The sequence below is a fragment of the Propithecus coquereli genome, unplaced genomic scaffold (genome assembly GCF_000956105.1).
Source record: "Propithecus coquereli isolate 6110/MARCELLA unplaced genomic scaffold, Pcoq_1.0 Scaffold120, whole genome shotgun sequence".
NCBI classification, from domain to species: domain Eukaryota; kingdom Metazoa; phylum Chordata; class Mammalia; order Primates; family Indriidae; genus Propithecus; species Propithecus coquereli.
Genome location: NW_012136081.1, coordinates 3,063,462 through 3,133,164, shown reverse-complemented (window position 1 = coordinate 3,133,164; position 69,703 = coordinate 3,063,462). Strand labels below are relative to the sequence as shown.

The window sequence follows — 69,703 nt, the reverse complement described above, 5'->3', positions numbered from 1 at the left end:
CCACCTTGCCTGAGGCTGATCTGCCCCTTTCAGCCCTGGCCCCTGCGGAGAGGGGGAGGGGCAGACAGCAATCCCGTCTGCCTCAAACCTTGTTTGGGTGGTTTTCGGGCTTTCTTAAATGAGGACGACCAGCCTGCTGAGTAGCCCTCCCACCCCACTTCTTCCCCCAAGATGGGTCCGGGGTGAAAGGCCGGCTGTGGCCTTGGTTCCCTGGTAGAACTGGGGGGCAGAGCTGCCTGGCGCTTCTGGCCCTGGCTGGATGTCCTTTTGTCCATCGCTGGCTCCGGAGGCCAAAGTCCACGGCTGATCCCCTCAGCCCTCAGTAGCCATCCACTCCCCGGGGGAAAGCCACGTCTCCTGTGAGGTCTGAGAACTGAGTCAAGGAAGGGGCCTGCCATGAGACTGGCTTCGGTGGCGCTGTGACTGATGCCACCACAGAGGCAGGAAGTGGATGAGGCAGCTGCTCAGGGTGCAGCTGTTAGAGGCCATCAGGAGGCTGGTGTCCCTGGGTCCTGAGGTAGATCATAAACCAGGAACTCCAGGGTCCTCTGAGGGCACCCCCAGGCCTGGCGTGAGGTCAGTGGGGGCTCCTGCCCCAAGCCACGTGCCTGGGTGCCCTCTGGGCGAGGAGTCGTTATCACAAGAAGCTTTGAAGTGGATTGGGCATCGTGCTATTTTTCCCCTGCTAACTGGGTCATGGGGGCCTAAGAGAATGGCCAGTTTAGGGATGGACAGAATGAAGGAAGGAGGTTTCTTCGGCACAGCTAAGCTGAAAGGGGCATTAGATTCACAAACCTGCCACAGTTGTCTGTCTAAGCCCTACTGGAATCTACGATGACTCCCTTACGTGTTTGTCTATTGGCTGTGCATGCCCCAGGAGGGGCGTCCAGGAGAGCAGGGACCATGGCTGCGTCCCTGGCTCCTGGGGCAGTGCCTGGTGCTTAGTGGCGGCTCTGTGAGTATTTGGGCACTTGGGTCCTGGACTGAGTTTGGTTGTCAGAAGCAATGGCTTCCTAACTACAGGATGACGTCGCACGGCTGCTGCCTTGATCATCCGGGGGCCGCCTTGGTGCCTTCAGCCTGGGCTCCTTGGGGCCCAGGACTTTGCATCCTGTCTGAGGTCCCAGCACCTGGGAGGTGTCCGGCATGTTTCTAGGGAGCTGTCTCAGGCCCGTCCACATTGGTCCACATCCTGGATCTGTACTCGGTGTTCTTGCTGTCACTGCACCATCTACCTGCATCATTCATTCGCTCACATGCCCATTCATTCACTCAGCAGGTTCACTAAGTGCCTATTATGTTGCTTTCATGAAACTTCAAGTTGATGGGGTGACACTCTGCAAAGATGCCATGAAACATGTCACCACAACCTGTGACAATTGCTGTGTAGGACAGGAACAGGTGTGGGGACAGGGAGTGACGGGGAGGCTGGAGGGACTCCGGTGGGTATCCTCTAAGTGGGGGGCGGGTAATAAGGAGCCAGGCCCAGAGAGAGTGGGGGATGGATGCTATTCAGGCAGGACGTCTGTGCAAAGGCCCTGCAGCTGGCTAGCGTGAGCAGCCTTCAGTGTTGGGGAGGCTTCCAGAGAGATGGCAGTGGGCTGCAGGCCCTGGGGTGCCCTGTAGGCACAGTAGGGAATTTGGACTAGATTCTAAGAGCAGTGAGAAGCTTCTGGAAGATTTTAAGACAGGAACTAACTTGATCAAATTTGTGTTTTAAAAAATGATGGTAGCCGTCCTGTGGAGAGTGGGCTGTAGGGAGAGGGAGTGAGACAGGGAGGCCCCCTGGGAGGCTCGGGCCAGAGTCCAGAAGGGGGGACCTGAGCCCATCGGTGGATTGGTTGGGGGTTTTGTGGACGGTGAGGGGGAAGGAAGAAAGAGGGATGGAGGGAGGCGACCAGCATGCGCAACAGGTGCAGGGAGAGGCCGAGCGCTGAGCCCACTGGGAGGGAGAGACACGTGCTGCAGGGGAAGGGCAGGGCGGGTTCCGTTTGGGGCGTGTTAGGGTGGAGACGCCTAGAGGACCCACAGGGGGACGTATCAGGTAGAAAGACGCAGAAGCACATCTCGAAACGCAGCGCAGGGGTTGGGTTGAGACAGTAACCTGGGAGTGGTCGGCACGTGGCTTTCTCCCAGCCCGAGGTTGGGCGTGCTCGCCATGGGAGGAGCCCACACCCGGTGTGGACAGCGGCACCTGAGGACGACCACGGAGGAGGCCTCGGCAAGGGATGCCAAGAGGGGACTTGCAATGGCTGAATAGTGTCCACCGAGAAGATACGTACCTGTCCTAACTCCCACACCTGCGAATGTGACCTTCAGAAAAAGGGTCTTTACAGAGATGATTGAAGGAAGGATCAGAGCCAAGTTCACCCTGGATTATTTGGAGGGGCCCGAAATCTAATGACAGGTGTCCTTACAAGAGAAAGGAGAGGGAGGTTTGAGACACAGAGAAGAGGAGCAGAGGGAAGAGGAGAGAAGCCGTGTGAAGACGGAGGCAGAGACCCGGGTGACTTGGCCACAAGCCAAGGAACACCTGGGGCCACCAGCAGCTGGAAGAGCCTGGGAAGGACCCTCCCCTGGCGTCCCAGAGGGAGCCCCACCCTGCTGACACCCTGATTTCAGATTTCTGGTCTCCAGAATTGTGACATGATACATTGTGTGGTTTTAAGCCATCCAGATTGTGGTCGTTACAGTGGCCGTGGGACACAAATACTTCGCTGCAGGGAAGCAGGAGGGGAATGAAGGCCATGTGCAGACGACAGAGCCAAGGTCGACAATGGCTGCAGCAGGACGCAGGGCCGGCTCTGTTGACGAGGGTGGGCCCTAATCCCATGGCACCGGGTCCCTATAAGAAGAGGAGGTTAAGACACAGCCATGCGCAGAGAGATGACCATGCAAGGACACAGGGAGAAGGTCTGCAAGCCAAGGAGAGAGGCCTTGGGAAGAACCAGCCCTGAGACACCTTGGTCTTAGACTTCCAGCCTCCAGGACGGGGAGACAGTAAATGTCTGCTGTGTAAGCCACCTGCGTGTGGTGTTTTGTCACAGCAGGCCTGGCGAAGGAATGCAGAGGGTATTGCAACTCTGTGCCCATTTTCCCAGGGCCCAGGGGCAGCCAGTCCTAGTCCGCATCCCACTGGCCTGGGAAGGGTGCCCTGGGGCCAGACACATGGGCCACCAGGCTTTTGGGAGGCAGCTCTTGATCCATTACGCCTGTACTCATCTGTCCCCAGAATGAGCCTCGTCCTGGGACCTCTGGTGCCAGAGCCCTCCCACAGCCCCTGCGGGGGCTGGAGGCTTACACCGGGTCCAGCTCCAACAGGAAGCGTCACCTCTGCTCAGGGGAAAGCTTGGCAAATCGAGTTCACGGAGCCGTGAAGGGCCAGGAAGGAGCCGTTTCCCTGCGGAGTGAGAGGATGTTCTGAGTTTCAGACCCATTAAATTACAAATCCGCAGCCACAGCGTGCCCGAGGGCCCCTTCAGAGGCGACGACAGCACAACCCACTCCTGGATTTGCTGCCACTCCAGAGGCTGGTTCTCCTTGGCTGACCCAGATAGCAGGAGTCCACGGCTCTCCCACCGTGTCCGACGTGGGCAATGGGGAAAGGTCGCCGCGGCTTATTGGTGATTTGCTCGTTTATTAAAGCCATGCTTGTTCCCCCGCGGGTGCCCAGCAGGGCTCGGCTGCACTTTTGTCTGGGCTTCTGCTCGTGGCCGATTGGACGATGTGCGGCACCTGAGAAGCCGTCACAGTGGAGGGTCGCGGGCTGAGTCAGGCTGCCATCTGCTTGTGGCCCAGTGACAAGCCCGTGAGGCAGTGAGCTTCCCGGCACGGAGTGTGCAAGCTTCGAGGCTTGGAGAAGTGTGACCATCTCTCAGTCCTGTGCAACTCTGGAGTCCAGGGGGTCGACGTGGACATGGGCGTCTTGGCACAAGCCGCGGGATGGTGGCCCCCTGCTTTCCTCTCCCAAACTACTGCATTTGGGATCAGAGGGATCATCTACTTCGAGGGCTGGGGCCAAAGTGAGGATGGGCGCAGGTTCACCCCTTATTTCTGCCATGGCTGGTCCGTGTGATGCAGGGAAACACATAAAACATCTGCAAGGACCCACCTGTGACATAGATTTGGCCTGTTTTTCCGGCCTCGGTCTTCCAAGCTTAGCTTGTCCAGGCCCCCAGTCCCCACTCCCTGGCCGGCTCAGTAGGCTCCAGGCCCCAGACAAGAGCAGTTGCAGGCAGGAAGCCAGCAGCAAGGCCTCCTCCCTGTCCCCTGGGAGACTCAGCGCAACCTCCTCTCCACCTGGCACAGGTGGCACCTTGTAGAACTGCACCGATGTCCCCGCAGGCCCCACTCCCGGGGCTGCGTTTCTGCACCCAGCTAAGGGACGGTCTGCGTCCCTGTGCACGTCGGGCTGGGCTCGCCTGGTCCATCCTGACCACGGTGAACGAGGAACTGCCCAGGACCCAGGCCCTGAACCCCAGCTCAGCTTGGGGACAGGCGTCCATTGCAGACCCCACAGACCCCACTGCCTGGCTGTGACCTGGACCACGTTTCCGAGCCAGTGAGTGGCCGCAGCATTGCCAAATGCCTGGTCAGTTCTCAGTCCCCATCTGGCCCAGGAGCATGGGCAGATGCTCCCGGCCCCTCCACGGTGTCGGCTCCCAGGACACCACGCCATCCTGGTCTCCCTCGTACCCCTCGAGGCGCCTCCCGAGCCTCCTCTCAGGTGCTTCCTCTTACACCGGAGCAGCCCCGCTAGACGGGCCTGTTCTCTAGATCTAAGGGCAGTGGCTTCCTGGTACTGTCACCCAGCCCGTGGCTCATTCCCTCCAGACGTGCCCCCTGCACTCCCACCTTGTAGGCCCCCCTGCCATCTCCCCGTGACCTGGCTCAGCACCTGACCCACATCCTGGGCGGTGGCACCTCCGACCTTGCAATCAGTTGCTTGGGTGGAAACCGGCCACCCTCCCACTGTCACGCCCCCAACAAACGTGTCCATGGACTCTGGTAACTCTGCCACGAAGGTGAACCCCAGTATGAATGCTTCCTGGCCCCTCACTGCCACCTCACGCCCCGGCTCACATGTCACCTTCACAACGAGGGGACCACTGTATTTAAACAAGGCATCTGCACCCCAACACTCACGCGGGGTCCCCTGCGTGTCATCACATTTTGACGGTGCACCTGTTCCTCATGTAACTTACCCGCTCATCGGGCAATAGCCCTGTGCGTCAGGGTTATCGTTCGGACAGGGATCTTAGGCCCTGCGACCCTGATGCGCTCCAGACACCTGGATAAGTGCCGGCACATGGCAGGGCTGGATGGATGTTTGTCGAGTGAAACCTCACGTGGGAGAGGGGACTTCATACGTGAGGAGGCCTGCAGATTTCTCTTACTTAAGCACTTGGAAAGTGCCACACGGAACTCTGAAATGACGGCCACAGGTGGGCTGGCCTCTTGATTCTCTGGCTGCACAGTATGGCCAGGGGCACGTCCCCACCCCTCCTCTTTCAGGAGCGCAGCCTAGTGTCTCGGTTTACCTGCCTGCACGACGCTTCCCCGCCCCCAAGCTGACAGTTGGAGGGGAGCGGCACCAGGTGCCGCGGCAGAGCGGGGAGGGCGAGCCCCCAGAAGGACACAGTGCTGACGGTGACATCTTCTTACCATGCACATACATCTCCATTCCACGCTTACTCCGCTTCATAATGAAGTGTTTTTAAATCTGGAAAATGCTAATGAGAAGTCTAATTTCCAAAACAGCCATCAGTGGCCACGGGAACATTGCATTTGCAGACAAAATGGAATATTTGATCATGAAGCTGAGCACCATAGCACTGGAAATGATCGAACACGGCAGGGTGGGGATTTTCTGTGTCCTCGGGCAGTCAGATATAATAACATCCAGCTCTGGATACTCAACCGGTGCTGTGGGGGGGAGGGGCCCACAAAGATGGGTGTGGAGCACGGAGGCAAATTTGCAGAGCAACTCCTCTGTCCCCTGCCACCGAGGTCCGATGGAGGGATGTCCCCTCCCTGTTGCAGAGCACCGGTGATGATGAGGCAGGTGGAGTTCTCACCTGGGGAGAGAGCAGGGGCAGGTGAGGCACATGGATGGGCTCTTGCCCAAGCTCTGCCACCTGTGGACTTCCTTCTTCCCCGTGCCACCTGCTCCTGGCTCCAGCACCTCCTCATCCCACGCGGGGTCAGTCACTGGGGAGCAGCCACGGGCCCTGGAGGCTCCGGCAGGCTGGGCCAAGCTGGGCTCTCACTCCCTGAGCAAAGACGGAGGGAGGTGGCCTGGGACCCCTCCCCACCGCCACAGTCCATCTACTATTTATGCTAATGCACATTTTCCTTTTCCTGGGAAGAGGGTCAGTTCCTTTCATCAGATTCCCAAGGGTTTCACGATCCTCAAAAGGTTCAAGCCACTGATATAACTGGAGAGAAAAGCTGCTCCCAGCATTTCGTGAACCCGGCTGTGTGCCCGGCAGGAGCCAGATTTCTCCAACATTGTCTATGGGATGTAGGGCGAACCTCTGAGCGTTCAAGATGAGGAAACCGAGGTACCCAGGGACCCGCCTGGGGCCGGCAGACAGGGGCATCTATCGGGGCTCCTGAGTCCCTGGCGAGGGCTGGTGCCCTAGAACCAGGGGCTCCCTGCGGCTGTCCCTCTCGCCCTGGATAGGGGCCTTCAGGAAAGGGCTGGGTGTGGCCAGAAAGGGAAGGACAAACAGCAAGGGTGCCAGGCCCAGCCGCCTGGACTGCAGGGAAGGTCAGTCACTGGCAGACAATGCCTGGGGCACTGAGGCGGGGAAGGGGAAGAACCCAAATGTCTGTGAAGGAACAGGCAGGGTGACAGCGGGGATGGAGCCTGGGTGCAGAGTCAGGGGCCAGCTTCCAGGCCAGCACCGCACACCCTGGAGAGCCACCTACAGCCCCACCTATAGAGGGAGAGGTGGGGCTCGCTCACCTGGCTGCCTCCTGCTTCCCGTCCTAACCCTGGATGGGAAGTCCTTTTCCGACAAGGGGCTGTAGGTGAGTCTCCAGGGCTGCCCTTGGAGGCCTGCAGATCCAAGGCTGTTGCTGGACTGCGAGCAGATGACAGGTCCTGCTTCTCTCCTGCCAGGTTTCAACTCAGCCTGGGGACACTGGAGCAGAGAGAGCCGCCTCTTCCCAGCCCACGCCCTGGGAGGGCCATGTAGGCACTGGGTCCTGCACACATGCTGGGCCCCTCCAGCCATCATGCCAAGCATCCTTTCCTACTCCTCTCCCCCGCTCCCTAATGGGAAACACCCCAGCATGGGACAGGGAGGCTCTGGCCTTTTCAGGCTCACTGCCCTGTGGGGACTTGGGCAAGAGTGAGGCCTGATGGGCACCCTGGGCCTTGGTCATCGGGGCCACAGCTGCAGGTGGGACAATCTGGTGCTTCCCTGGTCTCTTAGCCCGCATTAAGGCCATTAAAAGCGTTTTGGCTTGATCCTGAAGATAGAGACATGAAATTGTAGCTGAAATGAGGCAGAAAATGATGGGCCAGAGGTTCCCTTTTCTGTAATCTCTTTATTCAAGCTCAGTTTGGTGTCCAAACACACCCCGATGCAAAGCCTGCATTTTGCCAAAGAGATTTAGACGGGGAAGATATGGGATTATGCAATTTCACATTCAGAAGCATGTGCATAAATCTGCATATCATATGCATCTATTACAATGGATCACAAGTTGCATAATCAACTCAAAACAATTGGTTTTTGTTTTCCTGCATTTTAAAATGTGTTTCCTACAAATGACATGAATCCTATTACCTAGTAGCATTGTAGGATTCTACAATGGAAGTGCACTGATGACTGGACTGAGAGTGATGGGAAAGCTCCTCTGGGCAGGAAACTGTGGGATTCAAGTGGGAGGGCCCAAAGGCTAACACAGCGCGTTTTACTCTGTGTCTGCAGAGAACCCCTTTCCTGCCCAGAGCTAAGAGGCAGCACAGGAGTCTCAGCACCACGAGGGACTTTGGCAGGACTCTGGGTTGATTAGCCTTCCTGTGTCTCAGTACCCTCATCTGTAAAATGGACACAATTTGAACATTTGTCTCCTTTCTGCCTATAATGAAAATTACCATGGTTATTGGCCAAGTTTAGCTACCATTCTAGATTTAGGGTTTAAGACAAGGAACATTGGACTGGCTAGGGTTGAAGTCCTGGGCTGGTCTCCAGAAAATTCTGGCCATAACCAGGATCAGGAGGCTGCCCTTGGAAGAGCTGACTTCCAGGACCTTCCATGGGTCTGTGATCCAGGGGCCAGCCACGGCCACCTGTACAGCCACCTTGTGACACCAATGAAGCCAGTCACCTGGCCCTGAAAGCCCAACATCCCCACGGCTGTGCTCATCACAGAAACGTGGGCGCCCAGGGCTCACCCAGGTGTATGATTGGAGGAATTCATTTGCATGCAATGCCTAATGTGCATGCAGGACCCACCCTGCAAAGGCACATGGGAAATGTAGTTTTTAGCTTTCTGGCTTCTGCAATATAGGAAGCCTCCCCAGAAGGGGTTGGACCAGCTGAGGGCTAATTCGCCAGGCCAACCGCACCTGGCCAGCCCACCAAGGGGCTGATTCCATTCCTCTCGCTGGCTCTTTTTGCTCTGAAAGGCCGGTGTTTCCTTGCATGATGCCTGCTCTCGAATACAGAAGCCGCCCAGGGCAGGGTCTTGGGGGAGCCAAGCCCTGCAGTCTGACTCCGGGGCACATGCAGGCTTCACCCTTTCCTACCTGTGCCTCTCGGGGCATGTTACAGACTTTCCTCAAACCTCAGTGCCCACCCCCCGATCCCCATTATGGTGGAGGTGGGATTCAGACCATCTATAGACAGAGCGGTCGGGAAACCCAAAGAGAAGATGCTCACGGCATCTCACCCAGGGCCCAGCATGCAGTAAGTGCTCAGTAAATGCAGGCTGTGATGGTTCTGGAGGGAAACAGGGATGGGGGAGGGGGTGTCACCACGGCGCTGGACAGGGCTGGTTGGGGGATCAGACCTGCGGTTTGGTACTTTCAGAATTACCGAGCAGCTCTGTGTCCTGAAGGAAGTTTCTTCCTTGTGTCCTCCCATGTGTGAAACAGCCATCGGACCCTGATGCCTAGAAGCTCCCCCGGCAAGACCCACACATGGCGGGGCAGAGGGCTCGGGCTGGGCAGGGACGGAGGGAGGAGAACGGCACCCCCACCCAATCCCCGCCCTGCTGGGCTGAGTGGGGAGGATGCCATTTCCAGGCCCATGCTGGGCTGAACCCCTGAGTGGGGCCCAGGGGCCCCAGGAGTCCCCTCCCGCCTGGCCTCCGCCCACCGGCCCTGCTCTCTGCGCCTGCCATTAGCCAGCCCTCCCTGAGCCACTCCGTGTCCCCAGGCCTCACTGCTCGGAGGAAAACCACAGGCAGGTCTCAGAGAGGCTCAGCATCGCTGTGCACCCACCTGCGGGCCTGTCCTTGGCTGGGAAATGGGAGCTCTTTTGTTCTCTGGAAGCTTCTCAGAGGGGCTCCATGTGGCAGTGGCTCTGAGAAGCTGCCTGTGCGAAGGCCCTGCAGGCTGCGCAAATTCCTGTCCCCAGTCACTGCCATCAGCGGGAGCAGCCCTCATCCTCCTCGGGGCACTGGCTGCTTCCCAAGACAACCTGGAAGCCGCACAAAGCAGGGTGGGGCTGGTCACCTCCTTGGTCCCCCAGGGACCATAAGAGTGTCAACACGTGGCAGGTGAACAGTACAGACCTGTCAGCTGCCTGGATGAGAGACAGGCTGCTTCAGTACCAGAAGGTTCTCTGTACAGAGAAGCATGTGTGGCTCAGAGCATGGCCCGGGCCTGAGCCAGATGGGACTCTGGGCTCTGGCTGTATGATGCGGGCGAGTTACAGACACTCCCGAGGCCTCTGCGGGTGGGAGGGGGCAGGACTTCCTGCCTGGGGAGGCCACCGTCCTTCAGAAGGTGGCCGTGTACAGTGGTCGTCTCTGAGCCGGACACACAGTAAGTGCCTAGTGCATGGGAGCTGCTGTTACACTGACACGACCTCTGGCCCACAGCTTTGCCTTCTGGAGTGTGCAGGACAGGTCTAGACATCCTTCATGGGGAACGCTCCCCGGGAGAAAGCAGCTTCCACTCCCCCACGAGGCAATTCTTCTCCATCCTGCATGGCCCCTGCCTTCGGGTGCTCCTGCGGCCACTTCCTCTGGATCCATTCCTAAAACTCCACCTCCCTTCCGGAGTCTGATGCTCTCACCTCCCTTGTCCTGGACATACTACTCCTGTTAATTCAACCTAGGTGTGGGGCAGCCATGGTTGACGGCCCAGAGCTTGCAGTTCGTCTGCTAAGCTGCACACCCAACCCTGGGAAGCAGGGTTGATTTTAACAGAGTAGGCACTGCAAAGCCTCCATGTTCCAGACCCGAAACTGAACCCAGAGGTTGGAGGGTGGTCCTGGCAAGTCCTGGGCTCTGGAGATGGCTCCGGGCTTATCTATGGTGGGGCTGGGGAAAATGCCATCGCTAGCCATTAGGCATCAGCTCTAGCTGCCTCCTGGCGCTGTTGCCAAACGCAGTTGACTGGAAGGTGTTGCCATACGGGGACCCTGCAGAAAAACCACCCTGAATTTATGTTGAGCCGCAGGAACGCAGCCAAGAAGATGTGACCGTGGGAGCCAGAGGCCAAGACATCTTTTTTACCAATCTCAATTTATGTTCCTGGGAAAAAATAACACAGGAAATACTGGATGTACAAACGAGAATAAAAATCACGAGGAAGGCCACCTCCAGGTGCACCATCGTGCAGTAGCATCACGACACGGCAAACCCTGCCTTGTTCCATGTCTCTGAGCCGTCGTCTCCCCGTCTGCGGGGGACTGTTCATCACCCACACGGCGCGGCTGTGAGCAAGAGGGCAGGCGCTGTCAACGATGACACCGGGCAACAGGTGTAACACGGGGATCGTCCTGGCAACGGGAGCATACGGCCACGTGGTTATCAGTGCCATCGACTGATCTGCAGGGACAACGAAGTATGCGACAGGAACAGCTTTGTGACTTAGAGCAGCACCAGCGTCGAAGCCACACTGAGGAGACTGTCATCGTGGAGGACTCATCCCACGGCGGCGTCCTCCGCGGTGCGCTCTGCCATCTGAGCTCTGGCCGAGCAGCACGGGGCTCACGGGCCCAGCCGAGCTGGATTTGCAGAGGGCGGCGGGGAATGGGAAGAACAAGAGCCCCCACTTGGGCCAACCCGGGCTCACTTTGGTTTCCCGTCCCCGGCTCAGCAGCTGAGCACAGACCACGTTTGTTGCTGGTGTTGTTTTTCTCCACTACCTGCCCTCCGACGTCTTGGTGAGGAGAACAAGCCCTTCCACGTCAGAATCAGAAAGCACGGCTCCTTCGGGCTGCCCGGCCTTCCTGGAAGTGGCAGGACAGTGCAGACTGACTCGGGCAATCAGATGGGCCTGCCTGGAATTATTTGGCCAATCAGATGTTCTTTCCATGAACTTCTTGACCAATCAGATGCACCTGCCCTAAACTTCAGAACAATCAGATGCACCTCCCTTGAATGACTTGTCCAATCAGATGTCTGCCCTGAACCGTGGATCAGAACCCTGGAGATAGCAGGCTGGGACCAGGGGAGGGACCATGTCTGGGGCCAGCAGTGCAGCTGTCTGCGGCCCCTCACCTGGCCAGTTCTGCAGCTCTGTCTGCATAGCTTTGGAGCAGCATTTTCCCTTCCTTCCAGCAATGTTGTACACTGCCCTTTATTTTTCCCATAGATTTCTTTTTTTTTTATTTCAGCATATTATGGGGGTACAGATGTTTAGGTTACATATATTGCCCTTGCCCCCCCCCATAAATTTCTTTTCTGCTTAAACTAGACAGAACCCATTTTTCTCTTGTTGACAAGCAAGGAACCTTGGCTGACATGCTGCGTGAGCTTGGGTGATTCTTGCCATTATCTGAGCTTTACACAGTCGTCGTTAAAACGGGACAAGAATCCCTCCCGTGCAGGGTTTGGTAAAGACAAGGGAGTGGGCTTTCTGCGTCACCCGGTGGCCCTGGAGCAGCTGCGGTGCCGTGTGCACAGAGAGCTGAAGGGAGCCTACGGCCCGGCCCGTGGCAAACCGTGCCCCGTGAATTACTTGTTAAACTACTTACTAAACTAATCCCCTTTCTGCCAAGAGGTTAAAATTTGCAGAAAAAAAAAGTCAACCTTCGGAAACAATACGTCAAACCTACGTAAGACCCTGCACGAAGAGCTTTGCTCGGGTTGCCCGATGAAGCACAGGATGCGCAGGACGCTGGAACCCCAGATAAGCAACCGATTATTGTTTATTTTAGTGTAAGTGTGTCTCCTGCAGTATTTGGACATACTCATAACTAAAAATTATTGGTTGTTTCCCTGGGATTCCAATGTAACGGGGCATCTGCGCTTTTATGTGCTCAGTCTGGCCGCCTCGCACCCTGGTCTCTTCCGGAACCCGTCTCCTGACCTCTGTACCCTGCCATGTTTCGCTTTGGGGGCGCTCTGCTGTCAGCCAAATGGCTTTTCTACAACGTGCCTCTGAAAGCCTCTCGCATTAGCTCCAGAGCGTATCAAGACAAGCCGTTTCACAGCGCTGAAGAGCACGCCCCACACACAGCATGTTCCCCATCAGTGGCGTCTCAGTAACAAAATTGAAAGCGCTCTCACGTATTCCACCACCAGGAGTCTGGAACGAAGCACAAACACACTTCTGGGTCATTATGGTTCATTTTCACTTTCAAAAGAGCATGTTTCTCAGTCCTCCGGCCCTCCCGTGGCCTGGCCCGAGCTCAGCGGAGGTCCATTATGCACCCCACTCCGTCCAAGCGGAGAGCTGCCAGGGACAGTCATTTTCCAAAGAGGAAACACATTTGCTTAACAAGTCTTGGCATCCTAGTCTTCCCACCCAGACATGGAAGCTTCTCGTTAGTTCCAATGCATCGCCCTGGAAGGGTGAGGGAGACCATTCCCCGAATTGTGCTGCCCAGAACAGGCGGGGGAGGGCAGAACCTGGTGCTGCCACGTGGGTCACCTGTAGCCAAGAGGACAACCAGGGCCGAGGTGTCGGTGAGGGAGCAGCTACCCGCATGGGCTTTCTCCTGAGCGCCGAGAGCTGGCGATCAAACAGGGATTCGTGACTGTGGTTTGAGACATTTGTGGGACAGATGTGTCTGGGAGCGTAAAGGATCCACGTCCTCTTCCCTCGCCCTCCGTGGGGCTGCAGCTCCTATGCCGTGCCCATGCCGATGGTGCCTGGGACTGCGGTTGTCCCGGAGGGCGATTTAGGGTGAGTTACTGTAGTTGCTTGTTGGGCTCTGGGATGCTGCTTTCTTAGAATTAGTTGTAAGACACGTAGATGATCATTCCAAACCGAGTTCTCGTTGTAGTTGCTGTCAAAGGTGACTTTGGGTGAAGCCAAGGCACCGAGTTGCCACAGGGCTGCCGACTTCCAGCCAGGGACGAGCGCAACGGTCCTCTTGCGTCTGTCTTCTTCCGTCCTTGCCTGCTTTGCTCCCGCGACACTTGCCCCACACCAGCATGTGCTGGGGCTTCTGTACTGGGTGCTGGGCCGCCGGGGGCCCTGGGGACAGGAGAGAGAGGAGTCCCAGTGTGCGCGCGGGTCACAGTCTGGCGGAGGGATGTGGCTGAGACAGGAGGTTACAGCTGGCATGCCACAGAAACAGTTGACTCCGCTGCGCACATCAGCGCACCGGGCAGCTCCCGCACTGCCTGGCTGCGGAGCCGTGCTCCATCTGCCCCGCGTCCACCCGCGCCTGGTCCCCACCCTGTCCCCAGTCTTTTCTCTCTCAGGGCATGGTCCACCCAGGTGCTCAGGTCAAACTTCCGGAGTTGTCCTGCGTGCCTTCCTCTTGCCACCTTTATTCAACCTCAGCAAGTCCTCTTAAATCATTTTTTTTTTTTTGAGACAGGGTCTCACTCTGGTGCCCAGGCTGGAGTGCAGTGGCATCATCATAGCTCACTGTAGCCTCAAACTCCTGGGCTCAAGCAATCCTCCTGCCTCCGCCTCCCAAAGTGCTAGGGTCATAGGCGTGAGCCATCACACCTGGCCTTAAACAGATCTTTAAAATACAGACTAGTCTGTGCCTGTCCCCCAGCTTTACTCAGTCACCTGAATCCTGATCACTGTCCACTCTCTCTTGGGCTTCTAGGGTCATCTCCCGATGGGTCTTCTTGCCTTCCTCTTCCCTGTTGATACAGCCAGAGTGATCTTTTGACTGCATAAACCAGATCACATCCCATCTTTACTTAAAACTCTCCAACAGGCCGGGTGCGGTGGCTCACGCCTGTAATCCTAGCTCTCTGGGAGGCCGAGGCGGAAGGATTGTTTGAGCTCAGGAGTTCGAGACCAGCCTGAGCAAGAGCGAGACCCCGTCTCTACTATAAATAGAAAGAAATTAATTGGACAACTAAAAATATATAGAAAAAATTAGCCGGGCATGGTGGCGCATGCCTGTAGTCCCAGCTACTCGGGAGGCTGAGGCAGGAGGATTGCTTGAGCCCAGGAGTTTGAGGTTGCTGTGAGCTAGGATGATGCCACGGCACTCTAGCCTGGGCAACACAGTGAGACTCTGTCTCAAAAAAAAAAAAAAAAAACTCTCCAATGGCATAAGCTGTAGACTCTTTGCTTAGGCTGACAAACCCTACAGGCTTCAGTTTCCATCCTCCCTGGGGACTCACCTTGCCCTGTTGCCGCTGGCTCCAGTAATCGTACTTTCCTTGATTCTGCAACACACCACGCTCCTCCCTACCTCAGGGCCTTTGCACAGGCCATTCCCTCCACCTGGGGCGCTCTTCCCTGGTCTTCATATGCCTGGCTCCTTTTTGTCACATAGGTCTCAGTGAAACCTCCAAGAGGTGGCCTCCCTCTGAACAGCAGCACCAGACATCGGCGTGTTTATTTTAGTTACCCATCTTCCCCTACTAGAGCCATGTTAGTCTCGTGCATGTTCTATGGCAACCGCCACAATGCCGTCTGGCACGGAGCAGGTGCTCCGTACATAGGTGTGCCTGCGAGTTAGAGGAGGGAGCACAGAAGGTTCTCGGTGAAGTTGCCCCAGGCAGACCCCGCAGGTGGGGAGTGGGGAGGACATCCCAGGAGGAAGAAACATCATTTGCTGAATCTCTAAGGAGGGAGATGACTTGGGGCATTCAACACACGGAAAAGATGACCAATAGGGACAGAGCATAACTACACAGTCAGTCACTCAAAATGCGACTTGAGAGGCCAGTGCCCCGGGGGCCTTGCAGGCCAGGTTCTGAGATTTGGTCTTTGTCCAAAGAGCAGTGGGGAAGCACCAGGGGCCTTGAGGAAGACAGCGGGGAGATCCAAAGGGCTGCTGTGTGGGGAGCGGGAGGGAGGGATTCCAGCGGGGCCAGGAGACCCGCCAGGGGAGTCGCACGCAGCCTGCAGGTGAGAAACCAGGGACCTGGGTGAGGACAGGGCCAACTTGAGGTCTGAAGGGAGCACCGGCAGGCCAGAGGGTCTGAGAGAGGGAGGAGGGGTCAGGGACAGCTCCCCAGTCTTAGGGGCGGGGGGCGCGTGGGACATCCCAGTGGAGAACTTCAGGAGTTGGGTGGGCAATGTGATAATGTCACAAAAAATCCCAGAGCTGGGTGAATCCGGAGTGTTCAGACTGACGCTAAATTAGAACTTGAGTTGAAGCTGTGACTGGCGGACAGGCTGAATTGTGTTCCCCCCACATTCCTACGTTGATGTCCTACCCTCCAGCACCTCAGAATGCGACTGTGTTTTGAGGTGGGGTCTTTACAGACGCTATTACGTTAAAATGAGTTCACTAGGGTGGGCCCTAACCCAGTAGGACCGGGGTCCGAATGGGAAGAGGAGGCTGGGACACAGACACACACAGAGGGATGACCGTGCAAGGACACAGGGAGGAGACGCCGTCTGCACCTGAGGAGAGTGGTCGCCCCCGAGACACTTCGATCTTGGCTTCAGCCTCCGGAATGGAGAAAAATTAATTCTGCTGTTTCAGGCCCCGTCTGCGCTGTCACGGCAGCCCTAGCAGACTACTACGCTGACCTCCAGCCAGAGGGAGAGAGGCAGAGGGAAGGGAGGGGAGAGGAGAAGCCCAAGCGTCTGGAAGAGCGTCCCACTCCCCTCCCCCCACTTCCGGTCCTGCTCCTCCCCCAGATTCTCTTTTCTGCCGGCTCTGACCACTGCGCGGGCCGCAGGTGGCTCTCCGCTTGCCCCTCTTCCCGGGTCTGTCCTTCCACTCGTTCCGATGCTGTCGCTCTGACATCCTCCTCCCTCTCCAGACCCCCACCCCCGGGCCGGAGACCTGGGAGCCCACCCCAGCCGCGTTCTCTCTTCCAGGTCTGCAGTCCACGTGCCTGACCCAGCGCGCTCACACTCAGGCCTGCCACGTCCTTCTCCCAGCGTCCCCACGCCCTGCACGCCCTCTGTTCCAGGGCAGCACCCACATCATCCCGAGGACCCCGCGGAAGCCCAGGGGCCGCTGCACTCCCCTCCCCCCCCAGCCCTCTGGCCCACGTGCTCCCTCTGCAGAGCTGGGAGCCTGGGCCCTGTGAGCCCTGCTCCCCCACTCCACCCACCTGCGGCCTCCTCCCCTGCCTCCTTGCCCCCTGCCTCCTGGGGTTCTGCAGGTTCAGAGCTTGCATTTTGGTGGAGCCCCAGTTTGAGCCCTGCCTGTCAGGACTGGGTGGCCTTCCCTTAAGCCTCAGTGTCCTTTTCTATTAAATAAGGATAGAAACACAGCCTTCCTGTAGGGCTACTGCGTTCTACCAGACACAGGACGGGCGCTGGACGGGGCCTGCTCTTTGTTCAATTAGTGAGTTTCTTCCTCCTCCTCCTCCTCCCTCCTGTTCCACCTGCTCTCCCTCCCCTCTCCCAGCCCCTTCCCCTTGAGGCTCACTGTCCAGATCTGCAGATGCCCTGGCTGTGTGGCAGCTGCTGCTCCTGCCCAGTATGGGGGACTCCCATGCCCACCCATCCCTGAGGCTGAGCCTGCTCCTCCTCCCTGTCTGGGCACCTCCTCCCGAGTGCTCCCTGCCCCCCCATGGGAGTGCAGCCATTTCCTGAAACCCCACAGGGTCCAGGACCTGTGCTCTCAGGCCCAAGGGTCTGTGCTGTTTTCCCAACCAGGAAGCTGAGGCCGAACCGTCCAGTTAGCAGGAGAGGGGCCCCCACATTGGCAGGCCCCTGGAGCCAGCTGGTGCACAGCGGAGTGGCCACCCTCCCCGCAGCGTCCTGGGTCAGGACGCCCGTAAGGAATGCAGGCATGCTGTGATTTAAAGGAGGAGATGAGGTGGCCCTGAGCTGTTTCCTTTGAGAAATTAACTCCAGAAACTGCTGTGAGTCATCCTAGCGCGAGTGGACGGATCCCGCGTGTGGGAGGGCTGGCAGCTGCGTGGGGGGGTGTCCTCTGACAGCAACCGTCTTCGCTCCCACCTGTCGGCACCTGGCACCAGAGAGGGGCACGTGCTGCTCTCGGCCCCCACTTGCATGTTGGGAGGCAGAGAGGGGAAGCCCTTGGCCCCAGGAGAGCCCACGTGTGGTCCGTGGACAGCAGCGCCGCATCACGGGGGCGCTCGTCAGGAAATCCCAGGCCCGCCGCAGGCACAGCGCACGGCGGGCTTCGTGAGTCAACAAGAGTGAGAAGAATGCCATCCTGGCCTGTGAAGGCAGTGTTCGGAAGGACTAGAGTATGGGGTGGACATGGCGGGGTCGTGGAGACCAGCCGCACGAAGCGAGCACGTGGATGGTGAGATCCGGCCCCTGCCCTTGGAGAGCACGTCCGTTAATTGGTTCATATCCGCGACTCACGTGATGTTCCAGGACCCTTGGTTTCCTCTCCTGGCCCCTCCCCACCGCAGCGAGTTTGCTACTCAAAACTGTGGTCTGGGGTCAGCGGCAGACCCCGGGAGCTCATTAGGAAAGAAATCCCTGGATCCAACCCCAGACCCACAAATAGGGATCTCGGGGTGTTGGATCCAGGAATCTGGGTTTTTCTGGGAATTCTCGTGCACACTGAGTTCGGGACGCACTGGCTTAAACAAGCGACAGGGCTACTCCCCTCGCATAACAAGAAGTGCAAGGTGCACAGTCCGGGGCAGGGGCGGTGGTGCACGGCGCATCCTAGTGGTCCCCTCCACCGCCCGAGCGTGCAGGTTTCGTTGGTGTGCTTGCCACTGGCTGGCTTCGTGGTGACTGTTCCTCTTCTAGAACAGATACATGTCCCAGGCAGGGAGCAGGGGAGCTTGCTGGCCGAGTCCGCCCCTTTCAGCCACTTTCCCAGAGACTCCACCCGGCAGCATCCACTTACACCCCATCCGCAGCTGTGCTGCATGGCTACACCTTGCAGTGGTGCTGGCTGGGAATGCAGCTTCTTAGCTGGGCTGAGACCAACCTTGATTTTGCTATGTTCCCGTTGCAGAAGGAAGGAAAGGATGGTGCTGGGCAGGCGCCGTCAGCATCTGCTATACCCCAGTGGTGATCCCTGGCGCTGCTTGCTGGCTAGTCTTGTGGTTTTCCTTCTGCACGAACATGGCAGGATGGCCTGTTCTGTCTCCTTTGCAGGGAGTGGGAAACAGGGTAAAAGTTCTGACCAAGGGACTGCAGGGAGAAGAAGGTGAGGCATTTAAAATGCCAGTGACATGTGACTCTCCATAGCTCTCTCTCCCTTTGCTTGGCAGCTGCTCCCTAAACCTGGGCCCTGAGGAACTACTATGCACAGAGTCACCCTGCTCACTGTCCCTGCTGCCTGCTGACACATGATGGATGTATAGCCTCAGCAGGAAATAATCTGGTGTTGTTTTAAACCAGTGGGACTTGGGGGATGTTTGTTACTGCAGCATAACCTTGATGATGCTGACTGGTACAACTCCTATCAGCAAGCACTGTAATCCTATAAAAGGACTTCCCCTGCCCCCCAAATTATTTCTTGTCCATAATCTGCCTATCAAATCCTTGTCCATTCTTCAAGACTCAGTTACTTCTCTTCCGGGAAGCCCATCCAGACTTTCCCAAGTTGAACTGACCTTGTGTTTCCACTCTTCTCTGCACGGTGCCTCTACAGAGCAATGATGCCTTGATTGTCAGTTGTCTTCATACCATGGAGTTTCTCATGGGCTAGGTCTTATTCATCTCTGTATCCCAGCTCCAGCACAGTGCCCGGCACACAGTAGGCCTTCAAAAGAGACTTACCAAATTACATCGAAATGGGGAGACACAGACAGACAAATGCATTGAATCACAGGCTTTTCTTGCCCTTGTGATTTTGCTCATACTCTCTTCCTTTTCTTGCAGGATTTTATTTTGTTTTTTGAGTTCCACCTTTATATTTATATCATAAATTATATTTATACCCACCCTCGAGGGAGCCGTCGAGTGTAGGGAAGGTGATCAGTCACCTAATAAATGTCTATCGAGACCCGACTCTGGCCGGTGCTTTTCTGGATTGTGGATACACAGCGACGGACAAAGTGCACGAAGGGAGGGACGTTCCAGTGGACAAGAGGCCAATAAAAATGCACTAAGATGTAATATGACATCAGCTAATGACAAATGCTCTGAAGAAAAACACATCAGGGAAAGGGGTTAGGGCATGATGGGAGGTAAAGAAAAGCTTCTTTGAGTGGCTGACGTTTGAGCTGAGCCCTGAAGAAAGTGGGGAAATTCACTGCACAGATATCTGAGGGAAGAGCATGTCCGGCAGAGGGAACAGAAAGTGCAAAGGCCTGAGGTGGGAAGGAACAGGCAGGCTGGGTGACCCAGCAGGTGCAGGAGGGTGGAGAGGCAGCTGGCCCAGCGGTTTGAATTGTACTGGGAGTTCGAAAGGAAGCCAGGGTGGTTTAAGCAGGACAGGGACAAGTCCAATTTGTGCTTCAAAAGGCCCACACTGGCAAATAGTCAGAGAGTAGCCTGGGTGGGGGGAGTGACAGTGGGCATCGGGACTCTAATTAGGAAGATGCCGGGTGAGAGCCGATGGTAGCTTGGGCCCGGGAGTGTCAAGGAAGGTGCCACAGGGGCAGGACAGATTTGAGGGTGTGGAAAGTGTGAACCCCACACTGTACTTTGGACGCGTCCATTTGGAGATGCCTGTTAGACACTGAACAGACTCGTCGAGGAGACTGGACTTACTGGCCTGGGTCCACGGTGGAGGGCCGGGCTGGACACGCAAGTCTGAGGGTCTTCGACACGTGGGTGATCTTTAAGCCAGCAGGCTGGACCGGATCCCCTGGCAAGGTGGCTGCTGGACCAGCATAGAGATCCGAGGACAAGACTGAGGCCACGTTTAAAGCTGGGAACAAGAGGGGGAGCGAAGACGGCAGAGAAGGAAAGACTCGGAAGGTGGGTGCAAAGAGAGGCGCTAAAGAAGAAATGTTCCCCAAAAGTGAAATCAAGACTCTCCTACACATATGAAATGGACCCTAAGCTTCTGTTTAACTCAGTAACCAACGAGCGGATCAGTCAGACGTTACAGCCAGTTCAAGGAAGGATGCACAGACGCACCCATTCTAGAGGCACCGAGGAATCCAGAAATGAATTTCCAAGCAGATGCACCGCAGTTGCCTTCCAGCAGACACGGGCAATTTGCAGCCCCACAGACAGGTGCCCTCTGCGTTGTTCTCCGCTTTTCTACACCTTACACGGTAGCCCGATGAAAGGGAGAGAGAGCCCCGCAGGGTGCTCTGGACAGGACGCACAGTGAACTTTGCTCGGGTGTTTGGTTCTTCCCACTTTAAAGTCTTTCCCAAGTTTTCCTGACAGAGGAGACCATGGCATCTTAGCACTCACAGGAATAAAGTCTTTGCAGAAAGAGGAGTGAGCGGCTGTGTCAAAAGCCGCAGAGAAGGGAAGACGGGACGTGACTTCTGGACCCGCCAAGGTGGCGGTCGTGGGGGATGTTGACGAGGGTGGCCTTAGTGGACGGGCGGGAAGAACCTCAGCTTGGAGGGGGCTCCAGAGAAGGTGGAATGTTGGAGACAGTGAGACGGGCACCTCTGGGGAGTTCAGCCACCAAATCCTCTGGGGCTTGCACAGAGAGGGGCTCAGAAGGAAAACTCTCAGGGCCCCACAGTGCTCTCTCGGTGGGTTCTCATCACAGTCCGTGAGGCCACCCCCAGGCACTTGCTTCTTCCCTTGAAAAACTCCAATGTAAGTGGCCATAAGCCACCTGTCCCGTGGGAGAGGGATCAGCATTAAAGCAAAACCACTTATTATCAAAGCAGAACTCGTTTCAGACGGTGCAAATAGCATGCATACCACCGCTCTCCCCAAGCACGCATTCTCTGAACCTGGGATTTTGCTGTCCGCCCCAAAAGGCTGCAACAACTTCTAGGCTCCAGGCCAGGGTTTCTCTTCTCCCAACCCCCTGCTGCCTCCAGGTCCTGGTTCCCTGGTCCCCTTCGTGCCCTGCTTCCCTCCTCTCTGCTCCTCACCCTTTCTTGGAGCTGTCAAGCCACACACCAGCTCAGAACAAGTCACCGGGCTCACAGCTATTAAGCGGCGCAGCAGGACTCTTATCCTGCAAGCCAGGGCTCCAGAGCCTTTGCTCTTTTAGCAGCATCTGCTACACCTTCAGCAAGAGAAAACATGTTAGCAAACACCTTCATGCCTCCCCCAGGAGGAGCATTGTGTTCTGTAAATGTGCGATTGTGTCTGTGCAGCTACCTCTGAGAATTAAAGATCATACTGGGGATGACCTTAGAGGGGGGGGAAAGAGGAAAGGAGGGAGGAAGAGGAAGAGGAAAGGATGGAGTGTGGGAGGCTGGGGGCTGGCGGGGGCGGGGAGGGGCCCTTGGCCAGCCGTCCCGTCTCGTCCCTTGTGCTTGGCAGATCCTCTCCCGGCATGAGCTGTGGGAGTGGGTTTCATTCCCACTTCACGGGGGCAACCAAGGCCCCAGGAGTTTGGTGAGCTGGGAACCAGACCCCAGCTCTCTGGTCCCACCCGCAGCCTCCCGAGGGGCTGTGACTCTGGCCGTGCTGCCTTTGAACTTGGGGTGGGGCTGGATTTTCAGGAAAAGTGAAGTTAGAAGCAAGCGGGAAATAGAAGAGTGCTGGTTTTGTTTTTGTGTTTTTTAGAAGAACCAACAGCACCAGCCAGGGGCTGTGCCCCCCAGTAAACATCCCGCCACAAAGACTCCGGGTCATTGGCCGCGTTTAAGCAGGGACGACGTTTGGGGTGCTGCCGCAGGCTGTGATCGCCCTTGTCTGGCCCTGAATCCACCCGAGGCTCAGGCTTGGGGTCCCTGGTTCCCCCCCACAGCGAGTCGGGGCGGAGCAGAAGCAAGGCCGGTCACTGAGAAGGGTCCGGACCCGCTGCCTGGGTCTGAGCCAGACCCTGTGCTCTCGGGAGTAGATGGCGGGTCCGGCCTGAGAGAGGCTGAGGGGGGACGGGCAGCCCAGACCAGTGGGCAGCAGCCAGATGTTGAGCGTACAAGAGAGGTGGCTGCAAAAAGGGAACAGGTCTCCGTGCCGTCTCTCTCTCCTGAGCAGGAACCCAGAGTCACCCTTGTGTGACGTGCAAGTTACCGCAGTTCACCGCAGCCGGCGCAGGGGTGTCCGAAACGCAGGCAGGGGCAGATGCCAGAGGAGGCTCCTGCGAGGCGTGTTCCCGCCGGGCTGGAGCTGCAGGACGAGGCTGGAGTGCGGTTATGCGTGCCAGGTCCCTCGCCCGCTGTGACAGTGGCTGACAAGCCCCTGGTGGCCACCGGCGGCAGCAAAGGTGTCCGTGGGCCTAGTGACCGGATCCCAGCTAAGATGGCAACACAGAGACAAAAGCGTGAGCCCAAATCTCCAGCGACTCCTGGGTCTGACCAGCCTCCGGTTTTCTTTGAAAGCGTAAGGAAGAACGAGGGTTTAGAAATGGCGTGTTCCTCGCAGCAGGAGGTGCCGGCTTTGCCAGAGGGGGCCTGCGGGCACCGTGCCAACCGCCACACCCTCGCCTCACCACACTCCCCGATAGGGGGCACAGGGTCGATCTGTTTCTTTCCCGTTTTAATCTTTTAGAAAATCAAAGTAGGACTTGCACACACACATATGTGCATCTGTGTATGTGTGTGTGTACACGCGTGTGTGTCCGGTAGTGGCTGAGGACTCGTGCGCATGAACAGCCGGCCCCGCTACCCCCCAGCCAGCTTGTTCACCTCTTTCAAGTCTTTAATGTTTACCTCACGGGTCCTTAAACAATATATTGCTCTGTTGTAATCTTTTAATTCACCCATTGTAGACAATCGCTACAGAATGCTATTTACCCCTCTTTCAAGCCCCATCCTCTCAAATTAGTAGCTTCCCAGATGTTGGACAATCATCATTCAGTATTTCTGTTACTGCAACTGGGTAAATTGTTTACTTTTGAGTCAAATATAACTAAGGGTTTTTTTCTTACGTAATCTTTTATTTTTCCTTGAATTAATACTTGCTTTTTTTTTAAGTCGTTTACTTCTTCTATCTTCCCACGGCTAAGTCTCCCCAGAAACCTCCCTGCACAGCTTTCCCGGGTCCGCCTTGGTTCCAGTTTCCCCTTTCTTCCAGGAACCCTCCGTCCTCTTGCTTCCGTCTGGACCTTTGCCCTCCAGGCCCGAGAACTAGTCCCGTGGACGGGACGGGGACAGAGGTCTGTGGGTGTGGGGGGTCCCCATCCAGTACGCAGACCCCAAGGGCACTGCGCTCGGCGTATCACCCGCCTCGCCTCCGCCTTGTTCTTTCACTTTCGCGACAGTTTTCCACAGAGCAAGCTCTGCTCTGGCAACGCCGGGGAGTGGCAGGTCACAGCCTCCTCTGCCCTCCGCTCTCCCCTGCTGCACGCACTTGCCACCTGCCCCTCTCTGCCCTGCCCACGGAGACCTTCGGTCCTCTCCGCGGCGGTGAGTCTCTGCCCCCTTCCCGCGCCTGACCGGCCCTGTCGTTTGAGCTGCCGCCTGCCTGGTTGTGACTGCGCGCCGCCCGATGTGGTTTTACAGCCGCTCCTCTCGTGGGACGCGAGCTGTCAAGAGCCAAGTTAGCCTCCATCACTCTCCTCTGCCCAAAGCCTGTATTTGATCAATATTTCACGAGCGACGATTGATATCCTTCCAGCATGCCGTGGTGAGTGAGCTTCAGAACCAGCCTCGACCCTGACAGCGCTCTCAGAAATCAGGAAAAAAGAGAAAGCAGGCTCTTTATTCTTGTAGATTTTGGCAAACATCTTTCGTTTGGCCGTGGTTAACTCCATGGACATTTAGCCTTGGCCGAAACCAAGTCTCCCAGGAAGTGTTTGCGATAAGGAGAAAAGATCGCAGAAACGTCCTGAGTTACACAACTAGCAAAACTTTTGGCTTTCGGATATTTATCGTTTATCTTAAACAAAAAACTCTGCCTTGGTTTGGGGCATTATTGATCAAGAACTAGTCATTTCTGCCAGAATTTCCCCAAACGAGCTCCCTCTTCTGCTAACAATGCCATAGGCTGCCGTGTCAGATCCGGGCATAAGACTGTCGGACACCCGTCAGCGCCAGCCGTGCGGGGACGAGGCACACGGGGACAGCCTTCACCGCTTTGCCAGCTCGCCCTGCCCCAAGGCTGCCGGGAGCTTCTGTTCTGTCGTTAAAGACAATTTAGCCATTATTTTTCTCTTCAAGGATGTTGAAGCACGTAAAAAAAGCTTCCATTGTGAAAATGTCGTAAGATGGGGAGTCGCTCCTTCGCTTATCCCCCAGCCCCCTAGAGGAGCGTTTCGGGCTGGGAATTAGGGCCTTTCTATTTTCGATGTCCCCGTTTCTCAAAATAGTGGCGTGTGAGCGGACCCGCCGGCCCCAATTGCCCAGCTGGGCCCCTGGGTCTGGGACAGCGCCTGCCGCAGCTTTCAACACGACCGGACACCCTGCCCACGTCCGTGCAAGGGGCCGCCAGCGTTCGCCCAGCTCCGCGAGGCCAGACTCAGGCAATGGCCTCATTCCAGGATCTCGGGAGGAGGAGACTGGTTGGCTTCTATGAGAAGTCATTGAATAGAACAAAAAAATGCAGAATTTTCTTAAAAATTCATAGGTATGCTTAGAAAAATAAAAGTGCCTCCTTTCCTAGCGTTGAACCTGTAATGAGAATTCTCTACCTCGCTCCCAGAATGCTTAATTTCCTTCACGTCAGGCTCCCTGAAACTCTCCCAAGATGGCGTGGCTGCCTTGGGAATGAGAGAGCAGCCCGTGGTTGGAGGCAACCAAGTGGTGCTTGGATGGCCACTTGGGGGTGTGACAGGGGCTTTCAAGCCCTGGCTAAGGGCTCAGATTGAATGGCCCCTAAGTCTCCTTCCAGCCCTGAGGTCCCTGCTATGCTGAGGGCTGAAGGGAGTCAGGGTGAAGGTTAACCCACGCTCGTTACAGCCCGGTCCACGCCCGGACGCCCCAATCCTGGCAGCAGGGAATTAAGGACAGGTGCTTTGCATTGTTCGCCCACACAGGCAAAATGTGTGTTAATCGGCTGTTTGTGTTGTCGGTGAGGCTTCTGGTCAACGGCGGGCTCTTAGCAGCTAAGTTTTGGGGGAGTCAAAAGGAACATGCAGATTTTCAGCTGTGCAGGTGGGGCGGGTGGTCGGTGGCCCTGACTCCGCGCTCTTCGAAGGCCGACTCTATGTTTAGACTGTTCAAGATGTGAACAGCAAACCAAAGAGAATATTTTGGCTTTGTCCCTAATGCCATCTCTAACGGTGCCTGGCGGTTTCGTCCGCCATTATCACCATTCTTTGGTCTTGGGCTGATTCTCGTTCAGTCACCCGCTTCCCGACACCTTCCGGAAGCTTCTCCCCATTGGCTGGTGACATGTGCAGCCTCAGAGGTGACATGTGCATGCTCTTGGCAAGACCTGTGAGGGTGACCCATTTCCTCTCCAATTCTGGGACGAGCTGTGTTCACCAATTAATCATGGTGACTCCGCTCTACCTCGCCTCGCTCTACCTTCAGCTGGAGGGAGGAGCCGGCAGAGCGGGGCACCGTCCAGGCCTGTGAGGGGCAGGCCCTGCCTAGCCGGGGGGTGCGATCCGGCCTCGTGGCCAAGGCAGGGTGGCCAGTCCTGGGCCTCAACCCTGGAGGCCGGTCGTTTCTGCTTCCCTCTCAAAGGCAGCATCTCGAGCCTGGCAGCGGGAAGGACGGAGCTTCTCTGCGGTACTCACTGGTCTCTGGGAATGGACATGAAGGGTGACCCAGGGAGCCAGAGGGACTGTCCAGGGGCCTCTGGAGCCTGGGGCTGACTGGGCAACGGAGATATGGCCTGGGTCACGAAGTGGAGGCTGCACTTGGTGGGAAGCCAACTGGAGGCCACCAGGGTCAGGGCACTAGGATGGCCCCCTGCCCCCGGGCTGCTGCAGCACACTGCTTCCGAGGTCCCCCCGCCTCTCCGTCTCAGAACAGCCCCTGCCGCTCTGGCCCCCAATGGGCGTCCACAGCTGCAGCCCAGAGGCCAGGGCTCTCCAGGGCCAGTGTGGCCGGCCAGCCCTCCGGGGAACACGCCAGGCAGGCGGCATTGGAACCTGGGTGTGAGGCTCCAGATAGGGCTGAGGCAGGCGGTCGCTGGCAAAGGGGACCCAGGAGAAAGACGCCCCAGCATGGATGAGAGCCAAGCTCCCCCAGGGCAGAAGCGTGCATGTGGTCCTGGGGGGCTCTTCCTGTCCGTTCCTCTGCCCCAGCCCTCCTGGCCACCTCTCTGCTCTCGGTGGCTCTGCGTCACCCCCGGGTGGGACCACTCCCGAGGATAGAGCCAGGACTGTAACCCACAGCCCTGAGAGGCTGGAGGGAAGAGCTCCGTAGTCACACACAGCAGGCGGCCACCTGCAGCCTGCGAGGTTGTCTGGGGAGAGGCAGCCAATCCCAAGGGTGGGACAGGACGGCAGGGCTCTCCAGGCTCGGCTTCCCTGGGGCTGGGAGTCTTGTGCTTGCAGCCTGCTGCGGGGACCTGGGGCCGTTGGGACAGGGAGCAAGACAGGTGCAGTGATGAAGAAAGACCCAGTTCTGGGACCGGCAGCCCCAGGGCCAAGTTCCAGCTCGGATACTTACGCCCTGCATTGGAGGTGGAATGAAATGGTGCACAGCAGACTGGGCCCAACCCTTCGCCAATGGGGTACAGTCAGTAACGGGAGATAATACCACTGATGTTGATGTCATCGTTGACACCGCCACCATCATCCTAACCATCATCATCATCATTGTCACGGTTCTCATAACTGGTCTTGGGAGGAGTAATGTCAAACATCCCTTAAATTATCAGACACCGACAGTTTACAGAGCGTTTGGTCCCTTTTGTTCCCGGTGGCACACTGAGAGCCGGTGGCGGGGGCACAGTGGTGTTGCCCAACGTTCCAGTGGGAGGGCCGAGGTCCAGGGAGGTTGGACATCAGCCTCAGGTCACACAGCAGTAGAGCTGGGACAAGAGCAGTTGGCAGCTGCCATTCTGACGTGACCTGTCTCCAAGCCTGGCCCCGGGCAGCCCAGACCCTGGGCAGGGCGGCCGCCACACAGCCACCGGCAGTGGGACTTGTCTGCTTAGCTCCTCCTCACCGTGAGTCCCAGCCTGGGCAGGAGGGAGCGATCACCAGGGTGCACAAATTTCCCCGTCGGAAGGTGCCTCATCATCATGGTTGTGGGGACAAGCTTTGCCCTGGAGAAACTCGGCACGAGCATCCCAAGTCTGCAGAGAGGGCCGTGCCGTGAGCAGGGGCCTGGGGCCAGGGTGGTCCCCTACGCAGCTTCCCTATCTGTCTCCTAGCATGTCTCCTATCTGTCTATTTACCTCTCATCTATCCATCCACCCATCCATCTGTCCGTCCGTTATCCATTCATTCATCCACCATCCCTGTCTATCTATCCATCCATCCATCCATCGGTCATCCATCCACATGTTCATTCATCATCCATCCATCCACCTATCATCTATCTGTCCTTCCATCGATCCATCATTAATCTATTTACCCACCCGCCCATCTGTCCATCCATCATCCATCATCTACCTACCCATCCATCCATCCTATTATCTAGTTTATTGTCAACTCTCTCTGTCAAATCTCTCGCCTGTCCATCCTGTGCCCCCTTCCACCCAACCTCGACTCTGCCTTGTTCCAGGGAGGTCCGGGGAGGCTGTGCGCAGCCACTGACCTCCTGCAGCCGGCCCGCTCCTGCCCTTGCTCCCTCGGCGACCTCCCTCCCCACCGTCCGGCACACCTGCCCCAGCACGCGGTAGGGTTGCAAGTCCTGAGTTCTGGAACCAGATCCCCAGCAGCCCTGCCCCCCTGGCCTGTGCAGAGGCCCCTCCCATTTTCCCACTCCAGGATTATTGCAGGAAACGGATGAGCCAGTGCCCTGTACAAGGAGGTCAGACCTGGGGAGGGGACATGACACTGACAGCAAGTCTGGCTTTGACGTGACTTTGTAGTTGCCAGAAAGAGATTCCCAGGGTGGAGATTTCTAGGATTATCAGCAAGACTGGGGGTGTGAGAAGATGAGGATTCCAGTTTAAAGAAAGGGAGGTCAGCTCATGCTCGAACGTGGCAGCCTTGCTGTGCGTTTGGAACTGCCCCTTCCTGGTCGAGGGGTTTTCTGACAGTCAGCTTTCCCAAGCGGGAAGGAGGTGGGTGGGGGGTGGATGCAGTTCAGGGGCGGCTGGGCTGGGACCTGTGGAGATGCTTTGGTTTGCACTCAGGCCCTGGTGGGCTTTGGGTGAGTGGGCGTTTCCCGACCTTGAGGTTTGGAGGTTCTCTGGAGGTGGGAGCTTGGAGCCTGCTCTGTGTATAGCAAACTCCAGGATAATAGATTGATCCCAGGTCTTTGGAGAGTAAACTCAGGAGGGTTAAGGACAGAAGAAAAAACAGTATTTTCAGAGGTATCAGCCAGAAATTATTATAAAAATATAAGTCCTCCTAATAAGTTTTATTGCAAGATTCCGCAGTGTTATGTTTAAAACCAAAAGGGAACAGGGTTTGCAAGACATAAACAGGAGAAATCTCTAACTCCTGAGCAGCTTGGTTTAATGTCATGGTTGAGAGCCTGGGCTCTGCCACTGTGCGATCTTGGGCAAGTTGCTTAACCTCTCTGGGCCTCAGTTTCCTCATCTGTAAATGAGGATGAATATATTAAAGTAGATTAGGTGTTAAAATACTATTAACATAGACTGAAAGAGTCAATGCATGTCAAGTTCTTAGAACAGTGTCTGGCACAAAATAGGCCATCAATGAATGTTAGCTGTTGTTTCATCTAGGATAAGCTTTGGCTTCATTACTATAATAGGAAAACTAAAATAACAGTGGTTTGAACCATATGAAATTTTGTTTTTCTCCTCTGAAAAATAATTCAGCAAATAGGCAGTCCAGGACTAGACTACCTGCCACTCCCGCTGCCTTCGAGCTCCCTGGCACCCGGTCCTGTATTCCCGGAGGGTAGCGGGTTCTCAGTAGGTGCTGGTTGGATGAGTGAGTGAAAGAGCGAGTGAGTCACAAGTGGAAGCCACGTCAGTGTCAGCTGATGCTCACCGTCTTCCCAGGGTGCCGCGGGGCCTCCTGCTTCACCCCAGGAGACCTCGAGCTCGGCCATACCTGGAGAGCACAGGTGTCCCCACATCGGCCTGGGGAAGGGGTCACAGAGCGAAAAGTTAGCCACCCATCCAGGCAGAGGAAGGGCTTGACTTCCGGACCACAGAGGATGATGACTTTACTGAAGGAGAAATAAACACACCCAGCTGCTGTTTCCCAGGAAATGTGCTCAGGGAATGTCAGAAGTGGGGTTCGCGCAGGTTAATCTTAGCTGAGCCCAGAGCATGATGAGAAGAAAGTCTGATTCCATGAGCGGGTTTGGAGCAGCTGGGCGAGCTTGCCAAGAGACCGTCCCCCTGCACCTGTGTCCGCATCGCCCCCTGGGGGTGGGGACCGCCTGAGCAGGTCGCGTGGGCCCTGCCGAAAGCCACCAAGACCACAGGGACTGCAGAGAGCCCAGCCTGAAATCCCCCTGAAGCCGGCTCAGCAGCCCAGCAAAGGAGGCAGACTGGGGAGGTGTGGGTGTGTGCACCCCCTTTCAATAGTTAAAACCTTTGTCTTTTAAAACAAAGACCAGTCTGAGCCTGCAGGTCCCCCCAGAGACCCCAAGGCAGCTGTTGGAATTATTTGGGAAGTTCCCCAGGGCGCCGGCCTTAGCGGGCTGATGTTGAGGTTGTCCCTGAGAGGGAGAGCCAGCTGGACGGCCCTGCCTTGCTGCTGCGAAGCTTCCCCGTGGACGGACAGGGACAGATGGTGCCCCAACTTCGCTGAGCTGTTCAGAATCACAAAGTGCCCTCCGGCTCTTGGCTGCAGATGGCGCTGACCAGGAGGAGAGGCTCAGACAAGGCTCAGACTGTCCCATCTGCCCCCACGTCCTCAGTAGCTGGGAGATCTTGGGGACCCTGAGCCCTAGGTCCTGGTGGAGTTGAAGTGGTCTGGGTGTCTGAAAAGCAGAGCAGTCAGAGCTGGCCTCGGAGGTGCCACTCCCTGCTCTGGCCCTGGTCTGAGTGGACAGGCCCAGCCGTGTCAGGGGTCGGGAGATCAGGCAGGGGTGGGCCATGGGCTCCAGGACTGGGGGGCCATCACAGCACTGTGCCCAAGACCTGGCCCTGCCATGACAGTGAGAGCTGCTGTGGCCACAGGCCACCAAGATGCACATTCTATATGTGTCCTTCATTCCTGCAGCCCGACAGGGCAGTCCTGTTGTCCCCAGTTCACCAATGGGGACACAGGTCAGAAGCTAAGTCCAAGGCTATGCCACCTGGACGTGGCGGGGCCGAGTGTTGGCTCTGGGCCAATGTCCCTCTCTCTCCACCCACATGTGCTGCCCACTCACTGCCTTTCCTGAGCCTCCTTCCTGTCCTGGGGTCCCCACTGGCTCAGGCCCTCCAATCTGGGAGGCCCAAAGCTCCGTGTCCCAGCCAGGCCTGCCTGGGGCAGAGAGGGGCCATTGCAGGGCCTGTGTCTGACCACCCCAGCCCAGGGCCGAGGCAGGAGGCTTGGCCTCTGCTGTCCTGCGCTGAGGCCCAGCTGGAGGCCAGAGGCAGCTGCTTGGCATCTAGCGGGCTCTGGCCAGCCCGGCCAAGTGGATGTGGCCCGGCCCTGGCCCGTCCTCCTTCCAGCCTTTTTGGCTTTTCTCTCTGGAAAGGCAGGACTGATGACTTGAGGACAGCCCAAGAACAAGGCCACCTGAAGATGATATGAGGCTGGTGTGTTGCACAGTGACACTTGCTGTCACCAACGCTTCGGGCAAGCTGATGACTGTTTTCCAATGGGGGAGCACAGTGTCTTTAAGGGGTGTCATTTCCTAGTTTGCGTGATGACACCATGACATGGAGCCTTGCCTGCCTTCGCCCCACTCCAGACTCTGTCTTCCTGCTGAGACGGTTTCAGTCGTAGCATCTCACACATTCATTCATCGTCCATCCGCAGAGGTTTGACGGAACCACGGTTTTGGCTTCCACGAGGCCAGTCAGCCCCGCAACCCCATGCCCTGGGCTGGCCCTAGCTGAACAGGCTTGTGTTCTGGGTGGCTGGACCTTGCCACGTGCCCCGGACAGAGCAGCTCTGGGACTGGGGACAGCCCGTCCGTTCCCTGGTATTTCCCACCCTCCATGTGGTCCTCCTTGGACCTGGCCTTGCTATTGTCCTCTCGGACTCTGTCCCAATTTACGGCTCTGTCCTGCTTTCCATAGGGCCGGGCCGTTTTGGGAAAACAGTGCCCTGCACCCTGGGGGAGGTGCTGACCACCCCAGCCTTGGGTGCCCCCAACCTTGTCCAACAGGGCTTGCTCCTACCTGCCGAATACAGCCCCACTGCCTTTGGGTTTTTGTACCTGACTCCTAAGTCTCATAGACACACGGTGAACGCAGAATGAGGTCTAAGAGATCAAGTCTATTGGCCTCACTTGTACCTGGGGAAATTGAGTCCCAGGGAGGCCCCAAACCTGCCCCAGGTACCCAGGGGTCAGGGGCGGGAGTGACTCACGCTCACGGCCCCAACAGCCAGGCCAGCCTGGGCCTCCTTCCACCACCCGTATCTCCCTCCTGTCCTCGTTGATGTCGCTGTGCCTTCACTGGCAGCGCTGAGGGCGTTATGGACGGATTCAGCATCGCCAGCGGAAATGCGGCGAGAGCCGCCGCCTCCCAGCTCCGGCCTGGGTGTCTGCCCTGCCTGGAATCAGACAACAGATAAAGTCATGAAGCTTTGCCATCATCAGCATCATTGCCGCCGGCTCGCTGCCGGGGGCCTGTGTGAGCGTCGGGGATTACTAACTGGGATGGCGGCTTCTCTCTCCCAGAGAAGGGAAAGGAAAGAAGCCCACATACTGACCTCCCCCGACCCCCAGACTCTCCCCAAGAATCAGAGGCCCTACTGGGCGTTCAACTGGCTTGACCTCTTGACCTCGTCCCCAGTTGCAGGTGGGAAAGCCGAGGGTCCACAGGCTCAGGTGCCTGAGTGTCATGTCTCTCAGCACGAGAAGCCACAGGTCAAAGGTGGGATGGTTGCTGCCTGGCCTGTGACAGAATTGCACCTTCTCTATTCAGAAAGGGCTCCCGGCTTCGGACTGTCACATTGGACTGGAAGTACCTGTGCTCCAGGCCGCAGAGTGGCCCAGGCCCGGACACACAGATGCCAGAAATTCACAGGCTGCTCCGGAGCTCAGCCTGCCTTCCTGGGGCTTCCTGGTGCCCTCGCCCACCACGTGGTCGGGGCTTCTGCTGGGTGGCAGGTGATGGGGCCCGCGGCTGGGCTAGGGCTAGGGCCAGGGCCAGGCAGGAGGGTGTGGGCTGTGGGGTCGTGGGGTTTCCTACTAGAACATGAATGATGCCAAGTGTTCAGGGAAGCAAGCAACTCTCCCCTGCTCGTTTTGGAGGAAAATCCCAAGCTCAGGAACTTTCTGGGCAGCAGAGTGTGCTGAACTTGCTGGTTTGTGTCCTTCCCATGTCCTGTTCCTGAAATGCTGACCAGACCCACAAAGCAGGACAAACACCCTCAGTGGCTCGCGCCTGGCCCCATGCTGCTTCCTGCATCTCTGGCCCGCGAGGCTCCCGCCCTCCAAACTGTTGCTGCGCGGGAAGTCGTCATAAAGTGCAAATGTGACCGGTTCTACTCGCTGCCTCCACCAGGGTCCTCAATGGAAACAGAATTTACCCCGAAACAGTTCAAATGACAAGATTTTACTGGAAGGGTCTGGGCAGGGCGGAGGGAACCCGTAAGGGATGGAGACGCACCACGCCTGCTGCAGGGGCGTACAGCGCCCACGCCGAGCCCGCGCCGATGAGCAGCTGGTGGAATCTGAGCCCCTGCTCCTGGGGCAGCCCCAGCCACCTCACACTGCGGCCACTGCGGCCACTGCGCCAGCGTCTTCCGGTTAGATTCTCGCGCTGGCAAAGGGGCAGTGTCTCCCTCCAGCTCTGGGCTGGGCAGAGCGCCCGGTGCTTAGTAGGTGCTCACCAAAGTTTGCTGTGTGCCAGGTGACAACAGCCACGCCACACAGCTAACGCACGCTCCCAAGGGCAATGTTGACGGCTCCCCAGCACCCCTCCCTGCGGGTCCTCGCTGCAAGGCTGGGAGACCAAGCCTTGGCAAGGCGGAGCCTCTTGCCCAAGCGGCATGGCTGGTGACCTGGGGGTGTCCTGTGTGCTGAACCCCGTCTGGGGACTCCCAGCCCAGCCTCTACTCTTCTCCAAGCCCCTTCCTGGTGCTCTGACCTCAGGATGTTTGACAGGGATGCGTGAGGGCAGCTCCCCTCCATCCCAAACGCGGGAGCACACGCGGACCCACCCCCTCCTCAGGGTGGTGGGGGACAGCCTGGCTGCCCCTTGCAGAACCTGGTGCAGCCGAGTGACCGTCACCAGCTTCACAGTCAGGATGAGGGGCCCGACCCGCCAACCTGTGTCAGGGCGACATCTACTGGTCAGTGCCAAACCACAGGGGCCGCAGGAGGGGCTAAGACCCCGGTGGGAGGCTCACTGTGTGGAGAAGACCCCCTGCAGGGGTGCAGGTGCCAGAAAGTACCTGGGTGACCCCTCAGCAGGCAGAGGCAGGATCAGGTGTGGGCTCTGCTCCCTCACCCCTGCATTCGCAGTGCTGTGCAGGTGACAGCCCACCTCTCACACCTGTCACCGCATGGACCCTCACCAAAGGGACCCTCCTGCACATTTCACAGATGGGGAACCTGAGGCTCAAAGGACAAGCATGGGGCAGGGCCAGGAGCCAGACCCAGGCCTGCAGAGGCTGGGCTCGGTGCTGTGCTGCTTGCAGTCTGCACCACAGCTGCCTCCCAAAGAAGGCAGCGAGGCCACAGCGGCGCAGTGACCACCTAGTGCCTGTCACTGCACCTAGGACAGAGGTCAGGGAGACTCCCAGCCCCTGCCCACCGTGGGGGCAGTCCCAGGAGGCTTCCTGGAGGAGGGGACATAAGCAGGTCTGTCAGGGCAGCTTCACTGCTGGGACACGCAACCCCCAAATCTCTGCTCTCAGACGTCAGCACCCTGCCTTCCGGGTGGCAATCCCGGCTTCCCACCTGCGGTCCCACCAGCCTTCGGGGCTCGGAATCCTCCTCGGCAGAGACCCTCACCACTGCCGGGAATTCAGATCCACAGAAACTGTGACTAACAAATGTTTCAAGCTGCTGAGGGCAATCTGCTACGCAGTAGTATGTTCTGGAACCAGAAGTTGGTGGGATTGGGATACAGTCGGCCTCGCTCCATCGCCTTGCTCTTACCTGTGCTAGGAAAACGCAACACAGCAGCAGCAGCACAGCCCAGGAGAGCCCCACGGGGCCGGGCGTGTGCGCAAGCCCAGGAGGCGCCCAGCCAGCGGCGGCAGCACTAACTTCCCGCCCCCCATCGTCCACCGGGCCTGCAGCAGGGTCATGGGGCCATGGGGCTGTGCTGTCTCAGCCAAGCCTGCTGCCCGCGGCAGGACCAGGGCTTCCTGCGAGGTGGAGCAGCTGGCCTGGCCCCACAAGGGCCCACGGGAAAGAGCCCCAGCCTCGCAGACGACCCTCAGTGCTCCCGACCTGGTTCTCCTGGAGCAGGGAGTGCTCCCAGCTGGGGCTCTCTGCGTCCATGATCATGGCCTGATGTTCCTCAGTCTGATGCTCTTTGCATGGTGCTCCTCACCTGATGCCCCCTCCCTGCGCCGTGAGCCCCCCGTCTCACCACTCCCCTTCTGTGAGGGCCCCTCACTGCCCAGCGCCCCCCTCACCCCTGCAGCTCCGGCCATGGCGCGAGGAGGAGGAAGTTTCCGTCTCACAGAAAACTGTGCAAAGTGCCGAGGGGAACAAGCTGGTGGTCTGCAATTAATCCTCTCGGTAAAATGTGCCTTAATGTTGCATCTGCTTCTCTGGGAGCTCACTCCACCCTCATCCAGGGCCTAATCAGCCCCTCGCAAAAGAAAAGATAAGCTTCAGCTGGGCCCCGGCTCGGGCACAGCTGGCGCAGTAGAGCCTGCTCACGTGGCCAGAGTGGCCACTGCGTCTTTCCGGGGGAGCTGGCTGCTCCATTCCGAGTAATTGTGGGTCTCCCAAAACGTGACCTCAAGAATTTGCCGCTGGCAACTTTCTCCAACAGTGTGGGCAGGCGGAGGCTGCTCCCTGAGCCCCGCCATGTTCCGGGACAAGGAGAGAAGCGAGAAGAAATGCAGCGATCATGCAGACACACCCCGGATATTCCAGGCCACCGGGACTTCCAATCCGCTGCCAGTTGTTCCCCTACGCTCTCAAACAACCCGCCTGCGATTCCAGACGATATTGCCCAATCTCTCTCTGCCACCTGCACCAGCACAAAAATCTCTGCCTGATTCGGGGTTCGAAACCATACGATGAGCATAAATTAGACGTCAGTCATTGTGTGTGCACGTTGGAGGGGCCATGCGGCGACCCTGCACCCTTGCTGTGCCCAGACGGGGAGACGCTTGCCCTGGTGGCACCTGGCAGAAGCCAGACGCCTGAACTCACAGGACAATGGGGCACCGTTTCCTGGAACATCTATTCCCTCCACTCTTCTTTCAGGGGAAGAGTTAGATAATTTAATTGGCGAGCGGTTTCAAACACTTCACTGTAAAACAAACAGCTGTGTTGTGGAGAAAAGATTAATCTGCATACATTTTAAAGAGAGGACACGAGATTTTAAGATGGTTCTATGTTGTGGCAGCTGCCGTGTGCTCTCTGCTCTCAGATCCTGCGGGGGATGGGGGCTCCCCTCTGCCATGTATTTGACCCCGAAGGGCGGCTCAGGGAACCGTGGGAGCTGTGTCCCTGCAGTGGGTGCGTGTGGATCTCAGAATGGCCAGAGTGACCAGGCTGGGTGCAGAGCCCAGGCCTCTGGGTTCCCTGTTCTTCTCTCAGCACGGCCTGCTGGCTCACGAGGGGTGGCCTTTCAGAGATCCCCCCGCCCCGAGTTTGCCGCTTCACTCAAGGGAGATCCAGCTGTGTCCAGAGGGATGAGCTGCATCCTGCAGCCATCACCTTGTAGGAGAGGGAAGCTGCTGCTCCCAAGAGCTCAGGCCTTTGTGGCCTCGGGTGGCTGGGCTGAGGGTGTGGCAATGCACTGAGGCCCAGGGTCCCAGGCAAGCAGGACAGTCTCCCCAGAAGCACTGGAGACAGGCACGAATGGAGGAGGGTGACAGGAGGCCATGGGGAGGCCCAGGGAGCCGAGAGAGGAGTGGGGCTGGGGCTGCCCCGATGGGGAGAGAGCCGGGCCGTGCAGGTGCTGAACGACCCAGGGCGGGAGAGCCTCCCAGTCCAGGGCTGGTCTGAGCACAGGTGCACACTGGTGTCATGGCGGCTCTCGCTCACTGCTCCGTTCACGCTCTGCCTCCTTCCCTCGGACACAGGAAGCCGGTGTGTGCTCAGCCCCCGCTCATGTGTCTACTCGTCCAGGCACCGGGGTTGGTGCTGTCAGCCCGCATAGCCCTGGGTCACCTGTGGCCTTGCCTCTGTGCTTCTGGGCAGCCAGCACTGAAGTGCACAGGTACAGGCCGGGCTGGCAGCAGAGTTTGTGCCCAGCGCTTCGGTGCATTCTCCAGGGAGAGGGTGCTGCTGAAGCTACGATTGGGTCAGGAAGCCCTGGGGTGACAGAGGGGCCCCAGCAAGCCTTTCTACACCCTGCTTCACTGCTGTGGCACAGGCTGGGGCCCAGTGAGCCCCCAAATCTGACACCTGAGTCAAGATGACCTCTTGAGCAATGATTGTCCCTGGTGGCTGCCCATGGTGGCTACATCTTGGGCTGGGGTTGGGAACTCAGCCAAGCGTGAGACCAGCTCTCCGGAACAGAGAAGCCATCGGGGGGTTGGGTTTACAGTTATTTACCCCAATCTCTCAATTGGCTTTAATGACGCAATTTTTGGCATCTGATGAGTGTAATGGACTATTAAGATCACTACTTGTTGTGTTTTTAATAGAAGAAACCCACTGTGGAGTGGTTAGTGTAAATCACTGGCTGAATGCCGACAATCACTCTCCTCTGGGGAAACCAGGCAAGCCAGGTTTCTGCGCACGGGTGTGTTCGCCGATTATTGGGGACTCTTAACTTACTGGGATATAAACATGGATCCTTTTCCCAACAATTGCTTCCAGCCAAGCCGACAGCCCTCAGCTCAACCTGCTCTTCCAGCTGAGCTGCAGGCGAGCTGGGCTGGAGCTCACACTGGTTCTGTCACTGTCCAGATGCCCCTGGTCACTACTGGCAGCAGCCCAGGGCTGAGCCCCAGCCCACTTGCTAAGCCGTGTGTCCCTGAGTGCTCCCACTGTGTTCCCTGGAGTGGGGTAACCATAGCGCCTCTTCCGCCGTCCTCGCGGTGAGGACTGAGGGAGGCGACCTATGCAGGGCGCTTAGGCTGGCATAAAGCAAGTTGTGCTTTTATTAGGGCCAGGGAGTCTCATTATTGTTTGTTGTTACTGCACAAATATCTCTTGGAGATCCTGCTTTCAGTTCTTTTGGGTATATGCCCAGAAGTGGAAATGCTGGATCATACAGTAATTCTATGTTTAATTTTTTGAGGAACCACCGCACTGTTTTCCGCGGGGGCTGCACCGTTTTACATTCCCGCCAACAGTGCACAAGGGTTCCAGTGTCTCCACGTGCATTCCGGTTTCCCGATGGTAGCCGTCCTCGTGGTGGGAGCGTACCGCGCTGTGGATCCGCTGGGGGTTTCCCACCCGGGAGCGATGGGATGTCACTTGTGTGCTACAGCTCACTCGGCCGGCTCGGCAGAAGCAGGGGCGCCCGTTGGAGGCTGCTGCAAACCTCAGCAGAGGCGATGATGCGTTGCCCAGGGGATGGCACGGCTTGGTGACATGGGTGGATTCTGGATATAGTTTGAAGGGAGAATCAATCAGATTTGCTAAAATTTTATTTGGGCCATGAAATGGAGTCCAGAATCACCTTGAGGGTCTGGCTGAGCCGCAGAGAGAATGACCTTGCCGCGCATGACACAGGACATGACGGGGGAGCAGGGCGTTGGCGGGAGGGCAAGTAGGAAGGGTTTGATGTGGGGCATGTTCATCCCAATTTGAAGGAGCTCCCGTAGGTTCCAGATAATTATTCCCTTTGCCTGCTGTGTTCTGAAGCTATCCGCGCCTAAACGGCGAAGATTCATGGCGCACGTTCTCGGTGGTCGTCCTCTCCCGTCTTCTCACAAATGAAATCTCTTTGATTTTTTTAAATGATTTTGCTTCGATCCTATTTATTTCACATCTACTTATCTTTGTTTGTGCTTTTCTGGTGTATCATCTTCCACTAATTTCCTTCGTAATTTCATTTTACTTTTTTTATTCTTCAGTTTTACCAAGCACCATAGTTCTTTTACGTTTTCATAAATTACTTAATTTCATTTTATAAATGTCCCATGTATTGCTATTTTCCCATTGGTTACACTTAAGTTGTTTCTTAAAAAATTTTACAGCTTAATGCATGTGGTACAAAATTCGGAATATCAACACTTTAGATTGTGCTCGTGTCATTTAGAGTCCGCTGTCCACTGATAAGTAACGAACGCTTTACATAGAGGTCTGCTACCGTAAAAGTATCCTGATTGATATATTTAACTACCGCTACCCGAAGTGAAATTACTGATCACGAAGATGAGTGTCTGTGTGGTCTTCAGCCCACAGGTCCATGGAGTGAGAGGGTTTATTGTCTGCACCGTCCTGGTGAGTAGCTGACGGAATGATAGTGACAAACAACTTTTGCCAACACTTCCAAATTTATTAAAATAATGATACTTGTTTTCAAGTCAGAAAAAAATTAGAAACATCCAATGACGAGGGGAAAAAAACCCAATGTTTGACAACTGTAATGACATTCCGTTGATACAAAATATTATTTGGAATATAGCAGTGGCTGGTGGAACGGTACCTTCCTCCTACCTGAGTCACTTGGGCCAGGTGGGGTCCAGGAAGGCATGTGGGCCAACATTTCACCCTGAGGAGAGTCTGAGCAGAACCTGGGGGTGCAGACCGGGTCTGAGTGGGGCACTGTCCCTCTGTCCTTAATGAGAAATGACACATCTAACTTGCTCTTTCCCTTCAGTGCGTAGAGTTCATCGATGCCTGTGTCTTCCACGGTTTCACTTTCTTCCTCATTCCCTCTTCTCACCTGCCCCCCCCACTTTGAGATCATCTGAGATTTTTGTTCCATAGTGCTATTAATTTTTTAATAAAATTCTGTATCGATAATTATTCGGATTTAATTCTGAGTTTGGTCTGGCTTCTTTACTCACTACTGTTTCATTTCCTTGGTATGTTTGTTTATTCCTCTTGCAGATAGTCTTTGATCTATTTTATTAGAAAGAGCTTGTAGATGGTGAGTTTCTGGACTCTTTGCCTGTCTTCGAATAATTTTTTTCCTAACATTTCAACCTGTTGCTCTAGGTATGGGATTTTAAGTTCAAAATCATCCTTCTTCTCATCTTCACGGTTTTATTCCCTTGTCTTCTACAACAATTCTGCAATCGAGAACTCCAGTACAACTGGAGTCTCTTTCCTTTGTAGCGGGCTATTGTATTTAGCAAGGGAAGACACATGCAGTGTTGGCTGTGCTTATCCTAAGCATTTATTTGTTATACTTCTGAAATTCAAATTTAACTAGGCATCTTAGATTTTTTCTGGTGACCCTACTTTATAGTTAACCTGTTTTTGTTGTTTTTTTCTCAAAGCCTCTAGGATCTATTCTTTACTTTCAATATTCTGAAATTTCATGAGACAGTGTCTGCATGTGGGAATCTTCCATTGCTCTGTGCAGCTGCCTCTGGCCCCTCTACCCCCAAAACTGTGTATCTTCAGTTTGGGGAACTTCTCTGTTGTTTGGTGACTTTCTCTCCTTAGTTCTCTCTGTCTTATCCCCGGCACTCTCACTAGATGTTATTTACGGATTCACACTCCCTGTTACTACCTAACTAACCTCCATCCAGTTAACTGACCTCTCTTAGCTTTGGTGCCTGTGTCTTGAGACCAGCTTTCGCAGAACCAATCTCACAGCAACGCCACGAGGAGTGAATTAATTGCAGGACACTATGCCCTTGGCACAGTGTTGCTCTGGGCACCCCGCAACGGTGCTTTCACGCAGCTGGAACATCCACAACTTCTGCCCACGTGGGTGTGTCAGGCCTGTGGCAAGATGGCACTTCCCGGCCACACGGGGCTGGGTGGGGCTGTGCGACTTGTTGTGGCTAATTAACTGTGAGATGTCCCACGTGTCCCTACTGGGCTGGCACATTTAGTTGCCGACGTAAGACCCACCAGAGCACTCTTACGCTCATCCACAGTGAAAGACAGAGTTCCAGGTGGCGTCTGCTCTGTCAGCGGATTCTGAGTGTGGGTGGTGCAGGACAGGGCACCTGTGACCTTCCATGGACATGTGGCATGAGTGAGAAGGACACCTTTGTTTTACGACGCTGAGATTTGGGGGATGTTTGTCACTGCAGCATAGCACGGCCCTCCTGACTAGCACACAGGGAAAGGCAGGATTCCCTCTCCCTCACTGCCCCGCGTAAATGCCGTGAGGGTCCTGTGATGCTCTGTAGCGAGCGTCGTAAGCTGCTGCCAGCCTCGCCCAGACAAAGAGGCAGAGTCCGTCCTTTATTGATCTTTTTATTGAATCTGGGGTTGGAAGGGCCCTTGCGTCTGAGTTGGTCCTGAGCTCTGATCAGTTTGCCAGGCTGAGGCTCAGCCCGGAGCTGGTGTTGACGGCACAGGCCATGGGGTCCACAAAGCCACAAATCAGAAGCTTCTTCTACTGATGATAGAGGAGCCCATGTCCTCGTACTCACTTCTGGTGACCCACAAGTCCTTGAACGTAGACAGCGAGCACAGGATGGAACCGCCCATCCAAGCGCCGTAGGCAGAATACTGGCAGGTGGACACCTGGATGGGGTTGAGGAGGCAGAGGCAGAGGGCAGAGGGCAGAGGAGAGTGGGGGAGGGGAGGGGAGGGAGGCACGGAGAGGGTTGGGGAGAGGGAAGAAACCAAGATCAAAATGCTACTCTAAACTGGGCCGGCAAAATGTCCACCCTGAGAGAACTTCATGGGCAGTTGCTTCCCCTCCTGGCAAACACAATTAGTTGCCGTTAGAGATGTCGAACAGTCCGCACCTACTTCCTGTGGCTTTAAACTAGCAGATAAAATGAACAGAAACACAGAGGATTCGACCCTTGGCATTCAAAAAAATATAACACATTTTATACATAGATAATGAATATGCATAAGGCATATGTATTTTGTAGAAAAGTTAGAAAACACAGCTAAGCAAAATCAATCAATGGCTGGTAATCAAATACCCTGGAGAAATTCCTCCTGCATTGTGTTGAGGAGCTTTGAAGACTTTCTCTCGCTTTTGCTTGGCTCTTCCTTTCATGCCAAAATCTACAAGTATATATTTCTTTCGGCTTCTATTCTAGGACAGAGAGCAGCGTTTCTCACACCAAGTCAGGTCACCTCTGGGCTGGGAGGAGGTGGAACTCTCCACACACATTTGTCCAGTGGGTGCACAGAAGCTCGGGGAGGTTAATGTCACTTGCTCAAGGTCAGACGGTTGTCATTCTCGCCTGTTCACTTGCTTTTCCTGAGGTGCTGGCATGTAATAGTAGAAAGTGTGCGTGATTCTGAGACGTGGGAAGGCAGACGCATCACTCGGTGGTCTGCAGGGACACAGCTCTGACCAGGATTTGGAAAACCTGAGCTCCAGGGGCAGGTGGGCGTGGGGCAGACAAATTCTCAGACACCTGGCCCAGGGCCCACGGGCTCCGTTGCACCACAGAACTGTGCTTGGCTTGGAAACTACTTGCTGGTATTGATTAAGAGACTTGTCACTACAATTTTAAGAAAAATAGAAAGGAAGAGTCAGAAGAGGGGGAAAGCACGTGTACGGTCAGCACTTCAGGTGGAGAAACAGCGGACACCAGGGGCCAGGAGCCTCTGTTCTAGCTTTTCTTCAAAATATGTTTTAAAGAAAAAGAAAAAGAACAACAAACATTTCCCCTCCATTTCTCAGGTTGGCGAAAGGGATTTAAAGATGCTGGCTCTGTTCCAGTGTGGATGGGCGTCCGGAGCCGTCTCGCCCCCACGGGGATGTGATGAGAGGCCAGATGTTTCCACGGGCAACCTGCCCCAATGTGCAAAAAGCCTCGCATTGTGCATGCGTTTCTGGCTCTGAAAATCCACATCTAGAAATGGATTCCAAGCGGGGAAAACTACTCTACAGAGATAAGAGGATATAATGGCCACAATTTTTGCTCAAGAACATTCATCACAGCATGGTTTAGGTTGTTGGGAGAAACGATTATTTGAAAAGTTGGCCCCATTGGAACGTGTTGTTCTCTCAAGGTGGATGGGCTCATCTGAGGGAGAGAAATCTTCCCTTCTCTAGGCGAACAATTTGATGAGCTTTATGGATGGTTACAGGTGGATCCACCTCCCTGCCCCTTCCAGAGATGGGTCGGACAGGAGAGAAAGTAGGCAGAGAAGAGCTAAATCACAACGAAGTTACAGGCCACGGTCGTTACCATCAAGCTTCATCTAAAGAAGGTTTTACTGGGGCAGGGCGGGGCGGTGGAGGGTGCCTTTGAGGACTCAGAAGGATGGAAGGGCTTGGACCAAAACATGCCCAGACACATGCTGGCAGGACAAAGATGGCCCAAGAGATCCCTTTGCAGTGTGGTCAAGAAACTTACAGAAGTAAGATACTCCGTTTTAATTTGTTTTCCATACTAGCCTAAGCAGTGGCCTTCCACTCCAATCTAGCAGAAGTTCATTATGCAGAAAAGCCTTACGAGACCTGGGGAGCTGAGAGGAGGAAGACCAGAAATGGGAGCTGAAGACTCGAGAGAGGGAGGACGGGAGGGGCGACAATGTTCTAACATTCTATAAATGCCTGTGGTATTAGGTAAGGTGATATTGTGAGGGCTGCAGCCTTAGGCAGGAAGGAAATGGATAATAGTTTCCCAGTATCGTGTGGATTTTTATGACATATATAAAGAGGGCTGAAGGCTTAGGGAGTGGGAAGCACTGGGAGAATGTTTTTGTGTGACACCAGCTGATGCGTTTGTCTTTCCGCAGGATTCCTGATTCTTCCCTGGGGCTCTGCAGCAAGGATCGTTGCTGTGTGCTCACTTTCAGATGTCACCCTGGTCTGCAAATGGAGTGGACACTGTAAGGAGTAGGAGGGAAGAATGCAGGGAACACTGCCAGACAGGTGGGGGGGTCTCAGCAGGTGCAGAGGGTACATCAAGGACGCACGCCAGAGAGTTCTCTCTGGGAGGGCCCTGCCTGCAGCGGACCTGAAACCCCAGGTGTGTCGAGGGTGGTGGGTGAAAGAATCCTCCTGAGAAGTCTGGGGTTCTGGGGGCAAAAGAGAGTGAGTCCACGCCTCCTGCCTCTGGACCCTGGAGGAAGGCGCCTCACAGAGTGTGTGTTCCAGAGCTGGGCGGCAGAAGCAGGGGGGACAATGGCAATGAGACAGGTCTAGAGACGGGGAGAGAAGCTCTCAGATGGCTGCTCCTCCCCCACCCCAGTGCGGGATGCACAGGACATCAAAGGACTCTGGCCGACAGGCCCGACGAGGCTGGGTCCATCTGGTCTCCCGTGAGCCTGCGGCAGCAGACCATGCCACAGAGCACCACACTATTGGTCAGCAGAGTTTGCAGCCAGCTCGAGGGCCGGCTGGTGAGACGGGAAGGATTCAGATCCGGCTAGACAAGGGACACCGTGCAGCTCCTGCCCCCGGAGAGCCAGCAGCAGCAGAGGCAAGCAGAGAGCAGGCCAGAGAAGGGGAACACATATAGGGCCCCCCAAGGAGCGAAGAACACTGTTAGAAGACACTGGGGCAGCTGCTGAGCCCAGCTGGGAGTGCGTGGGTGGCCCCGTCCCTCCTGCCCCCATCCAGCCACATCCAGACAAGTCCCGACCTGCCAGCCATGCTCCGCGTGGAGCCTAAGCTTTCCCCAGGGCCCACCTGCACTGTGTCCTCCACTGCTCAAACCTTCTGGTGGCCTCCAGCCCCCTGCAGGGGGAAAGCCTCACGCAGCTTCTCCGCCCACGCTCACGCCACCCAGCGGCCCTTCCTTGACCTTCCTCCAGGAACCCCCCCGGGCCCTGCACCGGCTGTTGCCCTGCCTGGACTTGCTTCCCTAGACACCCACCCCGCTCACCCTCACCTCAAGAACTTACCCACTGCCACCTCCTGGACAAGACCCACTCTGAGCACCCTGCACTGAGCACCCCAACCCTGCCCCCCTCCCTCCTTGGCTACACCTCCTCCGCAGCTCACACCCACTCCCATGTGGCCTCACTGCCACGTCATGCTCCCCTGTACTGCCTACTGCTTCTCCCGCAACTAGAACGAACGCCCCAAGGATTGTTGACCCTTTTGTTTACTGATGCTTCCCCACGCACCAGGAACCATGCCGAGCACATCCGAAGCATTCTAGAAATATCTGTGGAATGAACTCGGGAAGCCCCCGAGGAGGGGTTGGCAGAACCTTACCTTCACGGTGAGTTCAGGGGACACCAGGCCAGATAGTTCTCTCTGCATCCGGAAGCACAGGCCGGAGCAGGTGCCAGTCCCTCCAGACAATAGCATGTGGCTGAAGAGGACGTTCCAGAGGGTGGGCCTGCAGGAGGTGACACTCTGGAAGGCCATCCTGTGGATGCCAAGGGTGTTTTTCCCTGTTGGGACGGGCAGAGAGAGAAAGAACTTTGGAGGCCAGAGGCTGGCTGTGCCTGGCTCCTCCTTCCCCCTGAGGGTGCTGGGCTGCTGGGACCCTCCCACCCCCGGTCTCAGGTGGCTCCGATGTAGCGGGGCAGCGGGCACCGTTAGCACCGCGAGGCCCCTGGGGTTGCAACAAGGTAAGTGCGTGAACTGCCGGCCCCATTGCAGGACTCAACTGCTCGAGACTGAAGAAATAAATATCAATTCTCCTCTCTCATCCGAGAGAATTTATATTCCGATGTTACTGACAATTATTAATTTTTAACGCCTTGGTATCAGTTATTTTATGACAAGATTTCTGTAGAGGCAGCATCCTCGCCCAGGCGGCCTTTGAAAAACGATTCTGATTCATTTCCTTGAGTCAATTGACCACACAGATCAACTCAAGTATAAGAACAGCCCCTAAAAGACACAGGTGCGGTATGATTTCCTGTTCTACACTGCGCGCTTCGGGGAGGGGAGGTGGTGCCTGTCAGTGCCTCGATGTGCTCATCCCTGGGGAAAACCCGCCCAGTGACCCTAGACCACGGACTGAGGAGCTAATCGCAGGAGGCGTTGAGGACGGGTCAGCAGGAATGTCCTCGAGCGTTGGGGTTCTGGAGCTGGGCTCCCCTTCACTGGGTGAGCGAAGAACTTCCATTACTTCTCCATTCATCCACTTGATATCTTTGGTGCATGTGCCAGGTTTTTAAGACCACAGTGTCCCCTGCATAATCTGAGAGGGAAAACGAAGACCAACCCAGCTAACTCATACAAGTGTCACGTGCTTACCAGGTCCTCATCCTCAGGAAATGCCTCCTTCCCCAGGCTTAATTGCCCTTTGTCCCTTGTGAATGTAACAAATTATTATACTTTAAGAATTTGTTTCCAGGGAGTATTTGGTTTTCCATGACTTCCCGGCAGACGTCATCTTCCCAATGAATAGGGCTTCTATGGTCTGTCATTTTTCCTATTCTGCTGGAGAGTTCAGTCAACTCCACGTTCATTTAAAATCTCTGGATCAGCCACATTTTTAAAGCTCCCTCCCAATCTAGGGTTGTTACTTTCCTGTTTTAATTGTCTTAATTTTTATATTTCAAATTATTTTGTATGTAGGCAGAGTATAAACAGTACATTATGAGAGGGAAGACATGCAGTCCAGGGTGGTACTCAATCACACTTGAAAATGATTTACTACTCTTCAGTGAGTTTTCTCCTTTGCAAAAAGGGATACTACGAGATTTGGGGAAGGATCCAAGGATATAACTTACCTGCAGTGGTCAGAAAAGCAGCAGGCATACAGTAGGTTCTCAGTAAGTGGTGGCTGATATCAGAGAAGCTTTTGAAATGGGCGCCTATTTGCTGCTCAAACCAGACTCCGCGCCTGGCTGCCCTCGTCCCTTCTTGCTCACGGCTCAACCGCCCCGTCTGGGCTCATTTCTGTCCCCTCCCGCAGACTCACCTACGAGGTTCGTCTGGAAGAGCACCTCGGGGCAGAGGAAGCGCTCCTGCCCCAGGGTGATCTCCTGGCCGTCAGGCAGCTGGTACTTCTGTTGGCAGGAAGGCAAGTCAGTTTTCATCTTTTCCTTGTCGAAGTCCAAAGCCACATAGCAACACTTCTCCTTCACGTCCCTGATGCACTCGCGGCCAGCTGTGGGACACAGGAAAAGCACCAAGTAGGACAGGGTAGGAAGGAGCTGAGTTCTCCAGAGCTCCTCGCGGTCGGGACGGGATGGCACCGTGGCAGCTGCTGTTTCTACTTTTGTCTCACTGTCCAATTTCTCTTGATCTGGGCCGGGCGTGGAGGCCCAAGTTTGCGGGAGAAAACAGCAGAACGGGGGGTGTCCTGAACTGGGATGCGAGGGCTTAGACAGTCCAGCGTTTGTAAGCTGAAACGCTACCATACGTGGTGTGTGTTTTAGGGGCTGGACAGTCAGGCTCAACTGTCTTACCTGCTGACTGCTCACAGCTGCCCGCTGCTCTGGGGAATTGCCCATAGCCGATCAAAGCCCCTCGCCTGGAAATCTCTGGAAGGTTTTACCCCTCCCCTTTCTGGGTGGCTGACAACAGGTTTTAAACCTAGCTGTGTCTTTGGTGTTATAGTTTAACATTTTGCCTGCCACTGTTTTTGAGCGTGGACCAGAGGGAACTCCCGGCACTGCTCACCTGGAAATCCCACCTGCTCCCCAGCCCACTGACGGCTGGCTTCTACCTTCCTCTCTCCACCTAGCCTGCTCTCGCTGGGTCTGTTCTGTCCCCCGAGTTCCAAGACCCTGGGGACACTCTTCAGTCCTTTCCTGACCCCTTTCTCTCCAGCAACGGAGGCTGTTAATCACTCCCTTCCCTCTCCCTGGCTCTGGGATGCTACATTCCCTGAAAGTTTTCCTTTTTTCACCTAGTCGGGACTTTGGTGAGACAAATCTGGGTTCAAATCCCATCTCTGCCATTTACCAAATTCCTGGCTTTAGGCAACTCCATTATGCTCTTACACTTCCCTTTCCTCCTCTGCAAGAACAGGATTAATCATCACTCTCAGGTCTGTTACAAGAATGAGAGAAATAATGCACATATGATCTTGCTGAGTGTGAGGTGTCGATGATATGCTTTGACCTTGTCCCGATCAATCCTTCTCACCTTTCCTCTAATTGCTGTTATTCTTTAGGGTCCCAGTTTTGCTTGCTTTTGACACAGACCTCTTGCCTGGGAAGACCAAACAGCCAACACAGAATTATGGGCTTGTTGGGAAGGGGAGCCCCGCAGATTACACAGGCTGGGATCTAGTCCAGGAACCAGGTGAGAAGTGGGACAGGCATTGCCTCATCTGGCGCCGTTGGGTTCATGTCCCAGCTGCTAAATCTACTGCTTATGGGATGTTGGCCAAATCTCCTAACCTTTCTAAGCTTTTTTTTGCAATGGAAACAATTGTTTCTTCTCATAGGGTTATATCAAGAAGCAATGATAGAATATATGTGAAATGTTTACTTGGCCCAATGCCTTAATAGGGTAAGTTTTCTATAAAGCCTAGTTCATCATCATCATAACCATCACCATCACCATTACCATCATCACCACCACCATCATCATCATCATTACAGTCATCACCGTCACCACCATCATCATCGTTGCCCTTGTCATCAACCCACTAAATTTCCCTCTATATAGATAGAGTTGCTTTTAGAACTTGGATAAAAGTCAAGTAGCCCTAGATTTACACACTGAGGGCTGCAGGTTGGACAAGCAAAGAAGGATGTTACACCCCAGGGACTAGTGTACCTGGGCAAGAATGGTAATTTCCTACCTGTGCCCACCAAAAAGTGCTCATTGTCCGCCAAGAGTTGACAGAGGTATAAGGTTAGGTCTTGGCCGGCTACATCCACCTGGAAGGTTGACTGATGCAAAGGACAGCCATCAACGATGGGCACGAAGTACGTCATTCCTTCTCCAGATTCAATAGTCGTTCCTAGATAAGAGAACACGCTGGCGTCACAACGTAGGGTGAATGACACCCCTTATAAAGTGTTGGGTCTACAAGAAGAGAAGGCGGAGGAGGCAATACTTGGAGGAGAAGGCAAAGGGTCTCAGGAGCATTTTCTCCTCCAAGGGGAGTGTGCTAGGCTAGAAAAAAGGGCCAACTGTTTTGGACAGAAGCCTGCAGTTTTTCTTATTAAACCACGACACGTAGGAATTAGCAGTAGTTGCCAAAGAGGTGAAAGAAGAAGAAGAATCCCATGACCTTAACACTTCTTCCCTAAAGCACTCTGCATTGATGTGGACACTGGGATCCCCAGGCAGGCACCAAGTGTCTGGAGAGTCTGAGTGCAGGGGAGCAGGTGTGCGTTCTAGCTGGCAAGCCAAACTAGCTCTCTTTGTGCAGTCCCAAGGGTGTGGTGTAAGGGGAAGGCAGGGCCTCCCTTTGTGTAACACAGTAGCTTCTGGAGCCTTCCAGACTGAGTAGGAGTCCAGGGGGTTGGCTCCCTTCACCTGTTGAGTCTAACAACCCAGAACTGTGAGTTTAAATGAGGTCCCCCTGTGCGTCAAGAGGACTCCGCTCCCAGCTGAGATGCAGACTAGGGAGCATCCCCCTCCCACCTAAAACAAGGAAAAGAGAGGACGACATCTACCTTCAAGATACGGGACATGAGGCAACAACGCGCAGCCATCCCTGAGAGATGGGACGATACGAGAAAAGGAAACGGTAGGCCATTGTCGTTCACGACCATAGACACGAAACTCCAAACAAAATTTTAGCAAATGGAATCCAACAACATATAAAGAGGATAATACCTTATAACCAAATGGGTTTTGCTCCGGAACGCAAGGTTGCTTTACCACTCAAAAAACAATGTAATTCACCGTATTAAAGAAGTAAAAGAGAATCCATGTGATCATATCAACAGATGCAGAAAAAGTATTTGACAAAATCCAACATTCCTGATTCATAAAAAAAAAAAAAAACACTCTCAGCAAACTAAGAATACAAGATAACCTCCTCAAATTGATACAGGACATCTGTTAAAAACCTACAGCAACCATATTACCTAATGCTGAAGACCAAATGATCTCCAAGGTCAGGAACAAGACAAAAATGTCTGTTCTCACCTCCTCTATTCAATGTCATCATAAGGAGTCCAGCCAGTGCAACCAGGCAAGAAAAAACAATAAAGAGCATCCACTTTAGAAATAATGAAGAAAAATTTTCTTTATTTATAAAAAATACAATTGCCTAAGTAGTAAACTCCTTGAAATCTACAAAAAAATCTACCGCACTGATAAATGAGTTTAGAGTATCAGAATGTAATATCAATGTACAAAAATCAATTATATTTCTATGATAGCAATGAACAATCAGAAATTGAAATAAAAATACTATTTCCAATAGCATCAAAATGTAGGAAACAGAGATAAATCTTACAAAAGAGATGCAAGACCTGTGCACTGCAAACTATAAAACATTATCAAGAAAAATAAAGGAAGACCTAACAGATATACCACATTCATTGGTTGGAAGACTAAATATTTTCAAGATGTCAGTTCTCACCAAATCTATACATTCAAAACAATTTCAATCAAAACCCAAAGAAGTTTTTTTTTTTTAAGGAATTGACAGACTGATTTTAACATTCATATGGAAATGCAAAGGACCTAGAATGACCAAAACATTTTCAGAAACAGGAGACCAAAATGGTGGTAGCATTAACATTGCATTACTTCGAGACTTTCTATAAAGCTTCAATAATCAAGACACTGTGCCATGAACCTATAGACAAATAGATTAATGAAACAGGATAGTGAGCACAGAGATACACCTACTCAAATGGACAACTGATTTTCAAAAATGTGCAAAGGCAATTCCATGAAGAACAGATAGTCTTTTCAATAAATAGTGCGGGAACAATAGGACATCTTTCTCTTTACACACACACACATGCTCGTGTGCACACTTCATTTATACCTTATTGTATATACAAAAATTTATTCAAAATGGATCATAGAACTGAATATAAAACCAAAATCTATAAAACTCCTAGAAAAAAATGTAGCAGAAAGCCTTTTGGTTTGGCATATATTTCTTAAATATGCCAAAAGCATGATTCACACACAAAAAAACCAAATTGGTAAATGGGACATCATGGGAATTATAAGCTTCAGCTCTGCAAAACACACTGTGAGGAGAATGAAAACTGAAACCACAGACAGGGAGCAAATGTCTGCAAAATATACACCTGATAAAACACTTGTGTCCAGGATATAAAAAGAATCCTCAAAACACAAAGATGAACAACTCCATGAAAAATTGGGCAAGACACTAAAACAGATACTGCACTGTAGCAGGTCTAAGAATGGCAAACACACACATGAAAAATGTTCAGCATCATTGGCTGTTAGGGGAGCGCGAATCCAAACCACAATGAGATACAATGCACACCTGTTAGAATTTAGAATGGCTAAAATTAAACGACTGACCACACCAAGTGTTGGCAAATATGTGGAGGAACCAGAACGCTCCCACGTGGCTGGTGGGAATGCAGAATGGCATAACCACTTTGGCAACTAGTTTGGCAGATTTTTTAAAAAGTTAAACATACACTGATCCCATGATGCAGTCGTTTCTAGGTATTTATCCCAAAGAAATAAAATCATATATCTATGCAAAGACTTGTACTATACACGAGTATTCCTAGTAGCTTGTTTATAACAGCCCCATTCGCGGGTGAATAGGCAAAGCAGGATGCGCTCACACAGTGGAACACTACTCGGCAATAAAAAATGGACCATGGATACATACAGTGACACGGACAAATCTCCACATAATTATACTATGCCGAGTGAAAAAAAGAGACACGGAAAGAGTACACATTTTATGATTCTACTTACTCAGAATCCTAGCAAATGCACACTCATCTGTAGGGACAGAGTAGTGGCTGTCTGGGGACAGGCTGGTGGGGCAGAGTGTGGGGTTCGAGGGGAACTTTTAGGGGTGGTGGGTATGTTCACTATCTTGCTTGTGGTGAAGGGTTCATGAGCATATCCGTGTGTCAAAACTTATCAGATCGCCCACCTTAAACACGTGCAGTTTAGTGTATGTCAATTACGCCTCAATAAAGCTGTTAAGAAAAAAAATGAGTTCGACAAATTGTTAACATCTGTGAGTGAATTGTTCGACCCAGAGGAATAAAAAGGAAAGTGGCTGGGGAAGGAGCTGAAGAGTGTGGGTTCTGTGGTTCTTTCCTTCCTTTTATTACCCATCGGGTGGGAGTGGGCTCCTACTATACGAGGGGTGTCACCAGGCAGCGGGACGGGGAGGGTGTGGGCTGGAAAGAACAGGACTTGCACGGGGCCACTCACCGGAGGTTTGGCCAGAGGCGTACATAGACATGACTGCTTGGTTGGCTACATACAGGGCGGGTATGTTGAAGGTCTCAAACAGGATCTACGGAAAAACATTAGCAATCCCTGGCGGCCAGGCCGGCAGACAGAGGAGGGGGTGGGCTGCTCCCTAATCACCCAGGCAACAAGAGTCCCACCCGCCCCAGAGAGATCCAGACCACGGGCTCAGAAGCATGACCCTCCTCAAGCCAGCTCTGCCCTAACCGGCTCCGGGACACTTGCAGTTTCGCAGTCCGTAAAATGGGCTCGCACCCTTCCCAGCTACCTCCTAAGATGCTAGGTACACTTGGATTAGATTAGGGTATAACATGGTCTCGTAGACATTTTGTTCTCCTCGCTGAATGTGTGGTCCTTTCTGCCCTCAGGGTGGCGAGGAGACTTGACAAGAGTCTGACGTTTTGACTCGGGCTGATGTCCTTGTTCCATAATAACAGAAACAACTGCAGGTAACGGTGGTTGTGTGTTAGCTACATGCCAGACACCTCGTTTGCTCAAGAAATGTCTACTGGGCTGGGCGCGGTGGCTCATGCCTGTGATCCCAGCAGTTTGGGAGGCTGAGGTGGGAGGATCGCTTGAGCCCAGGAGTCCAAGGCTGCAGTGAGCTGCGATTGCACCACTGCACTCCAGCCTGGACAGCAGAGTGAGTAAGTAAGTAAATAAATAAATAGTAAATGAATAAATAAATTTAAAAAAAGAAGTATCTACTGGATGCCAACTGTATACCAGGGCAGAGGAGTGAACAGGCGAGACACAACCTGGCTTTCCTGCCCATGGCGAACCCTCCCACGTTTGTGCTATTTTCCCCTTTGGCTGCCGGCCTCCAGGCACGCAGTGAGTCTATATGGCTGCCTGGGTGAGCGAATGACTGGCTTGCAAGACGGAGGAGCTGCGTTCTGCAGGATTTGCAGATTCTTTCGATGGCGCGACCCAACACGTTGTCACTGGGACAGGTAAAGGGCAGGACTGTTGTGTACAGCTCTGGGCAAGGGAGGCTGCCAGGCAGCACCACTCATGGGTTTGCTCCGGGAACTGTGTTGGGCAGCTCGGGTGTGGCCAGCAGGGGTGGGTTAGGTTGGTTTTGGGGGCTCCCTGTGGACTTTCTCGTTTGAATCATTTCATGGGCTCCCGGGGCACAGAGGCTGTCCTTGGTTGTCCTGTACCTGGCCCTAGGACGATTAGGGCAGGTGCACGGTGCCCTGGAAGTGGTGAGAGCTCAATGGAGTGTGGGCTTAACCAGCTGCTCAGGAAGGGGACTGACCTGCCTCCAGCCAGGGCCTGAGAACTGGTCCAAGACAGCGTTTTTACAAAACAACATTACACATGGTTGGTTACACCACTGAGCACGCTACTCGTAACACGCATTGCTAGACCTACTTCCAGGGGGTGGCATTCCGGGTGGGCTTGGGCATTTACCCAGAGAAATGAAAATGCACGTCCATACTAAGACTAGCTCACACTCATTCATGGTAGCTGTATTTGCGAGAGCCCCGCACCGGACACCACACGGCGTGTGTGCACAGGTGGACCAACACTCAGGGAAACGAGGGGAGGCTCCAGGGGCACAAAGCACTGCCAGACAGCACGGGCGGGTGGCCCACGTCACAGCATCTCTGAGTCTGCGCCTCTCCCGGGTGCCCCTGGAATTTGGATCCCAGTGGAGGAGGGGGCATGACTTCTAGGTGAGCGGGCAGGTTTTGTGACCGAATCAGAGATCCGTCCCCTTAAAAAACACAAAGACAAGAGCCAGCCTCAACTCCCACTGGCCTGCTGAGGGAGCGGCCAGAAAGTCACAGAACTCGGAAGAGTCTTCAGGGTTCCTGTGGTCCAACTCCCATTTCAAAGATGAGAACACTGAGGCCTGGGAACAGTAAGGGATAGCATTTGCTAGATGCTCCCTATGTCCTAAGCACTCTTGCAAGTTAAGACCGCTATTAACGCACTTTGTCCTCACCACAACCACCAAGGAGGTACAGTCGTTATCCTTCTCATGAGGAAACCGAGGCACAGCAAGGAACAGTCATCCACCGGAGGTCACACGTGCTGGCAGAGCCAAGGCCAGAACCCTGGGTCCTAATGCCAGGCCAGGCCTTCCCTGTACTCTGGGCCGCTCGCAGCGGTGGCGTCTCTCCTGGAACAGGGCACCCCAATCCTGCTATGATGCAGCCTGATTCCAGGGAGGAAACTGGCCCTGCACCCCTCAGTCTGCTCAAGGTCCTGGCGGAGCCCTGGTGGTTGGGCAGGGAAGGGAGGCCTGCTGGGAGGGCACGCAGGATGGGGAGGTCAAGGCAGGGCCACAGGCACAAGAATGCCCCTGTTCCCGCTGCGAGGTGGCCTTCCTTCTGCACGGTGCAGGTAGCTGGCTGTCCCCTTTGCCTGCAGAAGCCCCTCCTTTCTCAAGGCTGTCTGCCCTGGGATCCAGGTGCACAGGCCGCCCGTGGGGTCTGGCTGCAGGGGCCGCAGAAGCAGATCCAGGGAGGGGGGAGAGGGAGGGGTGCTCATGTCCCTGCTGCCTCCCTGCCAGGCCCTTCTTCTGAAGCCACAGCGCCTGGGCCTGGGTGACAGCCCCTCCTCTGGCTGGTCACCACCTGCTGCTCTGTGAGGCTTAGGGCTGGCACCAGCTCCCCGCAAGAGGCCCAGTGCACTGCACCTTCTCCTGTCGCTTTTTCTAAACGCTCACCTTTGTGTGTAGTCTCTTTATTAAACTCCCACCAGAATTGCCACGTGAGTGTACTTTGGTTTCCTGCTGGGACCCTGATACAATTAGGGGGTGGATTTGGAGAGAAGCAGGGCAGAGAGGCAAGCAGGGGGCCTGCAGGGAGGCGGGGAAGCGCCGGGGACAGGCTGGGTGGTTTGCATAGTGGTTAATTTCATGCATCAACTTGACTGGGCCGCGGGGTGCCCGGATACTTGGTCAGGCATTACTCCGGGTGTGCCTGTGGGGGTGTTCCTGGACGAGACTAACGTTTGAATCAGCGGACTGAGCAAAACGATGCCCTCCCCAGCGTGGCGGGGGGGCTCGTCCACTCAGTCAAAGGCCCGACTACAGCAGACAGAAGACCAGTGAGAGGGACTCCTCTCACTTGAGCCGAGAAGTGAACCTTTTCCTGCCTTCAGACTCGGACGGAAATGTCAGCTCTCCGGGTCTCCAGCTCGCTGCGGAGCTCGGGCTCTGCAATTGCGTGAGCCAGTTCCTCGCGATGAATCCCTTTCTCTGTATCTATTCATGCCCCAGTGCTGTTTTTCGGGAGAACCCTGACGGGGTGAGGGTCCCTTGTCCTCACTCATCCTGCTCAGCTCACCAAGGCCTCATGGGCACTCAGGGCTCTCAGAGCGGAGCCTGCTGTGCGCCGGGGTGGCCTGGCTGTGCTCCACCTCTGCCGTCTACCTGCACGCGCAGGAGGATCCGTCGCCCGCTCGGGCTCGGTCTCACGGGAGGCGGCGGCTCACGCCTGCGCTGTGATGGACACTCAGGGCTGCCGTTTCTGGGCCATGACGTGGGCCTCTGCTGAGAGCAGGTGGTACCCCGAGCCCTGGGCCTGCCCCTGGGGTCACTGCTCACTGCGGGAGACACTGCGGGGCTGCAGGGGCTCTGGGCCAGGTGGTCGAACCTTGCTGTTTGCTTAATTAGCTCATCGACGTCCTCATTAGGAACAGCCTGATGACGCAACGGGAACTCGGGCGGCCAGCGGCGGCTCCCGCAGCACCACCCCGCACCTGGCCGCCGCTGCAGCCCCGAGGAGGACCCCGCACGCTCTTTTCTTCACTTGTCTGGACAGGCTCTGCCATCCAGTTCGATCCGGGGCAACCCAGTCACACACACCCCACCTCCCTCCTGATGGGCAGGCCCAGGGCCAGGCTCAGAGAAGAGACACGGGAGCTTTAAATCAGATTCAGACGTCCACGGAGGACGTGCAGCAGGACAGTGGCTGGGAATAGAGCCGCAGAGCCGGACCTCAGGGGCTAGGCCAGTCTACCAGGGGCTCGCCCTGTGACCTTAGCCAGCCCACTTAAGCTGCTCCAACCTCTGCCCCTGCACAGAGGGCTAATAGTCACCCCGCCCGTAGGAGCCCGGTCATCAGGTCTAAGTGGAAATATTTGCAGCAATGCCCAGCCAGCACCCGACCCCCGGCGAACTCCCCAGCGGTGGCCGACATCCTTGGCATGAATGCCAAAGGGACGCCTCTCATCTTCATCTTCACCTTGCTGAGCAGAGAGAAGGTGGGCCCCGGAGGTGGCCGACACTGATGCTCAGGGGAGACCAGAAGCCGACCTCCCTCCTCCCCAGCCCGCCACCTCCCTGTACCTGCGTCACTTTCCCTTTGTTGGATGCGGCATTTAGAGGCGGCTCTGTCACCATCACAGGGTGCTGCTCCGGGGCGACGCGGAGCACCTGGTAGAAGGAGTGGTGCCAGATCTGGGAGGAGAGAGGGATGCGCAGTGAGCGGGTCCCAGGGCACCGTGGCCTTCTACAAATGGACAGGGTTTGATGTTACATCATTTATTTGACAAAGCGATATTTGGACAGCATTCGCAACCGCCGAGTCACAGCTGGGGCAGCCCTGACCAGAGGAAGCCGCTGGGAAGGCAGAGCGTGATTTTGGACAAGACACGTGACCAGCGTTTGTGCTCCAGGCCTGGAGTCGGGAAGTGGGGCCGACAGAGACGGGCCCAGTGCTTTTCAGAGTCTCTCGTGGTCTGATGGGGGGATTGACACGACCACCAGACCGCAGGGGTGAGCCAGGGGACCCCGGCAGGATTGGGAGTGGCCCAGGGATGAGGCCCCTGTGTGCGGCTCCACCACCTGCCAGCTGCAGCCCTGGACACGCAGTTCGACCTGTGTGAATCTACTTCCTCTTCTTTAAGATGGGAGATAGCCCCTGCCTCACGGGGGGTGTGAGGATTAAATGCCGTGACATCTGTAGAAAGCCTAGCGCGTGTGTTTCCTGTGGCTGCCGTGACAGCATCGCAGGCGGCTCCAACAGCACGAGCTCATTGTCTCGCAGTCTGGAGGCCGCAAGCCTGAGATGGAGGCATTGCAGCGGCCGCTCTGTGTGGCTTGCAGACGGCTGTCTCCTCCCGGCGTCCTCGCATGGACATCTTGGTCCCTGGCACCTCAGAACGTGACCTCATTTGGGAATGGGGTTGTTGCAGATGTCATTAGCAGCAAGGGGCGTACAGTGGGGCAGAGTGAGTCCCTAATCCAATCCTTATCAAGAGGGCAAATGTGCACGCAGAGGAGACGCTGTCTGAAGACGGAGGCGGGGATCAGGGTGCAGCATCTGCCAGCCGAGGAACAGTGAAGATTGACAGCAAACACTGGAAACTAGGAGAGAGGCCGGGCACAGACGTCCCCCAGCCCTAGAAAGAACCAACCCTGCTGATGTCCTGGACGTCCAGCCTCCAGGAGTGTGAGGAAACAAGTGTCTGCTGTGTAAGCCGCCCAGCCTGCGGTCCTCTGTTACGGCGGCCCCAGGACAAGGACGTGGTAACTTATGTGGACACCCTCAAGGCAGTGCACGGCCCGTCCACATACACGGAGGCCTCCTCAGAGCCGTCTGTTACTGAGAGAGGCTCAAATGTGTCACTGCTTACTATTTGGGACTAAGGACTCATTAACCGTCATCCCCCTTAACCCCCATGACAGTGCATGTGGGAGGAACCATGGTACCTGTCTTGTAGCTCGACACACCTGGGGAGGGCCTGCGAGCAGGTCCCTCCCCGCAGAAGCTGGGCCTACCTTTTCCATGTTGTCCCAGTTAGTGACAGTTGCCCGAGAAATGGGGTATTGCAGGTTGAGCTTCTCTCGTTCCTTCTGAACCTCATCCCCGATGAAGCAGTCCTCCTCCTCCATACCCACCAGCACCTTCTGAAAAACACAGGCCGGGACAGGTCCACGCTTAGGAGTGGATGGAGGTGGGGCTGGACTCGCCTGCACGCAGCCTTCGTCCGTGGGCGCACAGTGAGCGGTGGCTGGCGGGCCGTGGTGGCCGTGGGGAGGCTCCCGTCGCAGTGTGGGCACCTACGACTCCTCGAAGCCCACGCGCGATTTCCCAAATGGCCGTAAGAGGCTTCAGCGCGTTGCCTGCGAGGTGGGCGTGCCTCTGAGGACTCACGGCTGGGACACTCAGCTCGCCCACTTTGCGGATGGGGAAACCGAGGGCGGCGGGGGAGCGGGGAGCGGCTGTTGAGGAAGGAGAGGTGTGGAGAGAGGCACCGTCTCCCGTGTCTGCCTCGGAGGGTTGACTGGGAAAGGGTCTGCAACGTAATCAGTTTCTGTTATCTTTCACGAAGACACACCCGGCTACTTTCGTGGCAGATTAAACTGCTCATTCTGTCACGAGAGGGAATTTGCCGGTTGGCTCGTGTGTCACTCTGGGTCCCTGAGAAACAGACACCAGCCGGGATGAAGGTGCGCGGGTGTTGTTAGGGAAGGGGCGACGTGGGAAGGGTGGGAAGGCCGCCGGACGCGGCCAGCAGAGCTGCCGGGCTGCCGCCCAATCCCGAGCCTGGGCGCAGGAGCGAGGGAGGCGGGTTGGGGCTGTCCCCGGCCACCATGTGGTCTAAGGAAGGTGCCAGCTGCTGAGGTGCACCATGGAGCGGTGCGGTCAGAGCAAGGCCGGCTCTGGAGGTGGCCATGGTGCCACCCAGACCGTTCCTGCCTTAGGAGTTTGTCTTTTTGGCAGAAGAGATTTGGACTTGGGGCGAGAAGCACTAACCGTGAGAGCCCGGGCCAGTCGCCTCCCCTCCTTCTCTGACAGTGACCGCTCCTTGTCCCTGGCCACAGCGCTGCTGGGGATCACATGAAATGAGACGACTGACAAGGACACATTTCATAAACTCAAGGACACGGTGACGTGAAGGAGCGTCATCGCTGCCACCACCCCTGACGTTTCTCAGCCACCCAAATCTGAATGCGAGTGGCTGGGGGACAGAGGCCAATTTCAAGGGTGCGGAGGCAGCAAAGTTATCCCGGGTTGAAGTTGCTGCTTGAAATGGTGAGATGAACAGTTCTCGGCGTGATGTCCTGTTGCTGGGCACCCGTGGGTCAGAGTGGCTGCTCTGCCGAGAAGGGACAGAGTGACTCAGGGCAAAGCATTCACCACCCCCACGGGGGCCTCACTGCCATCCTGGCTGCTGGACTGAAGCCCTGGACAGGGCGTGAGTAGAGCCCCGAGGGACATCCTGGGTCCCCACACCTGGTACGCACTGACTCGGGAAGTTAAGGCACTGCACTGAGCATGGGGAGGGGGCGTGGAGCTTAGGTTTGGAACAAAATGTGACCTCTCTCAGAGACAGGAACTTACTCCCAGGGGCCGGTCCCCAAGTCCATGAGGCTGGCAGGCAAGTGTCTCATGGAAAACCAAACCCAACTGAGAGCCCAATCTGTGTGGTTCAGCTAGACGGTTTGCTGTTCTTATAATTGATCTTGGTCACTCATTTTATTCTGGTGAAGAATTTGATTTTTCTTGTGCTGTCATCTTGTGTTTCACCATTCAGGTGACCTGTTGTATACAAGCTCTGCTTCCTGTGTGCCACTTTGGGTACAGTTAATATGTATATTTTCTTTCCCCCGGGGCTATGGAATGTTTTCATAGTACAGCCCATATTAAGTTTTGACATTGCAACAAATGACTGTGACCATCAGGAAAAGAGATGCCACATTCCGGACAGAGGGGTTGAACTCAGGGAGTTGCTCCCAGCGTTGGGAGTTTGAAAGGGCACGCAAGGCGGCAAGGCGGCAAGGCGGGCTGCGGCAAGCCAGAGAGAGCACCGCAGGCAGCAGCCCCCCGCGGGGGTGGGGAACCCAGAGGTCCGGGGCTGTAGACCAAGGAGCTCTGAGGGGGACACAGAGCTGAGAGGGGGGTCTGCTGCAGGGCCTGTGGGGATAGAGCTGGAGTCTGCGTGGGAGGAGCAGGAGCTCAGGATGGAAGGTTCTGCTCCCTTCCACCCCACCCCACTCCCCCACCCTCCCCCCGGCCACCTCTAGTGCCTGCTACTACTGACAACATCTAATGGGAAGGGGTTGAAAAGGGAGCCTGGGAGTTGTCAGCCTCAGCAAGCCCGAGCAGAGCAGCACGGCGGGGATCGAGGTGGAGCTGAGGGACAGTGGGTGGGAACCAGCTGTGGGGGTTGAATGGTAGCCCCCAAAATGATGTGTCCCAGTCCTAACCCCAGCCCCGGGGAATGTGACCCTCACTGGAGAAAGGGTCTTTGCAGGTGTGATTCAGTGAAGGATTTTTGGTACTTAGGGTGGGCCTGACATCCAATGACAAGCGTCCTAAGAGAGAGGCAGAGGGAGATTGGAGACCGACAGGGAAAAGCAGAGAAGGCCGTGTGAAGACAACGCAGAGGTCGCAGTGATGTGAGCACAAGGCAAGGGATGCCTGGAGCCACCAGAGCCGGAAGAGGCAGGAAGGGTCCTGCCCTAGACCCTTCGGAGGGAGCGTGGCCCTGCCGACAGCTGGATTTCAGACCTGCGGCCTCCACAACCGTGGGAGAATAAATGTCTGCTGTCTTAAACCACCGCATAGCAGCATTTGCTGCGGCAGTCCCAGGACACTGACACGCCAGCACAGATAAAACTGGGAGACGTCGCCCCGGCCACCCCTTCCCCGCCAAACTGTGGGATTAAGCCCCAAACAGGGGGTGGGACTGGTGCAAAGTGAACTCGTTTCTGTCCTATCGGGGTTGGGACAGAGTCCTGAAAGGAGAAACATAGGTTCAAAAAGAGCCAATAACCGAGGAGGAACAGACGCCTCCGTGCTGAAACTCGAGGGGCATAGCGGGCTGCGGGCCTTGGGCTGAGCTCCTGCCTCTGGGAGACACGGCGGGGAGGAAGGCAGGGCCGACAGAAGGAACATTCTGCTCTCTTCTGATGCCACCAGCCTGAAGTTGTCCTGGGTAAGGTTAAGTCTGTCTGTTGTGAGTCGCAGGTGCCTGGAGAGATTTCGGGACACTCCCGGGCAAGGCGCCTGGTCTCGCACACAGCAAAGGCCTGTGGGTGGAGAAAGCCACGCACTCTGCCAAGCCCTCACGCTGCTCCGAGGCTCTGGAGGCTCTGTGGGACTGGAAGCCGTGGCTGTCACTAGCCACAAAGGCTTTGTTTGTGGAGTTTGGGGTGGTTCTTCTGAAGCTCAGTTTTAGCTGGAACTGTTGACACACCAAACTGGCTCCCTGGGTGTGGCCTGGACCCATCTCCAGCACCTGCCTCCTCCCGGCCCTCGGCCCTGCCTCTTCCTGGCTCCAGGCAGAACCCACAGGGTGAGCCCACCTGCCCCTGGGCCACCTGGCTGGGGGACGAGGAGGAGCCACAGAGTGAGGGAATGGCCAGTGTCCAGGGAAGAGCCCCATCACGTGCTGGGGTTCAAACAGGGCAAAACCCACACCCTGTTTTCCCTAAAGAGAGCATGCCTTTTACAAGTGCTTAAGAAACGTTATTAACTGTGTCCCCAAAAAGTCATGCATTGAAGCCCTAACCCTCAGTACCTTGGAATGTGACTGTATTTGGAAATAGGGCCTTTAAAGAGGCAATTAAGTTAAAGTGAGGTCACTAGGGTGGGCCCCAAAACAATAGGACTGGGGTCCTTATCAGAAGAGATTAAGATAGGAACACACAGAGAGGGACGACACCGTGAGGACACAGGGAGGAGGCGGCCGTCTGCAAGCCAAGGAAAGAGGCCTCGGAAGGAACCCGCCAACCCGCTGATCTTGGCCTTCCAGCCCCCACAATGGTGAGAAGACGCATTTCTGTTGTTTCAGCTGCCGGGTCAGTGGCACTTTGTTACGCGGCCCTAACAAACTCATACAAAACAAGAGAATAAGAGGTTTGTAGGATCCACAGTCCAGGTCCCTTTCAGTGGCATTCTCACGATAAGGACCCGGCTCGTGTGGGCCCTGGGTCTTGGCCTTGTACTGCAGGGCGAGCAAACCATAGCCCACAGGCCAAGTCCTCACCTTTGTACACAGCCCAGGATGTAAGAATGGTTTTTACATTTGTAATGGGTTGGGAAAAAAGATCAAAAGAAAAATCCTATTTTGTTATACTTAAAAGTTAAATGAGTTCAAATGTCAAAGTTCTTGAACTAAAGTTCGATTAGAACACAGCCACATTGATTTGTTCATGTGATGGTCAAGTTTGTGTGCCAGCTTGGCTGGGCCCTGGCACGGAGTCGTTTGGCCAAACATCAGCCTCGATGTGTCTGCGAAGGTATTTTTCTTTTCTAGCTGTGATTAACATTTGAATCGGCTGACTCTGAGTGGAGCAGATGCCCTACATAATGTGGTGGGCCTCGTGCAATCAGCCAAAGGCCTTAGAGACAAGACTGAGGTCCCACAGGGAGGGAGGAATCCGGCATCAGTCTTCCTGCGGCTCCTGCCTGCCTGCTGGGCCGATTTTGGACTTGCAGCCTCCACAATCACATGAGCCAATCTCTTAAAATAAATCTCCCTTTCCATAGACACACATATCACACAGGTTCTGTTTCTCTGGAGAACCCCAACTGTAGGGACCATCCCTGGGCAAAATTGGCTTAAGCCCAGAGTCAGCGAAACTGGATGTGCTCTCCTTGGCGCCAGAGGTCAATAGGCCCGGGCACGGCCTGTTGACCAAACAGAACTATTCCTCATGACAGATAGCTTTATGACAGGCACGGCCTGTTGACCAAACAGAACTATTCCTCATGACAGATAGCTTTATGACAGATAACCAAGCGCCTGGGGTCTTGCAAACAAGCCAAGGCGACTCATTGTCCTGCATACGGTAATGAGATAAAGAAGTTAAGACAAAAACATCTGCTTCCATTGAGCAATCGTCTGGAAGGAATGAAAATGTGTTTTCCTCAAGGCGCCCAAGGTAGTCACGTACCAGGAAGTAGCTGCCAGACAGAGAAAAAGTATATAAATAAAACGACTGGTGGAATCGACCGCTGCAGTCTTGTACGTCTTGTGTGTGTCTGTGTGTTTCTTTCTGTGTCCATCCCCCGTTCTGCAATCCAGGCCGCGACACCGACAAATACACGTAGTGTCCCCAGCTGCTTTCGTGGGACAACAGCAGGGTTCAGTAGCTGCAACAGAGACCATGTGGCCTGCAGAACTGATGACCGGTACACTTGGGTCTTTAACAGAAACAGTTTGCAGAGTGACTTAAAGGCCACTCGAGGCGGGAATCCGGGGCTGACATTGTGAGCCCTGGCTTCCCTAGCTGTCCCCTCTGCAGGTGTCCCACCTCCTCTGGGCCTCGGCCTCCTTCCTCACCTGCAAAGTGGCCTTAGGTGTGGGCTCCAGAGCCGCAGTCAGCGACGCTGATCCATCAAAATGGATGCATCAAAATGACCTGGAAAGCTCATTCAACTTGCTGCCCGACCCTGCCCCACAGCAGAGACCACCGCTTGGCGGGCCCAGGGTGGGGCCAGGACCACGTGTTGTTAAAGTTCCACAGTGATCCGCGCCCCCATGTCTTACAGTCCGTGTCTCAGTCTCTATGCCCAGTGGCAGCACTGACCCTCCTTCCAGAGAATGGCCTGGCCAGCAGACGCCCTCTGGGCTGGCCGAGGCCTGTGCGGGGTGGATTTCGAGAGAGGAGAGGGCGTCACCCTCAGCAAGGCCCCTGCACGCACGCTTCGTAAGTGAACTCATGCTCCGGGAAGAGACAGGCCCTGGGGGAGGGCGAGAGCTGAGATGAAGTTCCTCATGTGACTGCAGTGGCTGGTTGGTGGCCTCCCAAATGCTGTGTCCACCTGGACTCTCCTATTTGGATAAACAGTCTTTGAACACGTGATTAAGTTAAGACTCTTTAGATGAGAGCATCTTGGCTTACCCAGGTGGGCCTAAATTCAAGGCAGGTGTCCTTATAGGAGAGCAGCCGAGGGAGATTAGAGACAGAAGGAAAAGAGAGGGTCACGTGAAGACAGCAGCAGCCAAGGAAGGACTGGGGCCCTGGGCGCTGGAAGAGGCAGGAAGCACCCTGCCCTGGAGCCTTCGGAGGGAGTGTGGACCTGCTGACACCTAGACTTCTAGTCTCCAGCACTGTGAGGGGACACATTTCTGTTGTTATAGACCACCTGGTTTGTCTTCATTTGCTACGGCAGCCCCAGGAAATTAACGTATGTGTCACTGTCATCATCATCGCCATCATTTTCATAATTGTTAAACACTCCCTATGGGCTGGAAACTGTTCTAAACATCCATTCGCCATCTCATTTAACCTTCCAGCCAAATCTATGAGATAATATACTTAGTTAGTCCCATCATGCAAAAGAGACACCTTTGCCATGAGGCACGCTTGCCCAGAGTCATGTGCGTCTACGTGGCAGCACTGATACTGGAACCTGGGTCTCCCTGGACCAATAGCCCAGCTCTTAACCACCAAGGCCTGCGGTCTCCAAGCAACAAGCTGGTCAGCTAGCCTGGGCACAGGCACCTGCTAGGGCCGTCCCAGCTACAATCCCTGCCACTCAGACAATGAGGAAGACATGGGCTGGCTCCCAAAGATCCTTGTGCAGTTTATCCACTTAGAGAGGGAGATAGGGATTGTCACCTTCTGTCACAGGCCTGGGTGTCAGGCCTCAGGTACAGATGGCAGTTTAACCTGGGTCATTAGAAACATGCCGGTAATTTGCTCCAAGTTCTTCAAAGCCCAGGAGTGATCACCATGGAATCGTGTGACATTGAGACCCCCCATGTCACCACGCTGTTCCCTGTCACAGATGAGTACGACTTCCCAGGAAGGGCTCCATGATCTGGAGCGTGGGCGGTGAGCTCTGGCCCCCTCGGCAGATCGGGAGACTCACCGCTCGGAGCTGGTGGCTGCTATTCCGGGAGAAGGCGCCACAGTACCTCCCCGGAGGTGCTAACTTGTCCCGCTACGGCTACTATGTGAGGGTGTTGCCAGGAGCTGGGGAGGGGGGCGGGGAGCTAGTGCCTAATGGAGACTGAGCTTCAGTTTGGGAAGATGGAATGTTCTGGATGGTGGTGATGGTTACACAACAATATGAATATACTTAACGCCTCTGAACTGTGCACCCAACAATGGTTAAGATGGTAAACTTTACGTTATGTGCATTTTGCCACAATAAAAACAATCTGAATTTTTAAATTCTCTTGAAAAACAGGAAGATCTGACCACATTGGGTCCACTCACCTGCATGTCAGCACCTGCCCTCTTGGGCCAGGCATGTGCCCCAGTCCCCAACCCTCCCTATCGTCTTGCTGTCACAGAGGCAGAGTGTCAGTTGCCACTGAGTTCTAATGGATTCTGTTTATCTGAAAGGCGGACTTCTACTTCTCTGTGTCCACACCACTCTGAAAAGTGGGAAGAGCAGAAGGTCATCGATGGGCAGTATGATTTATTATTCACAACCAGCCCACTTTACGGACTTATGTAACAGCCTGCTCCAGCTAAGTCAGCGGTTCTCAAAGTGGCACACCCAGGAGTGGTTAGAAATGCAGAGTCCTTGGCCCACCCAGACCTGCCGAAGCAGACCCTCTGGTGGGCCTGGCCACCTGTGTGTCACCAAGCCAGGCACCCCGGTGACCCGGACGCACACTCATACTGGCCACCTGCTCCCATGGCCAGCCCTGTGACCTGCCCTGTCGGGGGGAGGGGCTGAGCAGCACCAGCACCCCCCACGTCACTCACGTCGTGCCGAAGTTTCCCGAGGACGGTTGGGAACACGCCCAGGGGGGCATCCATTCCTGCAAACCCCACCTTGCTGAAGCCTGAGCCATAGTCACAGATGAGGGGCACACGGTCCATCCCGCTGCGTGCCACCTGGAGGAGGCTGTGGAGAGACCACACAGTTATTCATGCCATTGGCAGGGCACTGGCCCTCGGAGTGAGCATTATGCCAGGCGCCAAGCTTGGGGCTCCCAGGGTGGGCAGGTCTAGGGCAGTGTGGGTGGCTTCCCCATACCCCGAGCTGGGCCCTGTTGGTGGGTTGCAGGGGGAGCCACTCTCTGGATTCTGTGGGCAGGTCGCTGGAAGAGGGCGCTTTCCAACAACCATTTGCACATGGCGGCCTTGGAGAAGGGAGGCCATGCGGGGGGAATCCTGGGCTAAGGCTTTTGCCTCCACATGTTTCTGGCAAGCTCCGTGTCTGGCTTCATGGGTGGTCATCTGAATCTGAGGTAGCCCCTTCCCATCCATCGAGGGAGGGGCTTTGGGCAGGGGCCGGCAGGAGATCCCCGTAGAGCTGGGGCCCTGGTGGTCTGCACGCTTGTGGGAGCAGCCAGTGCCCCTATTCCCAGCGCTGAGCCCACCTGGGGGGCTCCACTGTCCCCCCGCCCTGAGCGAAATCCATCTCCCTCTGCTTTGCTTCTACAGAACTTTTCCCTACTTTTGCAAGTTTGGGAAACATGGGAAAATATAAAGAGTATCACAATTGCCCACAGCCCCCGATGGCTGTCCCTGTGACATTTTGGTATCTCTATTTCCAACCTATTTTGATGCACTATAGAGATTTTTAAAAAATCAATTACCCTCAAAATGAATGAGTCCATTTTCTCTTTTGAATATTGTGTTTTAATTAAATCTTTACCGTGACAAGTGTTTTCTTCATTTTAAAAGCAACTTTTAGTCCTCTGGACAGAGAAAGAATTTGGTTGGCTCTACATGTTCGTTGCAGAAAATAAAACTATGAGGAAAAACAGAATCCTTCCCAAATCCTACAATCATAGATGGCCTTTGTTATGTTTGGGCGTTTACCCTTCCAGCCCACACAGACAGCAGAGGCGTCCCTATTTACACAGCGCCTCTGTGAACAGCTGTGTATGGCACAATTCTAGGAGGAGCCAAGGTGTAGTGTTGCTGTGTTTATCACGTGCACACATTATATATATCACATACAATATATGTAGTACTTACAGTTTTGTATTAGACTTTTCAGTTGAGCCTTATAGACATTCTCATGTTATTAAGTATTGTGTGGAAGCATTCTTTTTTTTAGAGACAGGGTCTCACTCTGTCACCCAGGCTGGTGTGATCCCAGCTCACTGCAGCCTCAAACTCCTGGGTTCAAGCAATCCTCCTGCCTCAGCCTCCCGAGTAGCTGGGACTACAGAAGAGTGCTACCGCGCCTGGCTATATTTTTTCTATTTTTAGTATAGATGGGGTCTTGCTCTTGCTTAGGCTGGTTTCAAACTCCTGACCTCAAGAGATCCTCCCACCTCGACCTCCCAGAGTGCTAGGATTACAGGTGTGAGCCACTGCACCCGGCCCAAGAGTTCTTTAAGTATTCTGGATTCTGGACCCTTGTCAAATGTGTGATTTGCCACCATCTTTTTTCCCTATGTTCAACGTTTTTGTGAAGTGCAATTCCCAAGGATGATGTTTCCACCTCGCCAGAAGTTGTCATGACCATTGACTATAAAGTCCTTGGAATCACCATCCACTCTCCCAGCACACGGGCTCCGCCTTTGTCATCTTCTACGCGTGGCATCTGACGCCTCTGGATCCGTTAGGAGAACCACTTTGGGAGACCCCCAGACCAAAGCCTCGCCAGGCTTTCATCATGCCACGTCTGTCTCACCCCACCCGAGCTCCCAGCAAGGGGGAGGACTCAGCTCCAAGCGCAGGGTTTGGGGCCATGTTGAACTCACACTTCGCAGGTGTCTGCCCTTAGCTTCTGTGCCTCTGGTCTCGTCTCATCCTCCTCTCATCGCTTTCTCATCAGACATCCGCAGAGGCCAACGTCATCGCCATCCTTCCTACCTGCCAAGGCGGGAGCGTGCAGGGCCGGGGCCAGGCGCCTGGGAGCGGGGATGGGGTCTTCTTCCGCAGCTGACTTGCAACCGCTCCCTGGCAAGTTACCTCTCAGACTCTCGATATTTGCAAATTAAAAGTGAAATTATTGAGATGATTCAAGGTTAGTCTGTATTTCTGTGGCATGACTATTGCTGAGCATAGAGATGACCAAGTTACCAATGAGATTCGAACCAGGTGCAGAGTCAACTGTATAGGGCCGCAGAATTGATTAAGGTGAGATATTGTGCAGACTGGTCAGAAAGCGCACAGGTCTTCCAGCCAGGCAGATCTGGGTTAAACTCCTGGGCAGGAAATTCCACACTGACAAATGTTAGTTATCTCCTCTATAAAATGTGAATAATGAATTAAGTAAGCACCACGCCTGGCACATAGTACATGTTCAATAAACAGCTACTCATTATTTAATGATTTATGAATTTGAAATTTTATAAATGTCACCAACAAGCTATTGCACGTTAAGTTTCTAAACAATAATCCCCACTAGCTAGTTTTCCGGGGGGAAGTTTAATGCCGTGACACAGGAAGTGGTTGGAGCTGCTCAAGGAGGACTCACTTTCAGCCTGGGCTAGAGGGAGGAAGTGACTTGCTGTCAAAGGAGATTTAACACGCCCTGACTTGGGGACCACGAAGAGAGCCCAGCCACCAAAGTGGATGGGCCCTGACGCATGAGGGCAGAGAGACCGACTGAGGCAGACTTTGTACTGAGCAGTGAAGCAGGCAGACAGAGGGACGGGCCATGGAGATCAGTCCGTGTGGATTTGACTGTGAAAGGCTGTTCTCTGAATAATTACGCTGCTCATGACATCCAACTCTCTGAGATCAGGGCTCCGAACTGAGAAATGAACATCCTGGGTCATGTCAGATCAATGCACAGAACAATGTAATGAAGGTCACAATCTAAAGTCCCCAGGGCCCAAGGAGGAGACCCACTGGACCAGAACAATCCCTCAGGGGCAGAGATGACACCCTGGCTGCCTTTGGGTTGAATCTGGCCTGTAGCCTTGTTTCCCTTGTCTGGAACAAATTTGATTTTTGTGCTCAACATTCAAACATGAGATGTTCGTCATTAGGAATCAATCAATCAGTCAGTCAATCCGTGGTTTACTCAGGAGCCACAGCAAAGGACTTTGTTGTCCCGTGGCAGTGTGGCTGGATCTGTGTCCGGGCTGCCTCCAGTAGACAGGCTGTGGGTTCCCAGGCAGCTGCCGCTGCTTTGTTCATCTGCGTTGCTTGCGTGGCCCCTGCAGGCATTTGAGTTTGAGATCTTCGGTGCTTAAGATCTCTCACCAGTTGTTCAATCTTGAGAAAATGGGACAGTATGGCCAATCCTACAGTTCGTTGTTTATGAGGTTGATGAGTAAATGGAATGTGGCACCCAACTGTCACACTCATCATCACACTCCCTCCTCATTCTGTCCTCTTCACGACGTGCTGGGCGGAGTGGTGTCTCCTTCACCCTGGTGACATGTAGAGGTCCCAACCACTCCCCAGGCAGGGGGTGTGCACCACTGTTCTGGTTGGGAGCCACTGGTGGGGCAGGAGGGGACTTCGTGACGCAGACCTGTCAAAGCCAGGTGCGAGAACAGTTCCAAGGACTGAAACAGTTAGAACCAGATTTTCTGAGTCCCTGAAATAATTACCTCACCAGGGAAACCATCACAACAGATGTGATACTATCATTGTTTCGCTTTATGTTTAACCAAAATCATTTCTTCTAAACAACTCCAACACAAGAAGACAAATGTCAGAAAGACCAGTATGTCTGGGTCATCCCCTGAGGCGTCTGGTTCTCTTGCACATCACGCCTGACCTCACCGCCCATGGCTGCAAGAGGAGAC

At 55.0% G+C, this 69,703-nt stretch overlaps 2 protein-coding genes across 2 annotated transcripts; both read right to left on the bottom strand.

Moving 5' to 3' along the window:
• Positions 1–41,133: 41,133 nt before the first annotated feature.
• Positions 41,134–48,668, bottom strand: LOC105827313 (actin, cytoskeletal 3-like). Its single transcript, XM_012665397.1, has 4 exons — positions 48,516–48,668; positions 46,680–46,868; positions 45,014–45,195; positions 41,134–41,397 (listed from the first exon to the last, which is right to left on the bottom strand). The coding sequence occupies exons 1-4, from the start codon at positions 48,649–48,651 to the stop codon at positions 41,254–41,256; spliced, it is 651 nt and encodes a 216-aa protein (XP_012520851.1). The 5' UTR covers positions 48,652–48,668; the 3' UTR covers positions 41,134–41,253.
• Positions 48,669–48,827: 159 nt separating this feature from the next.
• LOC105826760 (actin-1-like) lies at positions 48,828–65,858 on the bottom strand. Its single transcript, XM_012664789.1, has 6 exons — positions 65,720–65,858; positions 58,129–58,286; positions 57,843–57,971; positions 56,409–56,519; positions 52,064–52,148; positions 48,828–48,832 (listed from the first exon to the last, which is right to left on the bottom strand). The coding sequence occupies exons 1-6, from the start codon at positions 65,856–65,858 to the stop codon at positions 48,828–48,830; spliced, it is 627 nt and encodes a 208-aa protein (XP_012520243.1).
• Positions 65,859–69,703: the final 3,845 nt, after the last annotated feature.

What these genes read in the sequence shown, in the direction of transcription:
- LOC105827313 (XM_012665397.1), bottom strand. Translation starts at nt 48,651, where the DNA reads ATGACGTACTTCGTGCCCATCGTTGATGGCTGTCCTTTGCATCAGTCA. An exon ending in GCACTTTTTGGTGGGCACAG is followed by an intron (nt 46,869 to 48,515) that starts GTAGGAAATTAC and finishes TGTGTCCCACAG; the next exon opens with CTGGCCGCGAGTGCATCAGG. An exon ending in CCCCTGAACTCACCGTGAAG is followed by an intron (nt 41,398 to 45,013) that starts GTAAGGTTCTGC and finishes AACCCCATCCAG; the next exon opens with GTGTCCACCTGCCAGTATTC.
- LOC105826760 (XM_012664789.1), bottom strand. Translation starts at nt 65,858, where the DNA reads ATGGACCGTGTGCCCCTCATCTGTGACTATGGCTCAGGCTTCAGCAAG. An exon ending in GAGTGACGTGGGGGGTGCTG is followed by an intron (nt 58,287 to 65,719) that starts GTGCTGCTCAGC and finishes CTTCCTCAACAG; the next exon opens with CCGCTCCCCGCTCCCCCGCC. An exon ending in ACTGGGACAACATGGAAAAG is followed by an intron (nt 56,520 to 57,842) that starts GTAGGCCCAGCT and finishes CTCTCCTCCCAG; the next exon opens with ATCTGGCACCACTCCTTCTA.